The sequence below is a fragment of the Cyclopterus lumpus genome, chromosome 5, assembly GCF_009769545.1.
Source record: "Cyclopterus lumpus isolate fCycLum1 chromosome 5, fCycLum1.pri, whole genome shotgun sequence".
In the NCBI taxonomy this organism is placed as follows: domain Eukaryota; kingdom Metazoa; phylum Chordata; class Actinopteri; order Perciformes; family Cyclopteridae; genus Cyclopterus; species Cyclopterus lumpus.
The window spans coordinates 1,902,469-1,966,193 of record NC_046970.1 but is presented as its reverse complement, the minus strand read 5'-3'; the positions used below and the strand labels follow the sequence as shown (position 1 = coordinate 1,966,193).

Below are 63,725 nucleotides of genomic sequence, written 5' to 3'. Positions count from 1 at the left end.
TTGACACGGTATCAAATTTATCTTTTTTAATGTAACAGTCTGACGTCCGTGATCAACGTGCACAGGTCCACCACGTTCTGGCTCTATGTGGATGTTTCAATGTTAGTCAACCTGCCCTGACCTGTGTGACACTGTCCGTCTAACTGGGAAAAGGGAGGCTTGTTTCTCTTAGTTGCATCACACTGTGCACCAGATGTGTTGAGTCAAATGGAAATCAAAAAGATATTAAATTAGAATTTACACAATATTTATTATATATAAAGTGTCATACAGTCAGATTTTTTAATTACATCAGAACTATTATGACATTGGTTCTAATATAAAGACATGTTTACAAGGTTTGTTGAACATTTAAAGCCGGCTCCATCATCGGCGGCAAGCAGGAGCATCTGGAACAGGTGGTGGAGAGGAGGACACTGAAGAAACTATTGTCCATATTGGACAACCCGGACCACCTTCTCCACCACCTGCTGCAGAGTCAGCGGAGCACTTTCTCCAAAAGATTCATCCAGCTCCGCTGTTGACAGCGGTCACCATGACAACGGCGAACTCCAGGTTGCGCAATCTGATGCATGATGGGTAATATGGGCCGAGTTAGCGTGTTTTCATTGGGGGTCCAGCAGATTGGTCAGTGGCACTCGGAGCGCGGGGTCAGAGGTTCGAAACTCGGCCCCGCCCCCAAGCACCGTTTTAAATCTATGCCCAGTGTACCCTCCAATGTACCCTCCAATGTACCCAGTGTACCCTCCAATGTACACTCCAATGTACCCAGTGTACCCTCCAATGTACCCTCCAATGTACCCAGTGTACCCTCCAATGTACCCTCCAATGTACACTCCAATGTACCCAGTGTACCCTCCAATGTACACTCCAGTGTACACTCCAATGTACCCTCCAGTGTACACTCCAGTGTACCCAGTGTACCCCACCGATCTACACGGCAGGTGAGTCGCTCAGGTAGATCACTCACCTGGAAAACGTGTCGGCATGTTGAATGTGGACATTCATTTTCACTTTTTGCATTCAGGCTTGGCGAGTGTGTTTCGCCCAATTGGCCTCCTTCATTGATCAGCAAAGAAAATTAAAAAGTGTGCACGTAACGTATTTTCGAGAGTACAGGTGGCTCGTGAATAAGAGAGTTCCTGTAATAAGACGTGCCTACTTCAGGGACATTTTGGCTTCAGTAATCTCCAGACTTAAATGTATGAATGAAAATGTAATATTCTTATCAACAATATGTACAACTATTCAAAAAGTGGATGGCCTTCAGACACAGAACATGTACTATCTATACATGCTAGTTTTTATTTCAACGTTGCTTCATAATCGACATCATAAACAAGCAAGACGTATGTTTCTAGTATTAATACATTCATTTGATCACTTCATCATCGCACCTTTTAAAGCTAAAGGAAATCTTAATCATGGTTCCTCCTCCATTTCCTTAAAGGTATGAAATGCTTGTCATTTTACATTCTATATTATTCAAACACTTCCTCTTGGCTGTGCTTCACACGTCAGCTCCTCTCCTGCAGGGTTTTTTTATGTTTATTTGTGAGCTTGAATCTTTCAGAAGCCGTCATCTACGCACTCGTTTATGATGTTTATGTTTATGTTGCCGCTGCAGTGCAGGAAATCCAATCAGTGGAAACATCTGAACCCCGTTCATCAACTCGACCTTGAGTCGACCTTCGCATTTCCCTGTTTCTCATATCTTGGATATGATGTCACCTGCCTCCCTATTTGACCCCCACGGCCGAGGACTGTGTTTGCAACTCTCTGGATATTAAATTCACTTTATAGTCGAAGTGTCTTTATTCATGCAAACAGGATGATGATCATTTGAAATGTGAAAGTATAAAGGAACATAATGCAGAAAGGCTTTTCAGGCTTTCATTTTTATTTTTCCCTGAAGGTCAACTTTTCTCATCGAGGTTTATTAATATCTCTGCTGAGTCGACATCATCTACTCTCCCCTCCTCTTTTGGTTCTTTAGTTTGGGGCGAGCGACGTCTTCACGAGGCAACTATTCACGTCGATGACGGACGGATTCAGTAAAGTTTAAAAGTTCATGTGTTTCTGATGCTCAACTTTCTGCATATTCAAAACATATCCTGCATGCATTCAAACATTTAGAGAGTAAATTAAGTGTAATTTAATGAGAATAAAGTCATATATTAATACAAAGTAGTTGTACACAGTAGTTGATCATCACTCCTTCAGTTTCATCATCATCGTGCTGATCACATAACGATGAGCAACACAAAAGGAGACTTCATTATCCACGTATTTCCATTGTATTTGCCACCGCTCTGTGCAGCATTTATTGGGTTAAACTCTGCAGCACAAAGCTCTTCAGAGGAGGAAGAATAATGAAATACCAAGAAAAATAACAAAGAATCCAGCTGATTACAATTCAGATAGCAACTCTAGATTATTGAGAGACAGAGAAACAAACAAAGGCATTTTTTATTCGTGTTGTGTTGTGTTGTGTTGTGTTGTGTTGTGTTGTGCTGTGCTGTGTTGTGTTGTGTTGTGCTGTGCTGTGCTGTGTTGTGCTGTGTTGTGCTGTGCTGTGCTGTGTTGTGCTGTGCTGTGCTGTGCTGTGCTGTGCTGTGTTGTGTTGTGTTGTGTTGTGCTGTGCTGTGCTGTGTTGTGCTGTGTTGTGCTGTGCTGTGTTGTGCTGTGTTGTGTTGTGTTGTGCTGTGCTGTGCTGTGTTGTGTTGTGCTGTGTTGTGCTGTGCTGTGTTGTGTTGTGTTGTGCTGTGCTGTGTTGTGTTGTGCTGTGCTGTGTTGTGTTGTGCTGTGCTGTGCTGTGCTGTGTTGTGCTGTGTTGTGTTGTGCTGTGCTGTGCTGTGCTGTGCTGTGCTGTGCTGTGTTGTGTTGTGCTGTGTTGTGCTGTGCTGTGTTGTGTTGTGCTGTGTTGTGTTGTGTTGTGTTGTGTTGTGTTGTGCTGTGTTGTGTTGTGCTGTGCTGTGCTGTGCTGTGCTGTGTTGTGCTGTGTTGTGTTGTGTTGTGTTGTGCTGTGCTGTGTTGTGTTGTGCTGTGTTGTGTTGTGTTGTGTTGTGTTGTGTTGTGCTGTGTTGTGTTGTGCTGTGCTGTGTTGTGTTGTGTTGTGTTGTGTTGTGTTGTGTTGTGTTGTGCTGTGCTGTGCTGTGTTGTGTTGTGCTGTGCTGTGCTGTGTTGTGCTGTGCTGTGTTGTGTTGTGTTGTGTTGTGTTGTGTTGTGTTGTGCTGTGCTGTGCTGTGTTGTGTTGTGTTGTGCTGTGTTGTGTTGTGTTGTGTTGTGTTGTGTTGTGCTGTGCTGTGCTGTGTTGTGTTGTGTTGTGTTGTGTTGTGCTGTGTTGTGCTGTGTTGTGTTGTGTTGTGTTGTGTTGTGCTGTGCTGTGTTGTGCTGTGTTGTGTTGTGTTGTGTTGTGTTGTGCTGTGCTGTGCTGTGTTGTGTTGTGTTGTGTTGTGTTGTGCTGTGTTGTGCTGTGTTGTGTTGTGTTGTGCTGTGTTGTGCTGTGTTGTGCTGTGTTGTGTTGTGTTGTGCTGTGCTGTGCTGTGCTGTGTTGTGTTGTGTTGTGCTGTGTTGTGCTGTGTTGTGCTGTGTTGTGTTGTGTTGTGTTGTGCTGTGCTGTGCTGTGTTGTGTTGTGTTGTGCTGTGTTGTGCTGTGTTGTGCTGTGTTGTGTTGTGTTGTGCTGTGCTGTGCTGTGTTGTGTTGTGTTGTGCTGTGTTGTGTTGTGTTGTGTTGTGCTGTGCTGTGTTGTGTTGTGCTGTGTTGTGCTGTGTTGTGCTGTGTTGTGTTGTGCTGTGCTGTGCTGTGTTGTGTTGTGTTGTGCTGTGTTGTGTTGTGTTGTGTTGTGCTGTGCTGTGTTGTGTTTTGCTGTGTTGTGCTGTGTTGTGTTGTGTTGTGTTGTGCTGTGTTGTGTTGTGTTGTGCTCACACAACAGTAGAGCGCAGACCGGGAGGTGTCGGGGTCATTTAAGGGAACCGAGAGCCTTTCAAGTCAAAACAATCACAAAGGAATGTTTTTTTCTTTCTTTGTCTGTATTCATTCAGACTTTATGCACATTTTGTCATTTTTGTGAACTCCAAATCTTCAATATTTGGGCTGTCAGTGAAAGTTAAGCCGAGGATGTCCTCGACGGTTATTGAATGATATACGTCTAATAAAGCTAAATAATAGCCATATCCATTTAAACTCTAGTCTAACTGTGTCTGCTAAACAAATGCCAGCTAAAAACTGAGCAAGAGGGAATTAAATTAAATTAAATTATTTGTTTATTCTCACGATTTCAGAGTTCTCAGAATAATATCTTTAGATCTAGTTCTTAGATTACATGTTCCAATCCAACATCTATGATCTACAAATATGTTCAATAATAGGTGGAGGTTCTTCAGTGTGTTCTTCTGATCTCATACAGTTGGAAGAGTTCATTCATCAAACTCATCCATAATAAACGCCTGAATGAGTCTGCGAGGCTCTCAGGGACCTGCAGGTGATTAATGTTGTGATCACATGTTATCCAACATATACTTATAACGTGATGTGATTTAATAAAGGATGCACTTGATATGTATGTACCAGCTGCATTACTTCCATTGATCCATCAGCAGATGAGTTGTTGTCCTTCTCCTTCAAAAGAGCCCTTTCCTCCGGTGGGGGGGGGGGGGGGGGGGGGGGTCCATCCTTCAATAAGCCCCGTTTGATCAATGTCCTCGCTCCTGTGTGTTTGCACTGCTCCACTATTTGTTCCTATTGTCTCTGCTCCCCCCCCCCCCCCCCCCCCCCCCCCCTCCTCCTCCTCTCCAGCACCTCATCAATCTCTATTGTGCAGCATCTCTAAATCTTTCCTCGGTTCCTCCGGTTCATCTCCTTCTCGTTCCCCTCGGTTCTCCGTGGTTCCCTCGATGTTTCATCCCGACCTCCACGACTCGACCTCGTCCCCTCTTTCCTCACGCCGTTCATATCACGGCCCCGTGCACACGTTTGTGCGCTGCTATATTTTAATGCACGTGGTCGTTGCCGGTGACGCAAAGCATTTATTAATGGTTTGTTTGGTTGGAATAAGCCAGTAATATTCTCACAACTCCCCGGGTTAGGAACCAAATATGGCGATTATTTAGGATTTACTACAAAGTAAATATCAATGTAGAAAACAAAACTTTATTTTAAGGGTCTGTAAATTCTCAATAATTTCTGAAAAAGCTTCATTAAAAGGGTATTTTTGGTTTTATGAAGGATCAATGTTCAATTGGCACACTTCAAATGACAAGATGTGTAATTAATTGCCAGTGCAATATACAGCAGGGCAACGTTACACACGTTCCATTTGATTATAACATTCAACAAACCCGAAGCATCGAGTTTCCAATAACACATATTTTCTTAACTGGAGTATTTTCTAGAAATCTAAAAAATTAAACTTGGTCACTACTTTCCCCACAGCGAGTATTTCTTTTAATGAAATATTGAATTAAACCAGAGACTAAATCTAAATAGCATATGTTTCTGTTTGTTTCTGCTTCAACAGTTGAAATAGTTGCATATTTGCCTTCAGCGTTCACACCTCTTAATATTTCCTGTTGAACATGACAGAGCCATAATCCTGTGGTTATCATAAACGAGTGATGGATGAGTCGCGGTGGCAGGTCATTACACACCTGGAAGTTGAGGCTAATCAGAGAGTCAGCAGGGCAGCCGGCCTCTGAAATTATCTTTTTTTACCTTTCAATGCTCCGCTGTACTAATGGTGTTGTCACAGGCATGTTTATGGCCACCTGCAGCACATTTCCAACACAATCACTGCGAGAGAATGTATCCATAATTCAGAGGTTGTGAGACTCTTGCATAAAAAGGGCATATATTATGTGCACGAGGACAGGAAAAAGCACGTTGCTCCTGCAGGGAACCCGGAGATGTGTTGCTGAGAACATCATGTACATAATGTGCTGCTTCCTGTCATCCTGCAGAGCTGCTTCCTGTCATCCTGCAGAGCTGCTTCCTGTCTTCCTGCAGAGCTGCTTCCTGTCTTCCTGCAGAGCTGCTTCCTGTCTTCCTGCAGAGCTGCTTCCTGTCTTCCTGCAGAGCTGCTTCCTGTCTTCCTGCAGAGCTGCTTCCTGTCATCCTGCAGAGCTGCTTCCTGTCATCCTGCAGAGCTGCTTCCTGTCTTCCTGCAGAGCTGCTTCCTGTCTTCCTGCAGAGCTGCTTCCTGTCATCCTGCAGAGCTGCTTCCTGTCTTCCTGCAGAGCTGCTTCCTGTCTTCCTGCAGAGCTGCTTCCTGTCTTCCTGCAGAGCTGCTTCCTGTCTTCCTGCAGAGCTGCTTCCTGTCTTCCTGCAGAGCTGCTTCCTGTCATCCTGCAGAGCTGCTTCCTGTCATCCTGCAGAGCTGCTTCCTGTCTTCCTGCAGAGCTGCTTCCTGTCTTCCTGCAGAGCTGCTTCCTGTCATCCTGCAGAGCTGCTTCCTGTCTTCCTGCAGAGCTGCTTCCTGTCTTCCTGCAGAGCTGCTTCCTGTCATCCTGCAGAGCTGCTTCCTGTCTTCCTGCAGAGCTGCTTCCTGTCATCCTGCAGAGCTGCTTCCTGTCATCCTGTAGAGCTGCTTCCTGTCTTCCTGCAGAGCTGCTTCCTGTCATCCTGCAGAGCTGCTTCCTGTCTTCCTGCAGAGCTGCTTCCTGTCTTCCTGCAGAGCTGCTTCCTGTCATCCTGCAGAGCTGCTTCCTGTCATCCTGTAGAGCTGCTTCCTGTCTTCCTGCAGAGCTGCTTCCTGTCATCCTGCAGAGCTGCTTCCTGTCATCCTGCAGAGCTGCTTCCTGTCATCCTGCAGAGCTGCTTCCTGTCTTCCTGCAGAGCTGCTTCCTGTCTTCCTGCAGAACTGCTTCCTGTCATCCTGCAGAGCTGCTTCCTGTCATCCTGTAGAGCTGCTTCCTGTCATCCTGCAGAGCTGCTTCCTGTCATCCTGCAGAGCTGCTTCCTGTCTTCTTGCAGAGCTGCTTCCTGTCATCCTGCAGAGCTGCTTCCTGTCTTCCTGCAGAGCTGCTTCCTGTCATCCTGCAGAGCTGCTTCCTGTCTTCCTGCAGAGCTGCTTCCTGTCTTCCTGCAGAGCTGCTTCCTGTCATCCTGCAGAGCTGCTTCCTGTCATCCTGCAGAGCTGCTTCCTGTCTTCCTGCAGAACTGCTTCCTGTCATCCTGCAGAGCTGCTTCCTGTCTTCCTGCAGAGCTGCTTCCTGTCTTCCTGCAGAGCTTCCTCAGGGAGACAGACAGAACCCGCTCACATGGAGTCATCAATATCACTGCATTGTGTTGCAATGGATACTGTACATGCAAATGATCCTGTCGGTCAACTTTAATATTATAAAGTTGTACATCGATAGCTCTTCGGTGCTCACTATGTATGTGTCAATTCCCAAATTCATGTGTACACAATTGTCTGGTTTTTATGTCCAAGATGCCGGATTCCCAGTAGAATCTTGTCGTAATAACTTAATAACTTAATAACTTGGAACATAGCAGTTTAATGTATCACACAGTTTTAAACCAAATCTATACGTCTCATTTAAACTCGTATGTTTATGTATCTCTTATATGATGTTAGTTAAAAAGGTCAAAGTGATGAATTGACGCCGTTCAATATGACTGTGTTTATATGTGTAATAGTTGAGTATTAAACATTAAGACATTATGATGCATGTTGAGATCTAAGCACATAAACAAATCAGATGAATTACTAAACCAGAAAAACAAAAACAGATTTAAATGTATTGAATTTGTATGTAACTCTATGTGCATATTTCTAATTGATCCACTACAGGAATACACCGCAGTGGAAATAAGAAAAGCGCACGTGTTTGTTCATCCTCACTCACTGAAACATCTATACAAATAGCTCTCTTCACGCATGCAGCACCAGACATTAATTATCGTTTTGGGTCACTGCACAGGGACCAACACAAAGTGTCATAACATGTTAAAGTCCAGGTTCATCAGACGGAACCAACAAGAGGGTTGTTTCTGAAGGAAATACATAAGCAACAACTCATGATGCATTTGATCACCCCGATAAAGTTGAACCGCACGGATCACTTCTGAGCCGTTGAGCTGCTTTTCTTAATATGTTTACTGCTCGGCACTTTGCACCAGAGCCCTTGTTGTTGTTGTTGTTGTTGTTGTTGTTGTTGTTCTTCATGAGACACGTGAATTGGCCGAAGGGGCATTTATCTGGTGAGCTCGGCACCGCTGCTCATAAAAGTGTAATAAAAACCCATCTGTCAGAAGACTGACGCTGAGCCGGTCCACTGGAGCCTGGTGTGTGCGTGTGTGTGTGTGTGTGTGTGTGCATGTGCGTGTGTGCGCGCGTGTGTGTGTGTGTGTACTTGAGGAACTGGCTGACAAATCCCTCTTCTCTTTCTTAGGCTCTGATCAGATGTGATTTTTGATGCAACGTCACATTTTCATTAAAATAAGAGAAAATGTTCTGATTACAGTTTCACGGCAGACAGAAGTGAGTCGTTAGACACTCCGGCATTATTGACATTGTCGTGCTGTCAATCTCGTGTACTCAATGCATCTCAGCGACTCATTTCCCTTTCGAAGGCAACGGCAATGTATAATAGTGTCGTCATGACAACAGGGCACGGTGATGGAATTAAGTAGCTGCACACACGAGCAAATGCTAAATTGATTGACTCTGCATAACGCAGCCGAACCACGCGCACTCTTTCTTTGGGCATGAAAAGGAAACACGGGATGCATCTCATCAGAGAGCAGAATCACCTCTCAAAGGAAGCCGTGCAGCTGGCTCCATCTGCCATTAGTGCTGCCGTTAGCTTCATGGTTAGACGTGTGAGCCTCTCCTCCTTCCATCCACATGCAGCTCCCATTTCTTTTTCCAGCCTCTGGTTTAAAGGTGAATGTTGGCTAAATTGTATTTGAGAAAGACAGATTATTATCCTGAACAAATAAAATTGCAGCCAGAGATTATCTGTGTAACTTCAGGGCGAAGCACGACATCTCATTTTGTGTGCATTGAATCGAGTGTGTTCCGGTTTGGTTTAATTGGCGAGAAGCACGTTGCGGTTCAAACGCTCCACTCGCGGGACGACTGGACACATCTGGCTGTAAAGCCGAGGAGGACTCCAGGAAACTGGAGTACTGATTGGTAGAAGATTAAAAAGCACTTTGACTGTAATTTGCGCCGCTGTGTTGAAATGCCTGCGGGCTGCTGGGAGGGAGCGCATCGCCTCCTGTGCAGCTAATGAAGGTGCATTAACACACACGATGGATCTCATTGTCCAACTGCCCGTAGAATAGTCCAGAGGGGTGGAGTTAATAGTGATCACAAAGGTATTGACTGCTAAAGATCAAGGTAACTTTACATGATGTAAAATGGTCAAATATGTAATCACTCAAAAGTGTTTTCACAAGTTAATAATGACTGATCACAGCCACGTCTTTCTGTACGTATGTGACATAAAGTCTACTTCACAAATCAGCATTTCGCCCCCTGTACCTTCAGCAGTGCACATCTGCATGCGACGCACAAGAACCTTGTGCATCTGTATTCATGGCGTGTTCCCGGGGAGCGGCGACGGCCTTCGGGAGGAAGGCTGTTGAGCGGAGAGACGGTTAATGTAGCGCGCCGGCTGCTGCCGGGACGCTCGTTGACACCTTCAGCTAAAATTGCGCCCCCGAAATGAACAGGAAAGATTTACTGGAGCGCAGAGCCGTGTCCAGTGAACCAGGAAATGGTGGCGAGGTGTGTTTTTGTGGCCATCGTGTCATTTCTTTCCCTGAACGGTCAGTGAGATGACAGGTGGAGACCGGGCCGGAGAGAGGCCGGGATGAATCCTGCGGTGTGTGAAACCACTTTTCCTCCCGTTGAGAACACGCGTCACGGTGCAATGTTCACGAGGGGGTGCCGACATTCGGGTAAATGGCCGTTTCCAGTCCTGTAAACGAGGGAATGACTGTGTGTTGCAATTAAATGATTGCATGAATGTTTTTCACGAGGCCGTCGTTGTTGCGTACAGTTTCATGCATTAGGAGACGGATTAGAACGAGGACGCTTCATTTGAACCACATGTGTGTGAAGCGTTGACGTATTTCCATACGCAACACTCACGACTCCTCCATTCGAGCCTCGAGGGCCCTCTTCAGAGTCTTCTCGAGGGAACACGGCAACACTTTCCTCCATTTGACTCAAAACAGCCTCGGGAGCGAGACGGGGAGAGACGCCTCGGGGCTTCTGGAGTTAAATCCCTGAAGATCGTGTAAAAAGATTAAAAACAGAAATGATTGAGCCTGCGAGCGACCGCAGACATATTTTTAAGCCGTCGCCTCGCGCATTAAAAGCTGCGGTTATACGATTTCCAAAAAAGCTTGGAGCTCAGGTTTAATATTCATAAAGTGCTGAACGTCCTGGGATCTCGGTGCACTCTGGAGTCGAAAAGGTAAATTGCTATTGGATGTGGTAAACAGAGCATCGGGGGGGGGGGGGGGGGGGGTTATCATTTCTACACATTGTTTAAAGGAATGATCGTGTTTCAAGCAGCAGTTTCAAGCTCTTTGTAACAGTTGTCAGTGGAGTGCAACCATATGTCTTTTTCATATTGCAATAGTTTCAGCCACAGCAATTAGTTGCCACACAATGTGCAAGAAGCAATTAAAGAAATTAAATAAGCACGAGAAATGAGCCAAGTCATATAAAGTGACGGCAATTATTACTCATATGCTGCTGGTTTTTGCATCGTTAGCTGTTTGTATGATTTTATTGAATGTCATGACAATGAAGATCAGTCACGAGGCCCCCGAACAAAAAATAATAATACATAATAAACATCCGTTTAAATCCAATATATAGCGAATCTAATATGTAAATAGTAGAATACTATTTCATGTATTGGCATAGTGAGAGCCGCCATCGTGCGCCACATTCTCTGCTCATCAATCTGCTGTCGGAGCGGCAGGTAAAAGGTGTCAAAGCGACCTCAATAAATAATGTTGGATGTCATGAAGCTTCTCTGGAAGCTGTCGGCTTTGAACTCGACTCCACGGGTTGAGACCCGCTCCTTTCATTCTACATTTACCGGGTCCTCTGCTGTATAACCGTCATCTCTCTCTCTCTCCCCCCCCTCTGGCTGCAGAGCTCTGGTGTTGTGTCCGTCTTAGGGCCTCACGTCTGCCTCCATCAGCTCCCACGTGGCCCTCGGTCGGGATCCAGAGTGGTCGGCGCCCACCGGAAGGGGAGCCGGTTGTGGCACCGTCGCCTCTCTTGCACCAATAAACAGCCTCTCTTGCACCAATAAACAGCCTCTCTTGCACCAATAAGCAGCCTCTCTTGCACCAATAAACAGCCTCTCTTGCACCAATAAACAGCCTCTCTTGCACCAATGAGCAGCCTCTCTTGCACCATAAACAGCCTCTCTTGCACCAATAAACAGCCTCTCTTGCACCAATGAGCAGCCTCTCTTGCACCAATAAACAGCCTCTCTTGCACCAATGAGCAGCCTCTCTTGCACCAATAAACAGCCTCTCTTGCACCAATAAACAGCCTTTCTTGCACCAATGAGTAGCCTCTCTTGCACCAATAAACAGCCTCTCTTGCACCAACAAACAGCCTCTCTTGCACCAATAAGCAGCCTTTCTTGCACCAATAAGCAGCCTCTCTTGCACCAATAAACAGCCTCTCTTGCACCAATAAGCAGCCTTTCTTGCACCAATGAGCAGCCTCTCTTGCACCAATAAACAGCCTCTCTTGCACCAATGAGCAGCCTCTCTTGCACCAATAAGCAGCCTCTCTTGCACCAATAAACAGCCTCTCTTGCACCAATGAACAGCCTCTCTTGCACCAATAAGCAGCCTCTCTTGCACCAATGAGCAGCCTCTCTTGCACCAATAAACAGCCTCTCTTGTACCAATAAACAGCCTCTCTTGCACCAATAAACAGCCTCTCTTGCACCAATAAACAGCCTCTCTTGCACCAATAAACAGCCTCTCTTGCACCAATAAACAGCCTCTCTTGCACCAATAAACAGCCTCTCTTGCACCAACAAACAGCCTCTCTTGCACCAATGAGCAGCCTCTCTTGCACCAATAAACAGCCTCTCTTGCACCAATGAGCAGCCTCTCTTGCACCAACAAACAGCCTCTCTTGCACCAATGAGCAGCCTCTCTTGCACCAATAAACAGCCTCTCTTGCACCAATAAACAGCCTCTCTTGCACCAACAAACAGCCTCTCTTGCACCAATGAGCAGCCTCTCTTGCACCAATAAACAGCCTCTCTTGCACCAATGAGCAGCCTCTCTTGCACCATGGTGCACGGTGAACGTCCTCTGAGGTTAACGGGTTTTCTTTTGTAGCAGCGAATTGATTTCGAGCTCTTCAAATGTTGCAGTCTGTCCGCGCTTTTAGCTGAGCGGATCCCGGATGTCTGAACCCCAAACAAATCCTTTTCCAGTATCACACTGACAGGAGGCGGCAGGTGCCTCGGAATGTAATACCTCATTACAGTCGAGGCAAACAAATGGATTTCCTGGCCCCGCGTGATTCCTAATGCAACTGAGATAAACCTGGGAGATTATAAAACTGTTTAGATATGTTCAACACAACTTTTTAAGTCCCCAGAAAGTCTAGAATGCACGCTGCGAGCTCCACGTGTCAGGCTCGTGCACAGATGGATCAAAGTCAGCAGGATAAATGTCTCTTTTCCCTTTGATAATAATTAATTACACACTGCAGGCTCCATAGTAAATGTGAGGGGATTACACCTCTCTTTATGCACCCAGAGATAGAGAGAGGATCATCATCTTCTCAACATGCATTTTGCATTGTCCAAAGAAAACAGCAGAATTGTCTTTTTTTGCATGAATAAATGAATCAGTGGCATTTGTAGACAAATAATAGAATTGCCTGTGGAGATGTAATTTAGGACTCTATGTTTCTACAGAATACCACACAGACCAGGGTTTCCATGTCTCCCATCTAGGAGCATTGTCCTTCAGCTATTGTGTGAATCCTCTGGCTGCAAAGAAAGAACACTGAGCCTGGACGGCTCCACACAGATATGTATAGATATGTATATCCATATCCAGTCATATGAAGGGGGATTTGAAAATACTTACACATTCAGAAATACTGGTCACGATGAGGATTGTTTACGTATAGATGACTGTGGCATCAAGTTGTACCACACCTGTAAGTACACATAATAAATTACTATTTAAAGGTTTAGTATTCTTCTCCATCTCGATGATCATGAGGACGTTACTGATTATGCTTGTAAACAATACCCTTTTGACTTGTTAAGGCAGGAAGAGCATGTAAACATTAACTCTAACAATAACTCTAACAATGGCTCTAACAATAACTCTAACAATAACTCTAACAATGGCTCTAACAATGGCTCTAACAATGGCTCTAACAATGGCTCCGTTCCAGCACAACATCCCTGGAGCGGCTCACCTCACAGCGGCTCACCTACACTCACACCAGGGGGTTAAAATCATGTGATAATTATGCTTGGAGAGCAATAGGCACTGGTCATGTTCATGTTCTCTCATACAGCTGCTTCTGCATTACACTTTTTATTCTTCTATTTTGTACTTTTATTATATTTCAATAGTGTTAGTCAATTAAAAGAAGGGAAAAAAAGTAAAAATGCTTCTAAAGTGTCCTTGAATACAAATCAAAAGAAGGCAGTTTATGGAGCCAAATCCAGGCCAATATAGTTTTGTTTGTTTTGAAAAAAAGATTTTAACCTGAAGATTCAGGTTTTGGTAAAAAAGAAGTGTATGAAAAGTGTTGTTGGTTTAAATATGACTCAGATTCAGTTTTCAAATAAAATATATTTTTTCATTTTTCAGTATACCAGATTTTATATTTTCAACTTTCAATCTTTTTTTTTTGACAGTTTCGAATCTTATTTTTTCGGTTTCAAATCTTTTTGTCAAACGAACACAACTATATTTAATATAAACAATGTAAACAAGTGTGTAACATAAAACACGCACACAAAAAAGGTACAAAAAGGGGAACCACTCTGTGAGATCCCTCCGCCTAATTGACTTCACCTGCCTCCGCGCCGCCTCTCCCTCCGCCGGCCGCATCGCCTCCTCCCCGCAGAGCCGAGTGGCTCCGCCGCAGCAGCGTCTCCTCCTCCGGCTCCGAGCTGCATGTCCGCGGCGGCTGCTCCGTCCCCCGACGCGCTGACGTGAGCAGGTCCACACAAACCGAACAGCAGCTGGAGCAGTGGGCGCAATGGGAGCACTGGGAGCACTGGGAGCTCTGGGAGCCGTGATGAGGATGTTACAATACGCAGGACTTTATGTTCAACTTCACGCGGCTCTCCACGGCGCACAAGGACAGCTGGAGAACCGGGTCTCTGGAAACGGTGAGTTGAGCTCCGTCCGCTTGTTGGCTGGAAGAAGAAGAAGCTCTACTTTATTAGTTATTGGAGAGGACGGACTGGGCGGGGCTGTTATTTTAAAGTGCATTCTTGTTGTTATATAGATGCGGATTATTATGTTGGTTGTAATGATCTTCATAAGATAATTGGAATGAATTAAAACTTATGAATATCTTGCATCTCATTTTAATGTGTCCACGTGGAACTGGTTGCATAGAGGCTGTTTTTTATTTATTTTTCAAGTGATGTGAAAGATCACTTTTACTAACTTACATTCAACCCTCACATAAACTAATTATTATATGTTGTTGGACAAAGGTCTTCATGTGGGGTTATTTTGTGTTTCATTATTTCTGCAGACGATCCTTCATGAAAAATAATTGCTGCATATCTGTGATAATAGTTCATATAATTAACTTAATAACCGCAACCTCACAGATTTTATTCTGACATTAGCGAAATGAAAAACTATGCATCCCCGACCCATTAAAGTGGTGTGTTTTACATGACTGGTATACTGGGATCATGACTGGTATACTGGGATCATGACTGGGATCATGACTGGTATACTGGGATCATGACTGGTATACTGGGATCATGACTGGGATCATGACTGGTATACTGGGATCATGACTGGTTGACTGGGATCATGACTGGGATCATGACTGGGATCACGACTGGTATACTGGGATCATGACTGGGATCATGACTGGGATCATGACTGGGATCACGACTGGGATCACGACTGGGATCACGACTGGGATCACGACTGGGATCATGACTGGGATCATGACTGGTATACTGGGATCATGACTGGTATACTGGGATCATGACTGGGATCATGACTGGGATCATGACTGGGATCACGACTGGGATCATGACTGGGATCATGACTGGTATACTGGGATCATGACTGGTATACTGGGATCATGACTGGGATCATGACTGGTATACTGGGATCATGACTGGTTGACTGGGATCATGACTGGGATCATGACTGGGATCATGACTGGTATACTGGGATCATGACTGGTTGACTGGGATCATGACTGGGATCATGACTGGTATACTGGGATCATGACTGGTTGACTGGGATCATGACTGGGATCATGACTGGTATACTGGGATCATGACTGGTTGACTGGGATCATGACTGGGATCATGACTGGGATCATGACTGGGATCATGACTGGGATCATGACTGGGATACTGGGATCATGACTGGGATCATGACTGGGATACTGGGATCATGACTGGGATCATGACTGGGATCATGACTGGGATCATGACTGGGATACTGGGATCATGACTGGGATCATGACTGGTATACTGGAGGGATGGTTCACCTGAATGAGAGGATGTGGTCTGCTGGAAAATGTCCATTAAAATGAATGTTGTGGCCACTGAACAGCTCCATTTATGTATGTTCTGAATTCAAACTCAGCCACATCAGGGATTTGAACCCTCAACCTTTCTGACCCAACAACAGCAACAATAACTGTTTTTCATTCACGTCTCACATGCAGGGAAACCTGAGAGGAGAGCGAGGGAGACGATGGTCAACGTGAACCCCGTTTAAAAGAAAGCAGATTGTGAATATTGTGAATGCATCAAGACACATCTTCTATTAGCACGTTACCTCTGGGCACTGCGTGTGGAACTATACATCATCAGGTAGTAAAATAGTGTGTTTGATAGTTCAAGTCAGTTGTTTGAGGGCATACAAGCCAACGCTCGGTGCCTTCAGTGTCCCTGAGACGCATCACAGCTCCTGAATGGAGAGAATATAGAGAACGGAGAGAACGGAGAGAGGGGATCTGTGCTGCAGACGTGCTTCATGGAGGAGGGGAGGCTTGGGAAGACCGTGTTTAATGTTCAGAGTTCGGTGCCTCCTGTTGGATGAAACCCTGTGGTGAGTCTACCGGTGGCATTCTGATGAAACTACAATGGGTCTGCTGTGAGTTAGTGCTTTAATTAAGAGAAGGGGGACCAACTCAAATAATAATGAGCAGTAGTCTGGATGGAACGGACGGGGTGCACAGCGGTATTGACGGGAGGATTCAAACCCAATCACACGACGCATTTCTAATTAGTGTCTAATTGTGTTTTATAGACGTTTTCCTGAAACCACTTGTTTTGAGTGTGTGTGTGTGTGTGTGTGTGTGTGTGTGTGTGTGCTGTAAGTGATCCTTAAATATGTATTCATGTGGTACGATACAGCGTCCATTCGGCTTTAACACCGTTTCATTTCCTGTCACTTTTCGCCCCGTCAGCTCTTTTTTTAAACGTACCTTTTCTCCAGACAGATTTGCTGTTGCGTAATTCCGTATCCGATAACCACTTCATCACGGTGTCCCTTGAGACCTCTCCGCTTAGCTTGAGCTTGATCACGAGTGAATGAACGCGGCGGCGGATTTTCAAATGGATTGACCCGTCTGGGAAAAGGTTGAAAAATCAATTAGTAGCATTTCTCCCCAAGGAGTTAATTAAAAAGGTCAATAACCGCTGTGTTCTCTCTCCCGCTCCATGTCTCAGACATGTGAAGAAGAAAAGGGCTCCGGGAGGCGGCTCCTTTAACAACGGGGAACATGTAATATAGGTCTTTTAAAACCTTTTCCCCACAGTAGCCACAACAGGAACAACTGTTTCTGTGGTGAAGGAATCCTCGGGGGATTGTGTAACGCAGGTAACGTGGGTAACGCAGGTAAGGCGGCCCAGAGCCTTCACCTCTCTGTGGGCCACAATGTGTCAAAGATGGAGGGGCGAGCCGTGTTTCTGGGAGTTTTCCTTCATGTTCACAGTGATGATGATTCATCATCAACTCTGCAGCTTTCATGGCGTCTGCAAGACGGCGTTGTTGCTCCACGGCGTTGTTGCTCCACGGCGTTATTGCTCCACGGCGTTGTTGCTCCACGGCAGCATCTCCATCATGAGCGCACTGTACTTTCGCAGCGTGGGGGCGTGCACCAATTCATTCGGCTTCCAGAGGGTCTGGGAGGCCCTGCCAGTCCTCTCTGCTTGGCGTCCCGGCGCTGGCTTTCGGTCTGATGGAGCTCCGACTGCGTGGAGGCCAACGGCTCGTGGAGTCGTGATGCCACGGCGGAGGACGCTGGCGGAGGAGGCAGGAGACGGTGGAGAGAGAGAGAGAGGAGGAAGCAACGCTCACCTGGAGGAGGCCAAGGGTCACCGATGTACTGGATACGCCATCGCTTGAAGGGTCACAAGGGCAATCGTTACCTTTCATCCACGTGGAGTACAGGGTGCATTCTGGGAAATGAGCTCAGAGTCAACAACACATGCTGCTTCGTGGAGCAAACGCAGGACGAGCCGATGAGCCTCGTGTCCCGCGGGCAGTCAATCGTTGGCTCTGGAGCAGCTGCTGGCTGCGTTCTCCGTTCATTGTCTTTCACCTTCCACCTCGATGAAGGCCGAAGGTCTCGCAGCAAGCGGGTATTTCCCCGAGGAGACTCCAGTCTGTTTGCTCCGGCTGCTGATTGCGTTCCACGCGCATAATTATTGACTTTTACGCAGATTCCCAGGCTGCTTGTCACGGTTTGTCAGTGTAATTATGTGTATTTCCACATTGTGGTTATCGCTTGTCACTCCAGCCACGACTGCTGCAGGCTCCTCACAGCTGGATGCCCCGGCTGGTGGGAGTCTTCACCACTGCAGGTATCGCGCTTGACTCGCTATAAGTGGGAGATTGATAAGAATACAATATCTTAATAAAACTGCCAGGGAGCTCCTTGTTGTTTCATCCACTGTTCCCTCGGGGTTCCCCGTTCATCAAGCCAGTGAGACGCCTCCTCCCACGAGGGTTCTGTTCACGGTTTACATTCACCGTGAGACGCTAAGCTGGCTGTTTGTGTGTCTTGGTGTTAAACAGACGGATGGGACTCAGGAAGCGTTGAGTTAATGACCCCGGTTTCACTTCCTGTCCCCGTAAGGTGGCGACTTTATCGGGGGGAGAAATGTTTGCACTTAACCAAAAGAAAGATCTTCTACCATTCTTCCTGCTACCAAAAGACTACAATACTTTAACATAACTGTTTTGTGTGTGTGTGTGTGTGTATGTATGTATATATATATATATGTATATATATATATATATATATATATATATATATATATATATATATATATATATATATATATATATATATATATATATATATATATATATATATATATATATATATATATATATATATATATATATATATATATATATATATATATATATATATATATATATAATGTGTATATGTGTCCTCCACCACATTGCTTTTCTTTCATTATGTCCCCTCCTTTTCATTTTGAATGAGTCCATAGTGGATGTGTTCTTTATTGCTTTCTGAGCAATATGGAAGTGGCGTTAAAAATGCATGTAGTGTCCCGTCTTCAAGCCGGCGTCCGCTGCCTTCAGGAACATCTCGACTCAGAACAGTGTCATTAAAAACGAGACAACCCAGTGTGCTGGAGACTTCCCTGGAAGTCAATATCTACATCATGAACATGCACCATTGGCGTCAGCTCTTTTGGTTGATGTAGCATTCTACCAAGGTTATGGGATGGATTTCTGCTGATGTGATTAAAGTCAGGACACTTTGGGATGTCTGCAGACTCGTCAGGGCCCGACTGATCGATAATGTCGAGAGGAGGATGGATTAGTTTGGGCATACTCTGAATTAGTGGTGCTGATGATTCTGGATGTATTTATAGATATCTAGGAGCGTATCTGTCATAACATGTTTGCGTGTGCATTACGATGGACGCTCCATCCAGCAGATTAGGGCTGTCCTTCCTCTCTTCGTTTCCGTGTTGCATCCATTTGTCCTCCTTCACCCGTGAGCCCTCATCACTCCTGCAGTCAGCTGATCTTTCAGGTTCAGTTCAAAATGAGTTCACTCTCATATTTAAGTGCAACACGTCACAGTTCACCACCACGTGTCAAATCAGCTCAAAGGATTTGAACTTGTGAACTTCAGGCACTGATTTACACCAAAGTAGTAAACTTGACTCATATGGAGGAACTGCAGATTCTTAATTAATAATAATAATAATACAGTAATTGTCCTGCAGCTTTAAATTCAGTTTATTCGGCGATGTCGATCAAAAGAGCCAAAATGTTGTATTGAGATCCCAGAAGAGCAAAAGGCATATTAATGGTTATAAGATCCGGCCGAGCAACACGGAGCCTATACACAAAATGAGTATGACCTAAAGGTTGATTTTGTGTATTAAGAGTAAATAACCAAAAGAGTAACGTGTGTGTGTGTGTGTGTGTGTGTGTGTGTGTGTGTGTGTGTGTGTGTGTGTGTGTGTGTGTGTGTGTGTGTGTGTGTGTGTGTGTGTGTGTGTGTGTGTGTGTGTGTGTGTGTGTGTGTGTGTGTGTGTGTGTGTGTGTGTGTGTGTGTGTGTGTGTGTGTGTGTGTGTGTGTGTGTGTGTGTGTGTGTGTGTGTGTGTGTGTGTGTGTGTGTGTGTGTGTGTGTGTGTGTGTGTGTGTGTGTGTGTGTGTGTGTGTGTGTGTGTGTGTGTCGACTAGCACCAAAGTGACTCTTCCATCGAGCCTCGGTTCAGTATGCTTAATGACGGGCTTAAAACATGCAGCAGAAACACACACACACACACACACACACACACAGGTTAAGTCTCCCAGGATGCTGAGCACCAGGAGATGGAGTGAGCTGCACAGCTCTTTCCTCCACACAGATTGCCCACTCAGCCAGAGGAGGAAAGGGCGTGGAGGGGAACTGAAGAGGAGAGAGTACAGAATGGGATGGAGTGGTACCAGGAACCTCTAAAGTAAGAATGAAAGGGAGGGAGAGGAGTCTCAGTGTCCACAACAAGAGGGGGAGATGTGTGGGAGCTAGAGAGAGAGGATTTAAACAAGGAAGGAAGATTCATTGAGAAACATCTTGCGTTTGCAAAATTGGGGTCTCATTGGTTGGCGGGCGCAAAGTGCAGGAATTACCTTGCAGCCATAAGCCTGTCCGACTGCTTTGGACTCCCTGTGCAGTTTGTCCTTGACGTGACTTTGACTTCACACTCTGGTCTCAAAGGACTCAGCTAGCGCCTCCTCCAGTTCTCCTTTATACTCCACTTTGTATGACGAGGACTGTTCCTTACATTCAAAAAGCGTCTGAATTAGCATTATTTGACAAACCATGACATAAAGAGTGATAATCTCAATCGAATTTAGTCAATCGATCAGTCACGAGTCATAAAGTCATTATCATTTCAATCAAAGTGCCGTAATCGTAAAACTGGAACAACTTTTCCACTCAAAATGTATTTATTCTTAAAATGATAATATTGTAAAAGGGGGATTTGAATAATGATAATATGGAGGCTAAACTTCCCCAACGACAAAACTAATGATCGTCTGATATCGTTGCATCCAGCTAGCATGAAGTATTTAGGTATTCCATCTGTGTCCTTTATAATAAAGCCCTCGGTCCTGGATCTGTAACCAGATCATTTATTTTTCAATCAATACTTGGACTGAAGAAGGCAAATGACAACATGTAAACCACACTTGGTGTTTCATGTTTACCTCTTTACTATAGTTGTATTTTGGGTGTCTTATAAACCGTATCTGCCCTTCTTATTGGGAGGAATGGAGTTATAATATGAGTTAAATATTCATATAGCAGACGATACAAAGTGCTTCACAACAAAACACAAAGAAAAGACAAAGGAACACAATAAACGCATAAATAAAGGTAAACACTCCATTCACGTTGGTCAATGGAGACTATGAATTGCGCAATGAGATGATAATAATGTTCATAATGCCTCCCTGTGTGGTTCCTCTCATGTTCCAGATGTTCAAAACTATTATTATTAATTATTACAATGCATTGTGGGAAGTTGTGTCACACCCTCTGTGCTCTTCATCGGGCGACAGTCTTGAGTAATAAGATGTATGGAGGAAAAAAAGAATATATCATTTTTTATTAACAGCACCTTGAAACAAACTCTTACAAAGTGCTTTTTATGCATTAAAATCATCACATTCTGCATTTCCCCTCCACCTTTGAGTGAAATACATGCGCACTAATTGATTAAAGTGTTGATTCGGCCTTCCTAAAAAAGAATTAATTTCAAGACGTAATTGCCTGCTCAATAATTTTCTGTTTCTATAATAACTGCTGCTGTGAGCTGCTTCCTTACATTCCACTTTAATTTCTGAAACCTTTAACGTTCTTATGATCATCAGCGTTTTCCCTCAGATGATATTTCTGAACCACTTGGATGCGTTCGGTTCAGACGAGGTTCCTTTGTTCCTGAATGAATGAAAGTCCATCATAACGCCAGCTGTGATTATGGTCTGCAACGTGAAATATGTCCCACTGTGTTTACATAATAAATACTAATTATTACTGTGCAGCAGTCACACGAGGCGTCTTACAGAAGTCTTGTTATGGATCGTGTTTTTCTTCTTGTCCTGATATGAGGTGAGAGTTTAATTTAAAAAGAGACACGTAGGGAATGTAAATGAGCTGCGTGTGGAAACAAAACGTTGAATATTTATTTATATGTTCATATAAAATCAATGCACAGCTCCTCGAATGGTTTATGTGCATCATACTTTCACTATATTATCTGTATTATAGGTTGATACTGTATGAATATTGCCTGCACTTCATTTAACTGACTGATTTTATATTTCATTGTGTAGAAGTTAATTGTTATTGCCTGTTTTTTGCCTGGACCTTCGGCAGAAGGATTGTATTATTCACATATTTGAATAGCTTATTATCACAGTCTGGACACAGTTTAGATGAATATAGAATAAGCAACGCTTTCATCTCACAATAACCACAGGCCTGTTGAGCCGAGGCCGTGTGTGTGTACGTGTGTGTGTGGTGTGTGTATATATATATATATATATATATATATATATATATATATATATATATATATATATATATATATATATATATATATATATATATATATATATATATATATATATATCCCTGAGAAATATAAACGTGGAGGATTTGTCCTTCCGGTCGTCGTCTTCTCTAAACTTTAGTCTCCGTGTTCCTTTGCAGCTCTCTTCACGGAGGCGCCGCGTGACGTCACGACGCAGAGCGGCGAGGACGTGGAGATGGCGTGCTCCTTCCGAGGGGCGGGCGCTCCCTCCCACCTGCTGGAGATCCAGTGGTGGTACATGAAGGACCACAGAGACCGGCAGGAGAAGGCGGATCCCATCGCCATGAACAACGTGACCCTTGACCCTGTGATTTAAAAGAGTTTATATTTATTTGTGATAAGCGGCCCAATAAGATTGCAAAGTGGTGCAAATTTACAACAAAGGTGTAAAAAGGGAGGAAAACAATACTTTAGATAATGCATCATGATAAATAACATGCCATTCATAGGAAGAGCACATTATGGATGATGGGCTCACCACGTAGGGCTGTCGGGATACAACAGGATATTATACGTCATAAACACGGCATGACGTTTCAAATAAGAAAATATCAACGACATTGTGTGTCCATCATAATGATGTACGTTCATGTGGTGTGTCGATATGAGATACACGGAGTAGAGGAAGAAGATCAATTATCCTAAAAAACAAGTCTCACGTTTCATATGCGGATATTGAACCCTTTTTATCCCACAAAACAACATGTGGGCTTTCCAGTAAACAACGGACAGTATGGAACCAATGTTCCTTTATCTTTGAGATGCATATGGTTAGTGATGAAAGCAACCTATCATCACATAACCACACACATATATCTTATAGGAGGGCTTTTATTTCACCCAGCAACCTCAAGGTTAAACATAGATTTTTTTTTCTGCATCACTATTTCCGTTTTTGCATTTCTTTTCTTGGGACTGAAGCTGAAGGAACCCTCTGAAGGAACCCTCTGAAGGAACCCTCTGGCACGGGAACCGACGGATAATTGCTGATTAGCATGTGCGGGCACCGGGGGAACAGGTTGTTTCTCTCCCGTCATGGCGGATGCCCGGGCTCCCCTGTCGTGCCTCTAACGCCATAATTGGCACTGAGAAAGAAATAGATTTAAAAAAAAAAAAATCTGTCTGCCGCATGCAGAATTTAAACCGATACCCAAAAGAATACCTCTGCATACGCAATCCACGCGCACTCTCCTGCTCAGAGGCTTAGGTGCGTTGTGGTTGTAGAGCTCGTGCACACGCACATTCAAACATGTACGTATAAGCATGCCATGCACACATAAATCTGAGCCCCCAGAGAGAAACATGGGAACGAAGAGGACGTCTTGTGAGGAAAAGAAACGCTGAAAACATCAAACGTGTTTTCATCCACGCCGATGTTTTGCTTTTTGTGAGCTGTTTTTAGAAATGTGCTTTCTGATGCTAATGCATCATCCATGTTCCTGCGCAGGTTGAACCCCTGGAGGAAACCTCCAAAGACGCCACCAAAATCAGTGTGAGTTTGATCCTGCGTCAACAAGCAAGAACAAAGAAGACCACTCGCTGAGTCTTCCTTTCAATATTATGAATATGAAAGACATCAGCTTCATAAAGGAGTGTATAACACATGTTTCTGCATGTTTCTTCATAAGCTTCATAAAGGAGTGTATAACACATGTTTCTGCATGTTTCTTCATCAGCTTCATAAAGGAGTGTATAACACATGTTTCTGCATGTTTCTTCATAAGCTTCATAAAGGAGTGTATAACACATGTTTCTGCATGTCCATCATACAGCTTCATAAGCTTCATAAAGGAGTGTATAACGCATGTTTCTGCATGTCCATCATACGGCTTCATAAGCTTCATAAAGGAGTGTATAACACATGTTTCTGCATGTTCATCATACGGCTTCATAAGCTTCATAAAGGAGTGTATAACACATGTTTCTGCATGTCCATCATACGGCTTCATAAGCTTCATAAAGGAGTGTATAACACATGTTTCTGCATGTCCATCATACGGCTTCATAAGCTTCATAAAGGAGTGTATAACACATGTTTCTGCATGTTCATCATACGGCTTCATAAGCTTCATAAAGGAGTGTATAACACATGTTTCTGCATGTCCATCATACGGCTTCATAAGCTTCATGAAGGAGTGTATAACACATGTTTCTGCATGTCCATCATACGGCTTCATAAGCTTCATGAAGGAGTGTATAACACATGTTTCTGCATGTCCATCATACGGCTTCATAAGCTTCATGAAGGAGTGTATAACACATGTTTCTGCATGTCCATCATACGGCTTCATAAGCTTCATAAAGGAGTGTATAACACATGTTTCTGCATGTCCATCATACGGCTTCATAAGCATCATAAAGGAGTGTATAACACATGTTTCTGCATGTTTCTTCATAAGCTTCATGAAGGAGTGTATAACACATGTTTCTACATGTCCATCATACGGCTTCATAAGCTTCATAAAGGAGTGTATAACACATGTTTCTGCATGTCCATCATACGGCTTCATAAGCATCATGAAGGAGTGTATAACACATGTTTCTGCATGTTTCTTCATACGCTTCATGAAGGAGTGTATAACACATGTTTCTGCATGTCCATCATACGGCTTCATAAGCATCATAAAGGAGTGTATAACACATGTTTCTGCATGTTTCTTCATAAGCATCATAAAGGACTGTACAACACATGTTTCTGCATGTCCATCATACAGCTTCATAAGCTTCATAAAGGAGTGTATAACACATGTTTCTGCATATTTCTTCATAAGCTTCATGAAGGAGTGTATAACACATGTTTCTGCATGTCCATCATACGGCTTCATAAGCTTCATGAAGGAGTGTATAACACATGTTTCTGCATGTCCATCATACGGCTTCATAAGCTTCATGAAGGAGTGTATAACACATGTTTCTGCATGTCCATCATACGGCTTCATAAGCATCATAAAGGAGTGTATAACACATGTTTCTGCATGTCCATCATACGGCTTCATAAGCTTCATGAAGGAGTGTATAACACATGTTTCTGCATGTTTCTTCATAAGCATCATAAAGGACTGTATAACACATGTTTCTGCATGTCCATCATACGGCTTCATAAGCTTCATGAAGGAGTGTATAACACATGTTTCTGCATGTCCATCATACGGCTTCATAAGCATCATGAAGGAGTGTATAACACATGTTTCTGCATGTCCATCATACGGCTTCATAAACTTCATGAAGGAGTGTATAACACATGTTTCTGCATGTTTCTTCATAAGCATCATGAAGGACTGTATAACACATGTTTCTGCATGTTTCTTCATAAGCATCATAAAGGAGTGTATAACACATGTTTCTGCATGTCCATCATACGGCTTCATAAGCTTCATGAAGGAGTGTATAACACATGTTTCTGCATGTCCATCATACGGCTTCATAAACTTCATGAAGGAGTGTATAACACATGTTTCTGCATGTTTCTTCATAAGCTTCATGAAGGAGTGTATAACACATGTTTCTGCATGTTTCTTCATAAGCTTCATGAAGGAGTGTATAACACATGTTTCTGCATGTCCATCATACGGCTTCATAAACTTCATGAAGGAGTGTATAACACATGTTTCTGCATGTTCATCATACGGCTTCATAAGCTTCATAAAGGAGTGTATAACACATGTTTCTGCATGTTCATCATACGGCTTCATAAGCTTCATGAAGGAGTGTATAACACATGTTTCTGCATGTCCATCATACGGCTTCATAAGCATCATGAAGGAGTGTATAACACATGTTTCTGCATGTCCATCATACGGCTTCATAAGCTTCATGAAGGAGTGTATAACACATGTTTCTGCATGTCCATCATACGGCTTCATAAGCATCATGAAGGAGTGTATAACACATGTTTCTGCATGTCCATCATACGGCTTCATAAGCTTCATGAAGGAGTGTATAACACATGTTTCTGCATGTCCATCATACGGCTTCATAAGCTTCATAAAGGAGTGTATAACACATGTTTCTGCATGTCCATCATACGGCTTCATAAGCTTCATGAAGGAGTGTATAACACATGTTTCTGCATGTCCATCATACGGCTTCATAAGCTTCATAAAGGAGTGTATAACACATGTTTCTGCATGTCCATCATACGGCTTCATAAGCTTCATAAAGGAGTGTATAACACATGTTTCTGCATGTCCATCATACGGCTTCATAAGCTTCATAAAGGAGTGTATAACACATGTTTCTGCATGTCCATCATACAGCTTCATAAGCTTCATAAAGGAGTGTATAACATGTTTCTGCATGTCCATCATACGGCTTCATAAGCTTCATAAAGGAGTGTATAACACATGTTTCTGCATGTCCATCATACAGCTTCATAAGCTTCATAAAGGAGTGTATAACACATGTTTCTGCATGTTTCTTCATAAGCTTCATGAAGGAGTGTATAACACATGTTTCTGCATGTTCATCATACGGCTTCATAAGCTTCATAAAGGAGTGTATAACACATGTTTCTGCATGTCCATCATACGGCTTCATAAGCTTCATGAAGGAGTGTATAACACATGTTTCTGCATGTCCATCATACGGCTTCATAAGCTTCATGAAGGAGTGTATAACACATGTTTCTGCATGTCCATCATACGGCTTCATAAGCTTCATGCTTCGTCCCCACCAGGTGGTGAAAGTAGCCGGCAGCAACATCTCCCACAAGCTGCGTCTCTCCAGCGTCACGCCGGCGGACGAGGGCACGTACGAGTGCCGCGTCATCGACTTCAGCGGCGGCGGCGCGGCGGAGCGGCGGCGGCACCGCGTGCGCGCCCGCCTGCAGGTGGCGCCGGAGTGGAGCTTCACGCCGCAGGAGCCCGGCCGGCGGCCGCAGGGGGGCCCCGAGACGGAGGGCCCCGAGACGGAGGGCCCCGAGACGGAGGGCCCCGAGACGGAGGGCCGGGACCTGAAGAGGAGGGCGGCGGGCGGCACCACCGACTGCACCGGGAGCTGTGGGCTTTAGACCGGGCCGTGACTGGTCGAGAACTTTTAGAATTGCATTTCATGAATGTTATATTTGTTTTAACACTATAACACTACGATGTTTGTCAAATAAAATAAACAACTGTATTCCTTCATGCCTCATCCAGATAATATAAATTAAATTATTACTGTAAATTCACGTTTGTCACTGTGGACCTTTGCTGTTATCGAGAGGTTTATTAGCACGTTAATCAAACCTTTGTCATAACTAGTGCTGCTGTTCGCTGTCTGTTCTGTTCAATACATCCCTTTCAAAGGACCTGGCTCTGTTTTCATCATTCTGGTATTCAGGGTTATGTTTTATTACTATCGGCGGCACAAACTCACATGTTTGTGGGTGCTCGTGCGTCCTTAATGTGAACTGTGAGGGGTTATTATATTTATTTTAACACAAACAACCTTTTCTGCGTCCATCTCAAACATAGTTTATTGTTTTTTTAATCTGCTATAGGGTTGTAAAATTATAGTTGATGATAGATTCCATGTTCAAAATGATCTGAACATGTTGAATAATGGCTTTAATGTTGACTTTTACAGAAGCCTGTTTTAATACTTGCAACATCTGTTTGTGGCCAGAAGAGGGCAGCACTTCCTCTAACTTTAGGAAGATGAATCCCACACACACACACACACACACACACCTGTGTTGATGGTAGAAATATTGATTGATTGATTGATTGATTGGTTTTAGGCCATCAGAACCAGCAGTTCAAACTAGGTTGGATTGTCGCACTAATTATTCAAATAAAAGATGTAAACATATGCATTTGTGCTCAAGGTCAAAAGTCCAGTTGTCTTTTAATCGTGGCACAAAAAGAAGCATAAAAGTAGTACATAGTACTTAAAATGCTCTCCATCACTTCAGATCACAGCACATGTTAAAAGTTGTGCATGCGCAGGTTTGATTAGCCTTAATGAGTACAAAGCATTCACATTCATAACAATAGATGTACATGAAGCAATCAGGATATACGGGGAGACTCAGGAATAGAAAAGCATGTGTTAGAAGCATCCGCCTCTCTAGACGGCTAAACGGGGAACAGCCCTGACTTCGGAGTAGCTGCATTATTATTATCGGACTGTAAAGCTTTTATTTTCCAATAATGACGTTTCTGTATCCCTTGACGTGACACAGCTGGTTGCTGTCGAAGTCGACCACCAGCTTCCTCAGCCCCGAGCGGGTCGGCGTGAAGTAGACCTTCACCTTGGCGTCTTCCCCGGGTCCCACGGAGGAGCCCAGCCTGGAAGGTAAATATTTAAATATCAACGTTGTGCCACACACTCAAGAGGGGATTTATTACAGCCTTATGATTGCATAAATATTTAGATAATCGAGTTCCACCGACGTAGGACTATTTATGGAGATGATGTGAACGGAGCTGAGGACTGAAGGTTATCAAAAAGAAGTATTCTTTGAAAACAGTTTCATTATTCTTTGGCCGAACAATAGCCATGAAAACACATCGTGCGGACGCATCGTGCCCGACTCATGTCGTCATGAAGTCATTGATTGGCTTCTCCTTACTTTAATTGAATTAAATCATGGAGAGATGACACCCAGCCCAACATCTGGATGACAAACTCTTCCATTCCACAAATGTGATGATTTGTTTAGAAGGCCAAACATTGTGAAACATTTGATGTTGTTTTCCGGCTTCTTTCGTCTCTCTTTCGAGAGGGAAGACGTTCTAAGTCGTGTATCTGTGCGTGAAGAAGGAGCGACTCATGCGACCTCTCCGAGATGACGCCTCCTGCGGTGAGGTTGGCCCCCTCGATGCTGAAGCAGCAGTTCTCCAGCGTCTCCGGCAGAGGGTTGCGGAGCGTGATCTCTGCAGCCAGCTTTCGATTCTCCTTCGGTTCGCCCAGAATCTGCAGAGCCAACATCACATCCAGGCGTTGGTTAAATGAACAGGTGGTCCGATACATGCATCCCGATACTGATACGAAGCTTTTTAGCCTCAGACTTGGCTTTTTTCCACTCTTCTATAAATGTTTAGAGGTTTTTTTGACTTTTAAATTGCATTTAATTGGACGTAACGTTTGTAAATGTGTTGGCATCGTGAGTGAAAAGTTGTCTCTATCTCTAGTTTGCATTCGTACTCACTCTGACTTTGATTTCAGGGTTCTCCAGGACGATGTTCCTCACGGCCAGCGTTGCGTCTCTCGTGGAGTAGTCCATCAACAGAGCGGCCACGCGGATCAAGTTGTCCTCGGTCAGCAGGCCGCCGTACTTAGAGTAGTTCAGCCTGAGCGGAACTCGCCGGTCTAGAAGGACGCGCACGGCGAGTTAAACACTGCGTTTGGCACGAAGCCCGCGACCGCCTCGCTGCGACTGGGCTCACCTGCTCCCGGGGAGAGTTCCACGTTGAGCAGATCTTTAAAGCCACAGTTATCTCCCAGAATGCCGGTGTAGGAGACGGCGCAGGACCCGAACACCAGGCGGCACTTCTTCTCACTCTGAGTGTTGTTCGTGACCACGGCGAACACGTCGAAGTCGCAGCCCTTCCTCATGTCCGAGGTCACTTTGATGGCGAGGTCCAGGCCCTGGTTCTGCTGCTGCTGGAGCAGCTTGTTTTGGTGGCCGGCCTTCTGGAAAGCCTCCCGCTCCTCGTCAGAGCCTGGACACATAAACACGAGGAGCTTCAAAAAGCATCCGCCCTCCCCAAGACATGTCATCTCTACATTTAACATGATTGATTGCCTGTTTACGTAAAAGAGCTTAAAGCTACCCTCCTTAAAAAAGATGAACACTAATACTGACATGTAAGAATGTTGATGCGAGCGGCTTGTTTATAGTTTCAGCACCAATGTATTATATTTAATGTCCATCTACCTTCGGGGTACTTGTACAGGTGGGTGATGTCCTCTCTGGCGTCGCTGCCGACGCTCTTCGTGCTGATCTTCTGGCCGACCACCGCCGCGCTGGTGACCCTCGACGTGCCGCCGTCGGGCTTCTTCATGACGGTGACGACGTCGGCGTTGACCTCGGCGAAGACGAACGGGGCGTCGTACTTGAAGGTGAGCTCGCCCTCCTTGATGGCCCGGACGGGGACGGGGCCGCAGCAGTAGGATCCTGAAGGGGGGGGGGGGGTGTACCTGTGTGAGGACGGGCCTCGAGTCACTCAAGGCCTCGCCGGCTCGTCTGATGGTTCGTTACCTTCGCTTTTCTCCTGAGGGGTCGGGTCGCTGACCTGCCAGCCGTCAAAGTGGGATTTGAGGTCCGGCCTGGTCATCCAGCTCTCCACCCAGCAGTGGTAGTTCCTGCAGAGACGATGTGCACCATCAGCTGGACGCATACACGTCATGCACGTGATGTTTTTTCAACAAAGACATCTCATCGCTGTCATTACCAAGTTTTTTGTAAACTCTATGGAAAAATCAGTCAATATTTAAATCAGTGGATCTTTCAAAACTACATTATTGGGAAGTAAATCTGATTGAATACTGTTCTATTTAATATGTGGTCACACGGCCAGATAATAAAGTCTCAAATGTCTCACTTTGAAATCATTGTACAGTCGTCCTCCTAATGTTACACCCATATTTAGATTATAGATACTTTATTTATCCCATATTTAGATTATAGATACTTTATTTATCCCATATTTAGATTAGATTATAGATACTTTATTTATCCCATATTTAGATTAGATTATAGATACTTTATTTATCCCATATTTAGATTATAGATACCTTATTTATCCCATATTTAGATTAGATTATAGATACTTTATTTATCCCATATTTAGATTAGATTATAGATACTTTATTTATCCCATATTTAGATTATAGATACTTTATTTATCCCATATTTAGATTATAGATACTTTATTTATCCCATATTTAGATTAGATTATAGATACTTTATTTATCCCATATTTAGATTAGATTATAGATACTTTATTTATCCCATATTTAGATTATAGATACTTTATTTATCCCATATTTAGATTAGATTATAGATACTTTATTTATCCCATATTTAGATTAGATTATAGATACTTTATTTATCCCATATTTAGATTATAGATACTTTATTTATTCCCAGGGGGACATTTCTTTGTTGCAGCATGTTTACAATATATAGAGTACAATAAAATAAAATAGCAGGGCATATTACATTTAAGAATTTAAATAATAAAATAAATAAAATAAATAAAATAAATAAAATAAATAAAATAAATAAAATAAATAAAATAAATAAAATAAATAAAATAAATAAAATAAATAAAATAAAATAAAATAAAATAAAATAAAATAAAATAAAATAAAAATACAACGCTTTATCCTAATACAGCTTTTGTCTTCAGAGTGTGTTGATGCCAAACGGCCCCGCCTCCTTCCTACCAGATCATTTCTCTGGACTGGATGAGTTCTCCTTTTTCGTTGATGTGGCGTTCGATCACCAGGTCGCCGTTGTTGTCGTGGGCCGACAGGTAGTTGGTGACGACCCGGCAGGGGATGCCCAGGGCTCTGGACACTAACGGGGAGTTGAAAAAACAACCGGCGTGAGTTTTTTTGCGATTGCGGGATGCATTATCAGAACTGTGTGTTTTGCCTCCTGTCTCACCCGAACAGGCCACCGCGGCAAACACCCAGCACTGCCCGTAGCGGACGGGCTGGCAGGCTTCGGTGTCCCAGTTGCGCAGAATCTCCACACTGCCCCTCCAGAACATGGGGCTGACTCCGCCTTCGTAGCCGTCTGTCCATTTCCCCAGCAACACCCCTTTGTCATCGTTACAGTTCACCTGTCAAGGCGAAGGGAAGGAGTGTAAAGCATGCGTGGACATGAATAAATGACGTCACCTACACCTGGCTATGCAAATAAAAACAGATGAACGGAACTTGCCATGGCGCTGAGCACTCTGGAAACATAGATGGGGTTTCTCCTCCCTGAGCAGTCCTTGCCAGGGTTCTTCAGACATTTAGGATTCATATCCAAAATCCTCAGGCAGATGTCCAGGATTCCACTTTCAAACTGTACAGAAAATCATAATCAAAAGAGAGATTAGACACGGCGCATGAGAATTAGATGTTGCGTAACTCTGCACACGCATAGCACCACTGCTCGAGCCAAAGTACTCAAACTGTGTGTCAGATGTCAAAGAACAGGCTCCTCACACCGCATCAGATATAATAACCTCCGCTCATTGCCGTGTCAAATGATCGGAAAGTTATTGCCCGTTTCAAGTGGATGCGTTCCTGTTATCAGGAGTAGAGTGTGTGTTACCCCTCCGGTGTTGGTACCTGTCCAAAGTTCCAGGGAGTTGTTATGGGATGCTTGTAGCTGCCTCGATAGATGATCCCATCCTGAGACAAGACGTACTCGGCCAAGCTCTGCTGGTTGTCCATATAAACCGCGTCTCCTGTTGCCAACACACATTGCCATACCATAAATGTAAATAAGTGGAACATGACTGGAAAGGTATTCCCTTCATCTCTTGGAGAAAAAGAAACACACACGTATGTTATCTTCACCCTGCAGATGACGGAGTGTTATGAGTTACATAAGAAGATCAGTATTGCTCCCTTTTTCTGTACATTCAATATAAAGTACATTCAGAAGCCGGTTAGCCTAGCTTAGCATAAAGACTGGAGAAACATCTGCTGTCGCTTTGTCCAAAAACCAGCTTAACGACACACAGCGAGGACAAGACTTCATGAATAGCCTGACATTGTCCTTTTTAAACACGTGGTATCTGTTTGGATTAAACGAGATGTGACATGTTTATTTGTGAGAGTTAAGGGTGCTAACAGGGCCAGGCCAGCTGATTCCCTCTGTTTCCATTCTTTATGCTAAGCTAAACTGGCTGAAATTCAGAACTATTGCTTACACATCTGTATAGTATTCCATTAAACCACCGCCGATCATCAGGCTCACCCACCTGTGCACCACGGGTTAAAGAGCAGGATGAACTGGATCCGCCCGGATCCGCCCAGGGTCAGGGTGTAGCGGCCGATCGGTGCGTCGGGGGCGGCGCAGACGGACAGGGCCACCATGTCCCCGGGGGGGCTGGTGACGGCGGCGCTCCAGCAGGAAGCGTCCACGTTGGCAGACAGACCAAAAGAGGCCCTGGTGCCATACTGCTCAGAGGGTTGAGGACCTGCATGTAGAGGACGACACGCTGAAAGCCCTGAGATTACGTGTGGGGGGGAAATAAAAGCCTGAAACATTTGAGTCTGGGGAACGCTCAGGGAACATGTGTTCACTGTTTTCATAACCCCCAATTCAATTAAGTTCAAACATCTCTGGAATCCTGAGTGACGGCATTTCATCACCACAGTTGTTCGGGACTTAAGTCTCTCCGTGCGCCCTCAGTTCAGAGTTGAACTCTGGTAAATTACGTAAACGTGTAAAATCGTTCAAAAGAAGGCCGCTTCCTTCTCATTGACTGGGGTTGAAGGTCGGACTTTGAGTCATTAAAACATATTTGACTTTCACAGGCGGACAATGTAATCTATGATTATACACACACATGCATTTCTGTTGGAAAGCAGGAACTTCCTGTTTGGCAAGTAGCAGCTGTCTTATCACAGATTATCCAAATATGAGCTGAGGAAAAGAGTCAGATGGTTTTCAGTGTTTACAGCAAACTCATGAGCGTACAGTATCCGAGGCTCCCAACAATAACAGCAAAGTGCACTCGCGCCCACAGAATAATAAGAGCGGGGGTTAACAATAAATATATACCCAAATAATATTTTACAGCTGGTGAAAATGTGCTCCTGCTAAAAGCCATTAGCCGGGTCACAGAAACCCTAACGAGGGAAAATAACATCACCGCTCCCTTCCTCTCTCACAAAGAAAATAATGTCCACAAAAACACGCGGTGGGTTCAAGTGTGACTTCCTGAGTAGGAAGAAATCTTTTTGTCTGTGCTAACCTCCACACACACACACACACACACACGTTCTCTGCATGGACAGAGCAAGAAGATGAAGGCCCTACCCGTCTCCGCGACGCAGTCCAGAGAGCTGAGCCCCGGTTGGTGGCTTCCGGAGCGGAGGAACAGGCTGATGGTGAACGGCTGGCCTCTCCTCACGATCAGACGCTCGGCGCCGTTGAGGTCGGTGCGGTGGTCGACGTTGTTGAACTCACACTCCAGGTTCCAGCGATCGATGTCCAGAGCTTTTCGGGAAGAGAGAAAAGCTTAACACGCGGCCTTATTGAAGAGGTGTTTATTACACATCTATAACACATCTCGACTCTTGTACAGAATGCCGTCTCTTTGTATTCACTACGAAAGTGCATATAAATCTATTTTCAGCCCTGTTCTTGGGTATGATTTTAATACAATAGGAGGTTAGTGTATATGTTTATGTAGCACTTGAAATGCCACAACATAGCCTGAAGTGCAAGTTGTAAAACATAAAGCTGTGTATGAGGGATATTTAATGGCATTCATAAATAACTCCCTTTTTGGCAGGCGTGGGTTGAATTAAGCAGAACATGGAGGTTCACTGGAGGCTGAATGTCTTCATGTGGCCAGGTGTGTTTTTTCATATTCCGCTTCCCAAGCTACAAACTGATGTTTATAATAATGTTTTGATGTAAAGGTGTTTCACTATTCCGTGGAAACAGCAGTTATGCTCAGATACTTGTGCTTTCTGTCTGGATTCGACGAGAGGTGACTCCTTGTGAAGCGTGCTCACACACAGGCGCTCCTTCTCTCCAGGGCGCCTTGCGACTAAAAGGATCCCACCCTTTGAATTTCCTGTTTGTGGGGAAAGTCCGGGTCCTCCATGCTCCTCCTGCTCCACGAACCTCTCCCCATACAGTGTGGTCTTATTCAGAGGAGCCCTGGAAACAGGTTGTAGTTTCTAGAAGACACTCGGGTCAACACAAACCGAGTTGAAAGGCTTCCTGCTGTTTTACATCAGGAAGTCCTCCATTCCTCCGTGTTCCTCACGGCTCTGAAGTCTGACTGATCTCCACCTTCGTTCAGGTCACAATTGAAGACGTGTCATTAAAACATATTTGACTTTCACAGGCGCCCCCTTTTCCTCGAAGTCCTTCAGCTTACACATTTGATCTGTGCAAAATTCAAAGAAATATCCGCATTGTATTTGAGCACAGATGAACAGGCTGAGGAAGCATCTGAAGAAATAAACTCTCCATCTCTGGTCTTCACGTTCTCCTTTTGAAGAGGGGAGGAGTTTTTACTGTACAAAAGAGTCCAATAAAAGCGACGCTCGGCGGGCGGAATGTGAAATCTATTACAGAGATTGATAACACATGAACGTCCAAGACGCACAGCAGCAGCCTAATGGTGCGACGGGAAACTGACGTCATGCTTTCTGTGGAGATTTGGGAGCGTTTTTTTTTGTGTGTTTTTTTTGCAGCCCCCTTTGCAGCAGCATGTGGCAGATGGTGCACACGCGTGATGCACAGCCAACCTCAATGCCTTTTTTCTATTGCAGCTCGCAGTTTTATTCCGATGGGTTGCGTAACTTTTAGCAGCACAACGCTCTAATATGAAACGTATGGACAAAAGATTCCTCAGCCTTGACCCTGCTCTCTAGAAGCTGGACACGAGGACACGCCCCCTTTACCAACGCTGACCCACACAGAGGGACCGTCTCACTGTGGGCAGCATACGCCTAATAAGGTCATTAAAACAAGCAGCCGCTGGTTCAGTAAACACCGCTTGAATCCTGGAAAAATTAATACGCTCCCATCAGAAATGAATGGCCTTGTAGGTAACACCCATGGTGACTCCAGAGCTCCATCACAGACACTTTACATTTCAAAGAAGTGCTTTGTAAATACATTTCAACGGGCGCCACCATGATAAAATATTGAAAATGGCAAAAGCACTTCTTTTATTTTATTTTCTGTTAAATACGCACACCTTAAAGTACACAATTCTGCCTTTTCTGACGTAAAATGTCCAACAGCATGCTGCACACAAAAGGTCAAAGACATATTTACAACTTTAGGAGGTGATTCTCATCAACCTGGAGGTTTGATTACTTTCTTATTAGGGGGTAAACTTATTTTAAGGGTAAACTATTTGTAGGGTTGTGTGCGTGTGTGTGTGTGTGTGTGTGTGTGTGCTCCAGCTGCTTTGAGCATGCTATTCTAAGGGGTCCCAGCAGGGCAACAACAATCAACTTCTCAGACATGAGGGTGGAACATTTTTCAGATGCTTTGCATTTTAAATCTTAACTTTGAAACCAGCATGCAGGGTGATGATGTGTGCAGGCTGTGGTCACTCCGCATCACTCTTTGTCAGACACACATTAACTCCTCAGTATTACTGAACCCTGAGCATCAACATGCACTGAGAGGGAGTGAGACTTTGAGGTGCACTAAAATAAAAGAAATGGTGTGAAGAAAACCTCAAAGTAAAGTCCTGGGGGGACTGACCAATGGCATATATATATATATATATATATATATATATATATATATATATATATATATATATATATATATATGTATTTATATATATATGTATTTTTAACCATCTCGTAATAAACTTCTTTTTAAATGTCAAACACTTTTACCAAATGTGACTGGGTTAATCCGCTGCAGAGAAAGTAGTCCCACGTACCTTGCGCCATGCCTGCTGCTGTGTTCTGCCGTGGGTGGTGCTTCGCCTCGCAGTGTCACTCCACTCCGCTATCTCGGTCTTATTTGTAGGTCTGATGGTGGGGGCGTGACCCCCCTCCTCACCCCCCCGCAGAACGCGCCCCCTTTTCCAGCGTGCACGGACGCGAGCGACCCCGAGCCTTCCGTGCATCCGCTGATTCACTTGCAGACGGTAACGTGACGTCAGAACGATGGATTTTGAGGAATCGGGTGGTTACCAAAGAAAGAGCACGCGCTGTGAACTTGTTGACCCCCCCCTGACGAGGAGCAGTCCAGCCGGAAGAGGAGTGCACGTGGTGTAAAGGTGAGAGGTCATGGTGGTGGGTGGTCACTGGGTTGTGCAATAGTTAAAAGGGGAGTCTGGAGATATTATGTATTTTCTTTGTTGTTGTTGTTGTTGTTGTTGTTGTTGTTGAGAACAAAACCCATGAAAAGATCAAACAAACAACAAACTTAAAGTAACCTAATTAATCCTATTAACCAGCATCTGCATTCGTTTATTAATGAGCCCCTCAGACATCCACAAACTAATTAAATGACGTCATAAATATTCACTAGCACTTATTAGTCCATTTATGTAAATAGTCTAAAACAATTTACTCCTGTCACCCTCCTAAGCTGCTGTATGAAATTAATTAACTTTACTCTTTAAACATCGTTTTTATTTATCAGTAGGAATTAATACACATTGTTAGTTTCGGTATTTTTGGACAATGAAATGAAATATTGAATTTTACCAGCATTTTTTTTTAAGATGAAGTTTAAATCTATGGGTCATTTCAGCTGTCAATCAAAGGTGATGCACCACAACGTTTTTTTGCAAAAGCATATAACAGGGAACTTAAATGTAGTTGCACGAGCTCAGCTGGACCCTGAATGCAGCACGTTGGGAACATTGTCTGGAAACATAAACATAAAACGTTCTGTTGTGTTTGAACGTCTTTGTCATCAGTGTCTGAACGTTTCAGCCCTTTGTCTGGCAAGTGTGGGAGCGCCGAGTGGCGTAGAGGCCAAGAGCGGTATTGCAGACAGATAGAGATTAAATTATAGCTGCAACATATTGAAAAAAATAACTGAACTAGTTCATTTTTTGGAGCTGTGAACTTAGTTCAACATTTTGAATTATGAACTATGAACTGAACTAGTTCATTTTAAAATGTGTGAACTATGAACTGAACTAGTTCATGTAGAAAGTGAACTTTCCCAACACTGTTTGTCATATAGCATATTGATTACTTGGTAAACTGAAGCCATGTTCATTTTAATGCCAAGTTTATTTGAATACAGTAGACTAACTTGTTACAGGTGAGGAGAACGTTGATGAGGTCCAGGAAGAAAACATTTAGACCTGAAAGGATTCAGGGAAAAACACCCCAAAAACAATGTGTGTTGGGGTGATCATAGGAAATACACCTTTTTTATTCAACGCTTTTGTTGTTCGATGAAAGAATAAAGTTCTACTCACAAAATGTCAAAAATGTCATTTTTAAAAGTTGTATTATAAATGTTTGCATGCATGTCTGCTTATGACGAGGTAGATACAGTTAAATTACCCCAAAAGTCCCTGTTAATTCCCGTTTATTCCCGTTAATTCCTGTTTATTCCCGTTTATTCCCGTTAATTCCCATTAATTCCTGTTTATTCCCGTTTATTCCCGTTAATTCCCGTGGAAAGTTTCCAACTTTGAATATTCCCTGAATTTTGCAACCCTGCTCAGGCGTATCAAAACTATAAATGTCAATATAAACGTCAGTCTGACTGTTGGCACGTTGGTTTTAGTTTATTCCAAATAAAAACACATTCATCATCACTGCAAATGTTCTGTATTTTCAGATGTTACATATCTCGATTCCAGTAAAATATTACTTCACACAAAATGGTTAATAATACAATTTTTAAAAAGGACTTTTTATTTTCAAGGAAATAAGTAGGACACATATGTATTGAGTTAGATAGATCTGCACTAAAGGAAACACCTTTAGGACATGAAGGTGTTTCCAGACCTCCACAAGACCTCAATGCCATCAGGACGGTGCAGGATTATGAGTTTATTGATGTTATAAATAGCACGTAACCGACTCAAAGAGCTATGAAACTACACTGACTGCACTATGCAACGTTCAACACGTATCAGTACATTTACAGACATGTTGTTTTAGTGGTGAGAGTAAAAAAAGAACATGTATTTACAGAATGGTAATGGAGTAACAGCTGGTATGAAAGGAGGTGTGTTTTAATAGTTTCATCTTCAACGCTGACACCGAGAGACAGCTTTTCTTGGGTTGCCTCCAAATCTGTAGAAGGTAAGTGTTGTAATTAATACTCTTAGTTGTTCAAAAAGTGGTCGTATTGTATACATTATATATATATATATATATATATATATATATATATATATATATATATATATATATATATATACTCACCCATAGGAGCACATCACAGGTCAAACCTCAGTGGATTTTCCAACACTAGTGTTTTGAACCTGTGTCATAAAAACATTTTTAATTCAATATTAATAACAACAGATTAACCAAAGACATATTACAATAAGCATGCAGAAATAAATATACTTGTCAGTGTGAGGAAACGTCTTTAACCAACGAACAGAGCGCTGTACTGCACCTCGCCACGGAGCGGATCCCGGGCCCGGTCTTGTGGTCTGGTCTTTGGCTTGGGGGCAACTGCCGGTGGGGTTCTTTCGGGGGGTCCGGCCAGAGCGGCCGCTGTCTCCTTCACAGTGATGACGGAGGCCGAGACCGCGGAGGCCGAGACCGCGGAGGCCGAGACCGCGGAGGCCGAGACCGCGGAGGCGTCCTCCACCTCTCCTCCGGTTGCAGAGTGGTAGCTGTGGCTGGAGCTGCTGAAGCCGCTCACGCTCTCTCCGGACGACTCGGAGCTGTCCACTGGAACGAAGAGAGGGCTTTGATTGACACGTGATGGACGGATGGGTTTAAACACCGTGTTAGCAAACAACTTTCTGACATGTCCTCGACTCACACATCTGACCTCTGACCCTGTTGGAGTGGAATAAAACTGGGGGAAAAAAGCCGCGAAACACGATACCAAGCAGCCTCAGCGAAGCTGTTCACATCCCATTAATAACACCCTGTCATGGGCAATGGGAGGCGCCTGGTTGTACCACTGCCTCTAATCTTCCAGTCAACTCACAATAAATCATAATCCACATTTAGGTCATCTGTGAGTTAAGAGCACACAACTCACACAGTAAGCTGTGGCTCCCACTCTCGTGGTCCAGGTCGTCCTCTTCCAGAGCTCCAGGAGGGCATACGTATCCTCCGAGGCCCCCTCCGAGGCCCCCTCCAGCCCCCCTCCACTTCGGCCCACACATGTAGCCCACCAGAGAACCTCTTCCCGAGGAAGACGAGGAAGACGAACTGCATCCTGAACCGACAGATGTTGGCCGAAGTCCGTCCCGTGAATCACTCGACCCCATCGAGGACCGCACCCTGTGTTCTGTACACGCCAGGAGAGGATACTTAGTATGAAAGGAGTGTGACAAGCCAAAGAGTGATAGAAAGATATCACAATGTCTCCTGATTGAAGGAAATGTGATATTATAGATATATATAACTCAACGTGCTTTACTGACTTGCTTTGCTCACCTCTCCCCATCATCGCACAGCTGACGGCTCTGTCGTTGATCGCTGCGTCACTGGGCTGGATGTCCATGAACGGCTTGTTTCCAATCCCCATGAACACTCTCTCCTGCATACGGACGTCTTAAAAAACATGTGAAAGCACAGTTTAAAAAGTTTGTTTATTTCAGATTTCAGAAATCATTTCAGCTTAATTACTGTGCATCCCATATTACCAATATTGAGCCAAATATATTAATATCTTTACTGCACTATGTTTATTATATTATATGTTTTATTTAAAATATTAATCAATTAATTTGAATTTAATTTGTATTTTATGTCTATGTTTATTGTTATGCACATTTCACCGAGTCAAATTCCTGGTTATCTTATATTATTTTTTATTTTTCAAACATTTTTTAATCTATAATATTTCATTTATTCTTATTATTTTTTTACATTTATATATTTAGTAATTTAAAATGTTATATTTAAAATTTGAATCAATTAATTTGAATTTAATTTGTATTTTATGTCTATGTTTATTGTTATGCACATTTCACCGAGTCAAATTCCTGGTTATCTTATATTATTTTTATTTTTCAAACATTTTTTAATCTATAATATTTCACTTATTCTTATTATTTTTTTACATTTATATATTTAGTAATTTAAAATGTTCTATTTAAAATTTGAATCAATTAATTTGAATTTAATTTGTATTTTATGTCTATGTTTATTGTTATGCACATTTCACCGAGTGCAATTCCTTGTAATGGATGTGCAACGTATATGTGATCGTGAACAAACCAGGCTTTGCCACCATCACATTGGCACAGTGTGTGCATGCGTGTTGGTGCATTGCTTGGTACCTCGGTTGTGGACCGCCTGCTCCCACAGGATCCGCTCCAGGTCTCTGGTCCAGGAGTCCTTCACCTCCCGGCCGCCTGCTTGCAGCGTGTACGTGTCCTGCGTCTTCCTCTTCCTGAACCAGATCTCAAAGCACAGCCCGCTGTCGCCGCTGTTTTGGGTCATGCCCACATCTGATGTCTAAATGTGAACCAAGACCAGCTGGGTACTTTAACTACGGCAAGCAGTGAGGCAAAAGACTTCAGTTCTGTTGGAATGGGCCTTGTTGTGCAGTGCTTTAGAAGGTTAATAACGAAACTGCACGAAGGGACACAATATAATAAATGTTGTGTAAGTGTTGGGCAAAGAATGACTCTGGGGCGGACATTTTCACACTGATCATGAATGTAATTATGTGTGTGTGTGTGTGTGTGTGTGGGGTGGGGGGGGGGGGGGGGGGGGGGAGAGTGATTTATAAGATGTTCTGTTTAAATGATGAGTCACGCATTGAGTAATTATACGTGATTAGTGTAGGAGTAAGTATTGCATAATCATTTTACTGGTATTCCTGAAAAACATTTTACATTAAAACATCACATGCGTTTGGGGGGGGGGGGGGGGGGGAGAGTGATTTATAAGATGTTCTGTGTAAATGATGAGTCACGCATTGAGTAATTATACGTGATTAGTGTAGGAGTAAGTATTGCATAATCATTTTACTGGTATTCCTGAAAAACATTTTACATTAAAACATCACATGCGTTTGCGTGCGGAGCAACGTGCGCACCTTGAAGGACTGTTTGTAGATGTACGTTTCATTTCCCACGTCCGTCTTCCTGGTTTTGCTGAAGAGAATGAGCTCTTGGAACAGGAATATGTGGCGTAGACATTTCTTCTTCCTGAACGTGACCATGAACTCATCCTGGCGTATCAGCTGGCCCTGCTCCTTCAGATTAACCTGCAGAGGGTCAGCGACAATGCACCAGAAAGGAGAAGGTATTCTTCTTTAGCAATTTAATATTCAAGCAGCCTCAGCTTCTAAATTCAGCTTGTGAAGATTTAGTCGAACAAACCGACAGACTTGTAGACGGTGAGAATAACGGCAGATTTAGAATAACTGACTCACGCAAAGACAGTGAACATCGATACACAACCGGATGAACTTTGCTATCAGAAATCATGAAGTTCCATCTCTGCTCCCCAGCTATTGGAGCTCCAGACCATCATCCCACACCTCCCTTTACATTCCATGGAAATCAATCCTTAACCTTTGCGTCCATCTCATTTCTTCCATCCCAGATTACTCATGATCGACAGGCGGCGTTGCACAAATCCAAATAACAATGAATGATGAATGTTTTCCTCACTCCTCCTCCCTACTGGCATCATTCTTACTGGCTGTCGTCCTGCCTGTACCTGTTTCCCTCCATATTGCAATAGATATTCCGAAGGTGTTGCTCAACGCCGGATGAGAGAGCGATACGTCATTCTTACCACAGCGTAGTAAACACTACACTCTATCTGTACAGTGTACCTGTATATGTATGTGCTGTGTATAAGACATGAACAATCCAACTTTCTAAAACTGTTGCTTCTTATTACGGTTTCATAAGTGAAAAAGAAAGCAACTGTCTTACGTCACAGTGGTGGATGGCGTCCATGGCCAGCAGGTTGTTGCCGTGGTGGAGTTGGAAGTGGATGACCTCCAGGGCAGCCTTGACCTCAGCCGTCTCTCGGGTTTGTGCCGGGCCGCACTCCCTCCTCACGTCCTGCAGCAGCAGACTGTACTTACTGATGCGCTGCACGGGCTTCAGCAGGTAGGACCACAGGTCCATCTTATCCCCCAGCTGCAGCTGCTTGTGCTGGGGTGTGAAGAGAGGACAGCTGACGCTAGCATAACAACGTAGAACACGCTAACATTAAGCGGATGGGAAGACATCCACCAAGATAATACAATAATATATAGAGATGTACTGCACATTCTCATTCAGTCTTTTCTTTGTGTTAGCCATACGAGGCTCTCGAGTGTCACTGTTAGCATGTTAGCATGCTAATGTTAGCATTTAGTTGAAAGCACTGCTCTGGCTTTGCTAAAATACACCATGTATTCTCCCTATTGTTTAAGCAGAGCTAGCATGTTTAAGAAGAGCTAGCATGTTTAAGAAAAACTAGCATGTTTAAGAAGAGCTAGCATGTTTAAGCAGAGCTAGCATGTTTAAGAAGAGCTAGCATGTTTAAGCAGAGCTAGCATGTTTAAGAAAAACTAGCATGTTTAAGAAGAGCTAGCATGTTTAAGAAAAACTAGCATGTTTAAGAAGAGCTAGCATGTTTAAGAAGAGCTAGCATGTTTAAGAAGAGCTAGCATGTTTAAGCAGAGCTAGCATGTTTAAGAAAAACTAGCATGTTTAAGAAGAGCTAGCATGTTTAAGAAAAGCAAGCATGTTTAAGAAGAGCTAGCATGTTTAAGAAGAGCTAGCATGTTTAAGCAGAGCTAGCATGTTTAAGAAAAACTAGCATGTTTAAGCAGAGCTAGCATGTTTAAGAAGAGCTAGCATGTTTAAGCAGAGCTAGCATGTTTAAGAAGAGCTAGCATGTTTAAGCAGAGCTAGCATGTTTAAGCAGAGCTAGCATGTGGTTATGGGACGATGACGCCTCTGGCCGTGGTTCTCACCTTGAAGAAAGCCTGTCCCTGATCCATGAGCAGGCTATCAGACTGCGGCTTGTTCTTGCTGTAAAGGGCGTACAAAGCAAAGCTCTCCCTCTAAAATAAAAAGGAATAAACAAAGAGCATTCGTTATTCTCATCACCACCACCAAACAAATGCAGCGTGGGCTCGCTCTTCCTTATTTCCAATGAAAAAGGCACATCAGTCGACAGCTGGGACACATCTGGAAGGGCTTTTGTTGCTAAATAATCAAGATTTCGGGTTCGTAACAGGAAACCATGAACTACTCCTCGACATTACGCATACTCTGGTTGCATCACAGAAACAACGATCCCTCGGGTGCACCCCCACAGCCCGTCAAAGTGAATATACTTGTGTTCTTTTGCGGCGCGAATACCCGAAGGCACCTACGTGTCGTAGGAAACAGCGCCCCACCCTGAAGGGTTCCGTCGCGCAGCTCTCCAACTCGCGAAGGAAATGATGGCGGTGGAAGTCGTGGAGTTTTTCCAAGTTGCCGAAGACGCTCCCCCCCTGGCCCCTGAGGTCCTGAGGAACGTCGGGCCTCTCCAGCTCGGAGAAGTAGTGCTCTCGAACGTAACCCAGGGCCTTCACGTACTCCCTCTCTGTGGACAGCAGCTCCTCCATGATCATGCGCACCTTCCTGTGTAAAATGTGAAAACCATTGTTTTATTTAAAGCACATAACACTCAGTTTTACATTATTTAATTGAGGGGAATGACAGCGTTGTTTAACTGGAAAACAAATTGTGCCATTCATGAGAGTGACCGGTGTAGTTTTAATGTCCTGGACACCATCTCCCTGAAGTTTAACTCATAGCTAAAGGAGAGAGGTATCACTTACACAACATTGCTGCCTTTGTTTTCTTTTGCTGTGAGTAATGTCTCTGAGGTCCTCAACGCTTGAGGGCTCTGGGTGAGGACTGTGCATCCTCCACCCTCCTCATTGCTGTCTCCCTTTGACTCAGGGCTCAGGTTTCCCGACCGTGAACTCTCGTTGTGGGAAGCGGGGAGATTTTGGACGGGCTGCAGATTTTGACCCCGACAGTGTTTGTGTCTCACATTCAACGGGGAAAAGCCAGAGATGCTCGTCAAACCGGAGCCAACGCTTGCGCCCTCGCTCAGGGACCGACCCACAGGGCGGTGCGGTGGAAAGCTGACGCCCCCTTCGACTGAGCTCCTCAGATCGGCCTCGCTGCGGTGCTCTCTGGGCCCCCACCTGGTTTCTGGATGACAGTCAATGTTTTGTGTGAATTTCTCTTTTTCAATTTTCTCAGTTTTAATTGCGCCTTCATGTAATTCCTGCACTTGATGTTCTCCTTTCAAGTCCGGTTTTACATGATGGCTGACGCATGCCTCAGTGGTGCTTTCGCCTTTGCTTTCTGGTGCATGGACCTCCTCTTTCTGAGAGGTCGGCTGCTGGGTCAGGGAGCAACCGTCCTCCCCCGCCTCGCTCCTTTTCTCCTCCTTCTCCATTCCTCCGACTTCCCCTTGAGGGTTTGCGGCTGTGATCTGATGGATCTGGTTCTTATCTACTCCTTTCTCTTTCTGTTGCATCTCTTTAAGACGCTGCCCAACTTCTTGGCACTGGATCCGGGCTGCATTCCAGACTCCCATCACCCCCGAGGCCCCGGCACAGGCCTTGGCTTTCAGAGCCTGGAAGTGCAGGGTGGAGAATTCGCCACCTAATCTCTCTTCATACATCTGGAGTGTTCTCAGGGTCTGAGCTGGGTAACACCCCGGCTCTACCTGCTCCAAAAAATGACTGCATTCCTTGGCCAGGGCAGATGCCTGGAGAGGGAGAGAGAGTGAATCAGTTAGAAATATGTGGACAAAGGGCAAGGGAAGAAAGAAAAAATGAAATTATGAATGTCAGATTGTTAAAATTCACGGAGCAACGACCAACCACACACACCTGTTCAGAGAAGCGGTGCATGTGCACCGCTGTCTCCAGTTCTTTGCGCTGTTGTTCGGCCCGCAGCATAAAGTCATCCATGTTGGATTTGAAAGTGCTGACCAGAGTGCGAAAAACATCTGTTGCAGGACTGGGATCACTCGTGCCAACGAGTGCCTTGGCCTCCGCCACCAGGCTCAAGGCGCGCTGATGTTTGTCCTGGAAGAAAATGAGAAGATGCAAGTCTCTAATCCACTAGTCACTGTGAACGGTGGAGTAAACGTAATGCTTTAACTGTATCAAAATGAAAGAAAACTAAAGCGACACCCAGACAGCCAAATGAGGGAGCGTGTCGTGTTTCTTAACCTCGTTCTATGACTTCATCGTTGTACCTTCGACTGAGCGTGAAACACGTCAAAGTGCTGCGAGGCCTTTTCCGTGCACAGCAGGGTGTCATCGGTTGAGCGCTTCAGTGTCTGCTCGCCTTCTGCGTCGAACCACACCCCGGCCTGCGAAACGTCATTGAGGAAATGACACAATGTGTCATACAAAGAGCCGTGTTTTTACTTTATCATATGAGGATATGTTGTTACCGTGCTGATCGTGGCCTCCATCTCTCTGAGCTTGAAGAGGAAGTCGAGGTGCTGCAGGGACTCGTTCGATCTCATGACCAGAGTGTGGAGCTTCTCCTCCACCTGGTTGTACAGACTGGTCACGGACTCCAGAGCATCTCTGCAAGGACGGAGGTCACAGTCACGAACCGCTTGCGTTGCATTGTGAGGCGTGTCACTTCCTTCTGGGGTCAATCAGGATGACCTCAGAAGGTTGTGGACGATATGTGACATTATGATTTTAAAGTTGCTACACACTTTTGTTTTTATTCTATTCATTGTCACACACATTGTCTGTATATTATAATAATCTGTAAATATTTATATTTATTTAATCAATATTAAAACAATTTTTTCAACGTGTGTTATATTATTATGTATTATTGATTTATAAATACTATAAGTATTAAAAAGAAAGTCATATTTAAATGTTAAAGCAAGTATAACAAAATCAAACTACTGTTGATGCTGTTTGGTAGTTTATTATTAAGCATAAGCTATGTTTGAAACATCTTTAAGCCCCTTTCACTTATGGAGCTGTTCTCAGAACAGTGTGGTCGTGTACAAACTGCGCTTGATGGACATCTCCCTTACCCATCTGTTATATCCTGAGGCTCATACTTGTAGTTATTACATAGTACATAGTCATGTGACCGCATGTAATACCCATAAATCCACCCAACTAACCCCAAATAAGAGGAATAACCAGCGAAGTGATTGAAAACACCTGTGTGGGTGTGCAGAGGCTTTCGTTGGTAAGTAGTCAGAAATGTGGTGGTGAGGAAATGTTTAATATTTCAATATTTAAAGTGTTTAGTTTAAGATGCCAGAAAAAGCCGGTGAAGTGGTATTTAAACACTGAGCGATGCTACGGTGTGCGGGTTGGGACAAAAAGGAGAACACGAGTAGATTTAGATATTATCCGATACCTGTAGTCCTCAGAGAGGGGAAACCTGAACTCCTCTCTCCTCATCCGGGCCAGAGCGGCCCCTCCTTCTCGTTGCAGGGTAACCAGTCGAGAGTCTTCCAGCACCTCCTTCATTGAGGCCTTCTGCTCCTGGATGCATTGCTGCACTTCCTGCAGCAGCCACGACAAAAGCAAAGTCAACACACATGTGCACCGATCACACAACGTCCCGCTGGGATCATATATATAAATATATATATATATATATATATATATATATAGTGTATCTTCTACCTGGGCGGAGTCGGTCGCCTTGCTGCCGTCCACTTTCTTGATGGCCTTCTGCAACAAGATGTCTGCTCCTCGCAGCTCAGCCAGGAAGGAAAGCAGCCTCTGGAATGAATGAGTGGGAGGTTAAATAAACCTAAGTACATCGTAATGAACCCAAGAGCTTTCATTTGAAAAGACACAACATTTCTGCCATCTGCTGCTGAGAGAGAGCGCCACAAGCAGCGCCGAGCCCACACTGGAACAGCTGTTTGTCCACAACGAACTGAGCGTCGGAGAAAACACACACAGATTCTTTTGATTCGACGTATTCAAAGTATGATTTGCAGTCAAATGATGCATGCATATTACATTCTGCTGCATATTTACTACTGTTATTATAATGACATGAGGGTCAGGGTTTCACTTGACCAGTATGAAATATCTTGTTAACGGACAGTAATTTATACTATCATTAATAATCTAGATAGGACTTTGCATCTTCCTCTCATGACCTCATCCACTCAAAGCTATATAAGGCATTAAAGAACAACAGACACAATGAATGTTTGGTGTGTGTGTGTGTGTGTGTGTGTTCTGAGAGGAGGCTGCTGCTCGTGGGAGGAGAGTGAACCCTCAGTACCTGATGGAACTGCAGCCAGTCGGTATGACTGTAAGTAAAGGTCCCTCCGAGGTCAGAGGTCAGCTGGGAAGCTTCAACTGTCTTGTTCAGGGCTTTCATAGAAGTCACCACGTCCATCTTATAGTCAAACACAGAGGCTCGTTAGGCAGGAAGGAAACGTACCATTTCATCGGATAAAAACACGGAAGTCGATTTCATGTCTGACCTGCAACCCCGGCTGTTTCTCAGGTCGAGGACAAGTGTCTTTATCCACTAGCATCACGATGCTGTGCACGGCGTGGAGAGCTTGCTCCTGTAGCAGATAGTTAGGACGTTAGACGTCATAAATACGATGCAATAGTTCCCCTGATCCTGTAGATATGAGATGACTGATCCTCACCGACCTTCTTCCTTCAAGAATGTGTGCGATAGGCCGACCGTGTGAAAAAGAGAGTGTTCTTTACGGCTAACAAATCACAAACGTGCACAAACGTGCACAAACGTGTGCATTTGTGCGTCAGTTTCCTAATCCGAGAATCGAGGAATTTGACATGTGTTGAGTCGTGCGTGTGAGTGGTTTGAGTGGGTTGTGTGCGTGCACTGGGGGGTCCAGCTGGAGCATGCAGGTGTGTGGTCTTCACCTGGGCCATCAGCAGAGCTCTGTAGAGGTGCAGTGAAGGAGGCTTCCTCCTGGCATTGAGGACCAAAGTCATTCCCAGCTCGCGAACCTCTTTCCTAGAAAAAAGTTGGATCATGTTAGGGCCAATTCAAACACGATGACCTCATCACAGAAAGCTTTATTCGATAAGAGGCTTTTAGGCTTATTTACTTATTCCACTTCTCAAAATGTCTATTTATTTTAATCTCACACACACTCTTCTTCACACATCTTATTCCACACTTTGACGCCCTACGTGTTGTTGTTGTTGTTAAAGACTAGCTGAACAAAGGTATGACCCATAAGGGAGAGCATGCATGTAAGCCCATGGATCCTATTATTTATGGTATCTGTTGCCCCCTTGTGGTCAGACCTTTTAATGCATACCGTCGCACAAAAACAACCACAGCTTTCCTCTGCTGAGCAAATGAGGAGATCACCACCCAATAGTGGGCCTCTCTATTATAAATGATCATCTTTTGTAGGTGGTTGTTGTCAGTACCTCGGTATGGAGTGTAAGTAAAGCAGTAGTTTACAGACACTCTGGACGGACACTAGAGTGGACGTCCACTCCTTTCGGCCTCCATGGACCTCCACGACGGCCCTGCCCGTCTTGTCCCTGCTGCCTGAGGGTTTGAAGGGCAGAAGACAAAGCTTAGTAATGTATATTTGTTTTTTTCCCAATCATAATGACAAATGCTGTGCGAGTAGAGAAGAACATGATTTTGAAGGGTGCCTTTTTGAGATGCATGACCCCAAGTACCTGGCAAACAGATAATTCCCAGTTCAAGCATCCCGCGGACGCCTCTGAAGCCCGACTCCTCGGTCTGAGGAGGCGGAGCAGAGTCGGAACTTGCAGGTAGAAGTTGGACTTGTGCAAGAGACGGCTTCTCCATCTTTGAGTTATGGAGTTTGGAGTCGGGTCCGTCTGCGCTGGAGGGAGTTTCACTCCTGTGTGAGTGTGAGTCTGCACGACAGGACACACAAACAACGATATTCACACACAGAAAGAAACACAAACACATTATAATAAAGTGCAACGTGGAGGATGTGTGTGTTTATTGAATCCATCAGACAGTGCTAATGTTTATTATTAGTGCATCAATTTTTGTCTACTTTCTATTCTGTCCAGCAGCCTTCAGCCCTTTTATAATAACAGTAATTATGCAGTGCTTCATTCATGGCTCTCAATATTCCTCCTTCAACAGCTGCACAGCTGTGTGCAGACAGCCTTTAAACACTGGACATGCTCTCTGTAACCAAACCCGGCGGTGGCCTGGCTCCTAAGCCCGGCTTTGATTTCAGACATCCTAATTGGCTTCTCCTCAGGGCCGACAAAGCCTCGCTTGTGTCTTTGCTGATTTAATAGTCTTTGACAAGCATGTCTGCAGTCAAGATCTCAACATGCCCCGCTGAGGGCGTGAGGGTGCCGGGGACACGGGAACCTCCCTTCTCGCATGCCGTGCTGTCTCCCTGCTCTTTCTCTCTGGGTTCAGGCTCTCCCTTTCATCGGGGTGCAGCGAGCTATTTCCGTTCACTCCCTCGCTAACGGGAATAACTTGAATGTAGCCAAAGAGCGGCCCAGACATCAGTGGGAGAAGAACTACGCTTGACCTTTGACACTTGAACCTTCTTTGTAAAGAGCCTTTATGATCTCGGTGGAGCGCATTCCCACGCGAGGTCACGGTCGAAGTCTCCATCGGTCCGTTTGGTGTGAATGTTCTGTGGCCCTTCGAGCATTGAGCAGCAGATCATCACAGACTGTGTGTGTGTGTGTGTGTGTGTGTGGTAATAACAACGAGCACGGAGGTTCAAATGAAGAGAGAGGAACACACTCGGCCTTTACTCGCTTACCTTTTTTAGGGGACTTCAGTCGTTCCAGCTTCAGGGTCACCTGATCCAACAGTTCGGCCTTCTTGCACTGTATGATGCTGGAGATGGTTTCAGGGCAGATGTCACTGTGGCTCCTGGTGTTGACTTTATAGAGGAGTGGGCTCCCTTTAGAGGTCTCTGACACGGTGGACAGAGACCTCCCCTTGACTTTGTGTTTCCCCGATGGTTTCACGACCTCCACCTTCTGAGGTGGTTTGATGTCGCCGTCTGATTCCGGACGCACGGCAGCATTTGGTCCCGATTGGTGGGAAATGAGTTTCATCTGCACCTTGTGACTCTGGCTCAAACCAGGGGTTGATTTAAAGATCACGGGCGATTCCTTCATGACGTGTTCCGGTTCCGAAGTCGCAGGAAGGTCTTGGAGGTGAGACGCGCAGCTTTCCGGTTCACAGCAGTGTCGGTGCTGGCACAGCTCGCTTCTCATCACCGGTTTGTTACAGTGCTTACAAAAGTGTCCGAGTTTGTCTCTTTGAGCTTCAAATGCAACCTTGACTCTCAACTCTCCTTCCTCACAGAGGCCGCCCTCCTCCAGGGCGGCCATGAGGTCTACGCTGCCCCTCTCGAAGGCCACCGGGTTTCTCAGTGCGGCCACGTACGAGTCTCTGTACCGACACTTTAAGTCTGGGTCGGCGGGCTCGTGCTCCAGCCGGCTCTGGCTGCATGGGGGACAAGGCTCCTCTGCACACCGAAGGGTGCTTCCACAGGGAACGCTAGTCCCAAGAGGGACAGGCGGCGGCGGTCTGACGGGTTTGAACACAACGGAATTAGGTGGATGTGGATGGCTGCTTCTCGGTTTATTTACAAGCTCCTTGCCTGTGGCAATATCCACCAGGTCTACATAATCACCCTCAATCCCCCGATAGTTGTGACTGTCCCAGGTATTGGGAGAAACCCAACCCACGGGTTTGATTAAAGATCTGGAGCAGGACTTGGAGGTCCGCCTCTCGTGATCCATTTTGACAAGTTTGGAGGAGCAGTGCACGGGCCTCAAAGATGCTGGCATCCTGTGTTTCGCAGGAACCAAAATGGCTTCCATCGGCAGGGTGGAGGAGTTGAAAAGGGAGGGTACTGGGATCTGCTTGGGCTCGGGAGGAGCTTCCCGATAAGTAGGCATGATCTTGGGCTTGTCTAAAAACTCCGGGATGGCGATTTCCACCCAGGGCAACTTGACTACTCCTTGATCTGTGCAAAGTAAGCAGCGCGATAGAGGCGTCCCGTGGCGCCCCTCGTTGACGTCCCGCAGCCACTCCTCGGTGAAGATGCAGGGGTAGGAAGCCTCGGGGACGGGGGTCTCCTCCACCTCTCGACGACCCTCCTCCAGAAGACTTTTGAGGACGACGCGAGCCGCTTGGTCCCCGAAAGGTTCCACCTGCAGGTAGAAGTCTCCGGGGCGCAGCAGCAGCGGGTTCACGGGCGCCAACTGGATGATGGTCTTGTCTCGGAGACACAGAGGCCAGCCCTCACAGCGGAACACCACGTCGGAGTATCCGGCCTGGGGGGGCGAGACAAGTTGTCAGTGTCATTGTGGTTTCCTTTTTCTAAATCTCACTCATCCGTAACCTTCTCTCAGAAGATATCGTGAAGTTAGATTCATTTCCAGTATAATTTAAAACATTTATGTGTTTTTTCATTTGCATTTCTGTATAAACTGTAGTACACTGCACAACAATAAGCACGGGTATACTGGAGACCAGAGACCAGAGTCTAGACCAGAGACCAGAGACCAGAGAGCAGAGACTAGACCAGAGACCAGAGACCAGAGACCAGAGACTAGAGACTAAAGACTAAAGACTAAAGACGAGAGAGCAGAGAGCAGGGACCAGTATAATTTAAAACATGTATGTGTTATTTCATTTGCATTTCTGTATAAACTGTACACTGCACAACAATAAGCACGGGTAAGCTGTATAGCTCATAGCTCATATACACATTGCCTATGTGACCTAACACCCCAAACTGTATATCAAGTGCTTCATTAGAGGATCAATGGCAAATTAAAATATCGATATGAAAAGAAGTTCATGTTAAGTCATGTTCATTATTCTTTGTCTGAGTCCTCTTTGGGGGATATGAATGTTTGTTTTGGAGCTACATGTGGGCAGTACACAGAAAATACATGTCCTTTTTTAGCCTGTATTTGATTACATTTAGCAAATTGTCACTATTAAAGGAATGCCGAATATTTGACAATATACCCTGAGATGTAAAGACAATTATCAGGGTTACTTTGATCCTCAGTGAGTTTCCTTTTCTGGGCTGTGAAGCGACCACGGGCGTATAGTAGATTTATTCGTCACACTTTAACACTCACACATGCCGCTTGTTGCACACTCTCCAGCAGGTGTTTGGAGGGGATGAGGAAGTCCAGCAGGCACTGTAACGCGTCGCCGTGGTAACGCTCCTCGATGGTGCGAAACAGCTGGCTGAGTACGATGGGCGCCGTGGCCTCGAACGGTGGGAAGAGGGCCGAGAGGGCACCCTGGATGGACGAGTCCAGGGATTCTGGGTTCTGGAGGACAAGAAGAGGGTCAGTGAGTAACAACAGCATTCTTTATTTAAAAAATCTTTAAAAAAGACGATACATCAACGGGAAGTGAATGCTACGGCTTTACCTCATAAACGGTCCCTTTCTGAGAAAGAAATACGTTGTATTTTTGAGCGTTCATTTTATTTGGATTATTTGCATCTAAAACTAGGATTTTAGAGATTAAAAAAACAAAACATATAACAATAAAATTATTGCAATAAAACAGTTGCTTAACAGAGCATCCGTGTCAGCGCATGAATAAAAGAGTGCACATTCCTCTCAAATGAGAATTGTATTGACTTGTCAACCAAAGCTCATGAATCATAAGACATGTAACTCAGGTCAACTAAATCTTCCACTACAGATTGTCTTGTCTCATATAATTAAAACAGCGGCCCTCAAACAAAAACCCTGGCATTGCAATAATTAAATACTATTGAATGTGGTTTAAATCATAATACAATAATCATGTCATGTACTCTGCACCCCAGGTGTGTGATATGGAAAAGTAGATGTCTATTCTAACATATCAGGACATATTCTGATGTATTTGAAGAAGACCAAATGCTCTACAAATGCAAAATGACAGGAACAAACATTGTTGGATGGCCTTTCATCCCCGGCTGTGCTCGTGTGGAATCCCTCAAAGAGTTTTTCGGCTTCTTAAAGTTATGAAAAGTGCAAGTGAATGATCACAGGATGGAGAGGGCTGTTTTGGGCGAGCCTAATAAAAGCCTCTCTATGTATCTGGAGGTGATTAAGTCAGCGCTGTGTGTATGTTTCATGTCTGGCCAGGATCTGCTTCATTGAAACTGTGCTTGTAGAAGAGCAGCAGGTCAAATGCACAAGTCCTGTCAAAAGTGCACATAAAGAAGCGTGAATTAATAACACCGAGAGGCCCACTTGGTGCTGCTGCATGTACAAATGTCTGCATCTGGATCAGCTGTTCCCCACGGGACGTCCAGCGAGGCACAGAGAGAAGAAGTCTTTAAAGCAAAGCATTTAATGCAATGCAAATATTGTACTTTTGATTTGATCGTGCAATATAAGAGCTAATATCTTCTGGGCCTCTCATTTGATTGTTAATTGTCGTATGAATCAAACAATTATTTTGACAGTAATGTGCAGTACAGCATGCTCACATGGACACAGTTTAGTATTTACCATATTCAGCATCCTCGTAACGTAAACAAGTGGACGTGCAAATCTGCACGATACTTTATGGCAATACATGAAATAGTTGTGGTTAAAAAACTAAAATGTGAACTTTCTGGGCATCTCTCCATAACTGTCATGTGTGTTCAATATAACTCTCACGGTCTTGAGGTGTAGAGAACTCAAAGCACCTGTGGAGCGCATTGACATCAACTCCTTTGTTCTTTCATTCGTGTCCAGGACGCTCAAATGAAAGTCTCTTTGCAAGGAGGAGACTTGAAGAAGGACTCTCTCTGCATCTGGATCTGGTTTTAGCCGCTAACCCCCCAGCAGGAGTGCTATTCATACAATCGGTTCTCGGTACCCTGCTGTGGCACTCTGCCAGACCCACAAAGGAGTCCGCTTTTAGCCCCCCTCCTCATGTAGCTTGATGGCCTGACCAGAGACCAGAGACCAGAGACCAGAGACCAGAGACTAGAGATCAGAGACCAGATACCAGATACCAGAGACTAGAGACCAGAGATCAGAGATCAGAGATCAGAGATCAGAGACCAGAGACCAGAGACCAGAGACCAGAGACCAGATACCAGATACCAGAGACCAGATACTAGAGACTAGAGACTAGAGACCAGAGACTAGAGACTAGAGATTAGAGATTAGAGACTAGAGATTAGAGACCAGAGACCAGAGACTAGAGACCAGAGACTAGAGATCAGAGACCAGAAACTAGAGACTAGAGATTGGAGATTGGAGATTAGAGACTAGAGATTAGAGACCAGAGACCAGAGACCAGAGACCAGAGACCAGAGACCAGCGACTAGAGACCAGAGACCAGAGACCAGAAACTAGAGACTAGAGATTATAGATTAGAGACCCGAGACCAGAGACCCACGTCTAGAGACTAGAGACCAGAGATAAGAGACCAGAGACCAGAGACTAGAGGCCCACGTCTAGAGACTAGAGACTAGAGATCAGAGACTAGAGGCCAGAGACCCAAAACCAGAGACCCAAGTCTAGAGACTAGAGATCAGAGACCAGAGACTAGAGACTAGAGATCAGAGATCAGAGATCAAAAACCAGAGACCAGAGATCAGAGATCAGATACCAGAGACTAGAGACTAGAGATCAGAGATCAGAGATCAAAGACCAGGGACCCAAGTCTAGAGATCATACATCAGATACCAGAGACCAGAGACCAGAGACCCAAGTCTAGAGACTAGAGACTAGAGACTAGAGACTAGAGATCAGAGATCAAAGACCAGAGACCAGAGACCAGAGACCCAAGTCTAGAGACTAGAGACTAGAGATCAGAGATCAAAGACCAGAGACCAGAGACCAGAGACCCAAGACTAGAGACTAGAGACCAGAGACTAGCCAGGGTAAACACTCGTGCAGCACTCGTGAGCTCTGGGGCTGTGCTGACTGCTTGGCTAGTGGATGTGAGCACGTTGGACGGTCTTGAAACATTAAGGGAACAAAGGTCATAACGTGGTTTCATGTTTCACAGAGTAAATCATTAAGCTTTGATTGTGAGACTTGGTGTTGCATCACCTGTTGGCTGAACCTTGGCTGTAGGTACATGTATAGCCACCAGGTGGCTTTAGATCAAGTGAAGTGTGCAGCAGGACCTGGCGGCTGCTCGGTGTAAATCCACATCAATAGTTGACCACTTTACTTTAAGTCCTTGTATCTCTTGTAGACATTTCATGTCCTCAGTAGAGAGGAATGCTTCCTCTTTTTTCTGATTGTGCACATCTGTCACAACAGATTAGGAAATGGGGAACAGAATACCGTGGAGGCCGGCTCGTGAAGCGTAATGGATCACAGCTGTCTGAGACTGACTGCAGCCCTTCAACTTTTGCTTCTACTGTTTTTCTCAAAGCTGAAGATAAACCAGGGGTCACGTCCCCGTGCTCGGACGTTCTATTTGTGGACGTTTTATATGCTTTTTAATCCGCACTTCACTGAAATCCAACCCTAAAGGAACATACGAGTGACTTACCATCACAACATTACTTCAAAACCATCTGAGATTAAAACTCTTTTTGTCAACATGCCTGGATGAACTTCTTCTCTCTCTCTGTGGGTGGTCTCAAGAGAGGGATCCTCTGGAGAGTTGAACCAGCAGGAAGTCAAAGCAAAGAGGAGGAGCTGTTGATTTGGTCTTTGAATACATTGATTGAATCATAATCATAGTCATAATTAATAGAAAACTAAAGCAGTTGCCCGCGCACTTGCATAATTTAGCGAGGAAGCAATTTTGGATCTGAAAAAGCCCAAATCAAGAAGTTTATAAACTTTACCCACAACCTCTCTGGACAACACACAATACATGTAACACCCTGTAAACATGTTACATTAAAACATACTTTAGAGTGATGTCAAGGCATCCACCTGAGCTCCTGAGGTAACAGTGCCTCACGGTGACAGAAACAGAGTCGCTACTTCTTTTTTTTTTTTTCAAAGTATTTCGACTCCCACAATCAGCCAGCGAGCGACGTTCAATCAAGCTTAAATCCGGAGTCTTTATTTTGGCCTGCAGAGACAGCGGAGCTTGATGGATGTCCAGCTGACGGCCACATTCCTCGACACATTCAGCACAAGGGGATTCCCTCCCTGCCCATTATCGGCCAGCGCAGCCAGTAATTTAACTCTTAAGAGCCTTCAGTCTCCAACAAAGATCATTGTTTGACCTGAATCGGCACGCTGGTGTGGACAACAGCTCCTCTCTTTGTCTCCTCCACCCTTCGGGCCCCCTGGGAGCTTGTTCAGTGCTGAGTACTAAGCACGTAATTACAGGTTTCCTCCATATTGCCTCGGGCTCTGGCCAAAGAGAGTCAGGACCCGGGTTTGAGCCACAGTGTAAACAAGCTGTCAAGGTGTGTAATGCACAATGTGTATCTGAGTCAGCAGCCGCAAAGCCTCCACAGATTAGAGCAGGTAAAATGTCCAGAATGTGATTTTAAAGAAGATTAACTTCCACTAAATGCACTTTGGCTCCTGGTGACACACGCTGGAAGGATTTGCTGACGTCTCCGTCTTGACTGGGTCGTCACATTTACTTTAAATCCTCAGATCAAATCGACTGTCTCTGGACCTCCGGTCTGAACCCCCAAAACACAAGTGAAGACATGGCAGTGAATCTTAAAGTCTGCCTGAGTTCTGCACGCACGGACGCGCAGATACGTCTTAAGAGGCTGAGATGACACGACTCGGCCAATCAGAGCGAAGGGCTGGTGGGTTATCAGCTGGTTTCATGCTCAAAAACCTAGATGCTGAGTCTTGGAGCAATCCAGTATCTCTGTGATGACCCATCCTTCTCCACTTCTTCCTCCTTAAACTTTTCCTTATCTTCTATCCGGCGGTGAGACAGAGCTGCCTTTGTGTGTGATCTCTTGTTAAACTCAGCAGAGGGGCAATCCATTCAGCTAAGCCATCTTTAATCCTTGGAACCAGGAGAAACCTCTGCATCCTTTCTGAGAGCTGCCAGGAGTGTGTGTGTGTGTGTGTGTGTGTGTGTGTGTGTGTGTGTGTGTTCGCTAGCAGACCTTTACTACGGGCTGTGAAGAGGCCGCATCCCAGTTGTCTGGTTTCTTTTCTCATCACGTGACTTCCGAGAATATGAAACTGGATGAGATGAGATTTGATTTCACTGGCGACTCATTAATCTCCAATAAATCTCTAAATTCAGACTTCTGGCGTGTCATTTAGAAGACTCAACACTGCTGATAACATCTGTCATTTACCATCTTCTAGGACAATCGGCCAAGTGTGTCTGAATCCCACATGAATCACTGCTGTCAAAACTGACTCACAGCCACATTTGAAAAGCAGTGGCACAATATCTGCATCTGCATATTCTTTTTTTTAAACTACGACAGGATCAAACAGGTGTACAGCCCAAAAAAACAGTTGCCCAATGTCTAACGAAGTGCAGCTGTGTGTGTTTTAGGGACAGACGTGACTTTAAAAATACTAAACTTCAAAAACCTGCACGTCTTAAAATGTTCACACGTCGGCCCATTTTTCTTTTCCTCTGGAATGTGCGTGACGGATTCCTAATGAGCCGCTCCCATTTAGCATGAAGAAACAAAGTACCTGGATCTCAGGCTCATTTCCCAAACAGCTCGCTTTCTGGCAAACTCTCAGGGAACCACAACCCAGAGGCTGCAGCGCACCTTAATAAGAAGGGTTAATAATACGGCCTTGTAAAAACCTATCCAGCCCTGAAACACCAGGGATGTGTTAGCTGGTCAGCATGTGAGTGTGTTTACGAGGAGCGCGCTAAACACTCTCATCTGCTGCTCTTCGGCCTTGAGCTTTGCAAACAGCTCAGCGGTCTACATGGCGTACGTGTTGGAGGTCTTATCCTTCGGTAAATGTTGCACACGGCGAGTCGCCTCAGACGGACACATTCAAGTTGTTCGGCTGGTTTTTGGAAACTGTCCTCCTAAAAAACACGACCAGAGGAGCAACCGGGAAAGAAACTTCTAGAGACAATGCGAGCCGAAGAACACTCGCCACCCCGCTCTGTTTTGAAAATGCACTCTTGAGATTGACCCACTTTCTGTGATGCAGAGACAATAAACACACTGAAAAATATGCTTCACAGCTCTCATAAACTCGACTCGTCGATTGAAATAATTTGCCTCGAACAGCTCCGCGGGGGCAGATGTCGGCAATTATACATAATTTCTCTATAAATCAAATTGGTGTATTAGATGATCCCCGTTGGCCATCCGGTGACATTTGGCAAGAATCGCAATGAGCGAAGCAGCGGCCTGGAATTATTATGTGTCTGCCAAATGGAGCTCAGGTGAAGGTGTGATACCGGTTCCAGGCAGAGGAGGGAGCTGCTGATGAGAGTCTCTGGGACGCTTTCAGAGCGAGGCCAGGACGTATGACTGAATGTGGACTCACGTCCATCAGATGAACACAAACCCCAGATGGATGGTGATATTACTCTGCGTCTTCTGGGTGTGTAAATAAGCAAAGATCATCTCCTTGTTATGAATTCAGAAAACGATCAAAACCAATGACGTGCTTCGCCTCGTGAAAGCTAAATGTTTTTTAAATATCCGCTAAGCTCAAACTAAACATGCTTTGCTAAGACGAGGACAACGTGCGATAACCCAGGTGCGACTACAGGCTTTCATGATTTGCATTAACTTTTAATTCTGCAACTGACACGTTCGCTGCAAATGAATGAAGCGCATGCTGCAGTCCGTGACCTTGCAGGTGAATGAATGACTCTCGGCCGTCCTTGTCACACAGTTTACTCCTGTGAAGGTAAACACTCATTCCTGCCCAGTGTTTGCCCAGGATTGAAGCTCCTGGTCACGCACGACGCAGTAATCTAATAATTTAGACATCGTGACTGGAAGCTGGATGGTGGTCTCGGAAGACAACATTAGTCGCGCAATGAGTAAAACAAACAGAGGGGGCTGAGAACGCTGGTCGAACAAGTTCTGGGACAGCGGTGGCCGCCATGAGCAGCCAAGTCCTCGTTTGTCATGCACACTTCAACAGATGCTCGGGGGTCCGACTGCTTTCCGTATAAAGACGAAAGGTACACTGAATGACGCTTTGTGATGTTTATCAAACCCCTAACTCTTCATCTGCACTCAGGGAACACAAGTTCAAAGACGCCACAGCTTCCACAAACCCGTCATCAGACGACACGATCCCTTCTCGTGACTCGCTCTTTGTCCTTCATTAGTTTCTGTTGTTACTGGGATCACACTGGTCCCCTTCCAGTCGTGCAAAGTGGTTTGAACTTTGAACAACACTGAACTGGAGAATTGCATTATGTGCCCGTGCAATGCAGTCAACTAATTTATGCTCCAAAGCACTCACCACTCACTGAAGTATGTGTGCCATGCGAATCAATGAAGTCCTAATCAAAGGGCTTAAAGACGCCAAACCGGAGACAATGTGCGTCTCTCGGTCGCCCTCGCCGTGTCACACTCAGACAGATCGAGACGCCGTGGGGCTGTTGATGGGAAACAGTCCCGCCGACTGTGCTCAGGACAACAAAAAAGGTTTGAAGAGCACTGTTACATTAGCTTTCAGCTGCCTTTGTGTGTCACAAAGACACGGGTCCATAAAAAGAGAACAAAGAATGTGCATCAATGCCGTGCACAGTATCATGCAGCTGGACAAAAAGGCGTTTACAATGCATTAGTTATTACATAGCAGGCTTCCAAAGTTTCAGACACACATGAGTGAAGAGAGAGAAACAGGCACCAGAGGCTCAGTTACTGGGTCAGTGGAGCACTTTAACTCTCACGGCAGACTAGAAGGACAACACGACTAAAACTTTGTGTTGTTGTGATGTTTACTTTACCATCTTTGCAGACGTTTCTCCTCTATAAAGCAAAGATTTGTTTTCATGTTTGGGTCCTTATAATCCTCTGGAGACAGCCTCCCTGGGCTCTGTGCTGTGAGACCTGTGCATGTTTAGAGCATCAACAAGAGAAGTCGACTGAAGTACGTCCACGTGACCGTGAGTTGATCGAAAAGCAACCAAAGTCATTTCCATGCTCCGTAGACTCCCACCAGGCTCAGTGTGTAGCACAGAGAGCAGGCACACTGTCAGGCTGCCTGTTGATCCTCCAGCTTCTCTTCTCTTTCGCTTCTCTGGCTACTTTGAGAGTTTAGGGGTGAGAGAGAGAGAGCGAGAGAGAGAGAGAGAAGGAGGGGGGGAGGCAGGGAGGGAGTAAGAGAGTGTCTAAGAGGGGGAGGAGAAAAGCTTTCCCTTTCAGAGGAAATCCCCCTCAAGGCTTTTCTTTGCTCTCTCTCTCTCTCTCTCAAACACACCAGGCTTTATCACATACTCCAGCACACCCACAGACACAATATGCCACAAATGGAGACACAAAAAGCACGCCAGTTGCCACATAGACACTCACTGAATGTGCATGATGCTGTATGTAACACACAGAGATAGACCTTTCCCACTGTGGCATGAATGTAAACACACTGCACTCGGCTGCATGCACACTCCTTTTTCCCGGTAGCAGAGATCAGAGCTGCAGAAATCCAGCCCCTTGTTTGTGGCCCCTTTTCTTTCTATTTTAATCAGCGTGAGCTTTTAAAATGCTAAGTCAGTCTTTCTCCTCTCTCCTATCCCTCCTCAACTTCCACTGTCTGCTGCAGGCTTTCTCATTTCCTCTCTTCAGCAATTGTCTTCCGGCAGCCTGCCCGGTCTTTGACTCGTATCAAAGGGAGAGACAGCGGAGGGTGCTTCCCTGCAGAGGTCTGCAGCTACACAGTGGGCATGTGAAGAGTGCTGCTATACGTCCACATTAGAGGAATGTGGGGGTTACACCCTGTTGGTCTACATTATACATCTGGATTTGGAAGATGTATAATGTATGAAACCAAAGATGCAAGAAGCGAGGTTTATCACTGAGACATTCCTGGAGGACAAAAGATCGACAGGCGATGGTTAATTTCTGCCTCAGATTGAGTGTGAGCGAGACGGTCGGCCTCGACCTCCGCCTGTTTATCCGTTCAAATTCCAGAAATTGCATAAGAGCCCATACATTCATCCCGAGGAGAGAGGGCAGAATGCATTTCTCTAGATCAAATGTTCGTCTTTATTCAGCAGGTGAAGTTGCAGCTGGAATATGAAACACTGGCCTCTGTCTCTGTGGTTTCCCTGCCTTCTCTGGAGCATTCCTCTCATGTTTTCCCTTTCATAGAAAGAAAGCCATGCTAATTTCTCTCTCACCCTATTACAAAGAAATATGTACGTGACGTTTTTTGAAATGTGGAACACTTTCTCCAGTTTCTCCTCTTTGTTTCATTCTCTCCTTCTCAATCATCCCTTCTTGGCCTCCTTTGTCCTCTCTTGAATAAGCACCACACAACTTGGGTCTTCCACAAGAATATCTCCACAGATTTTGTTATAAAACAGAGGGTACTTGCCAAATGTCCTTACTCATACTAATTCAACAATGATTGCTCCACTTAAAAGTGATTTGTGTGTCTCTAGGCCAATAGAAGTGTTTTGGTCCAATGCCAATATAAACATTTGAACTTTTTTTATTTCGTTTTTTCAGCAGAAACAAGCTGTAAACTCATCACGGACATGTTATTAAAAGTTTCTTATTGACATCCCACTGTTTTACGGTTGTTTTTCTGGCCACCTGTTGATCGTAAGTGCAACATTTACTCTCCGTCAGCTCTGTATTTGCTCTACGCCAACTCTCAAGAATTATTAAGCTAGACAGTTCAGCTTCGAGTTCCTAACTTTGTGTGTTTGCTGTTTGGTGCTGGACATGTAGCATACAGCTGGAAATGTAGCATACAGCTGGACATGTAGCATACAGTTGGACATGTAGCATAGAGCTGGAAATGTAGCATACAGCTGGACATGTAGCATACAGCTGGACATGTAGCATACAGCTGGAAATGTAGCATACAGCTGGACATGTAGCATACAGCTGGAAATGTAGCATACAGCTGGACATGTAGCATACAGCTGGAAATGTAGCATACAGCTGGACATGTAGCATACAGCTGGAAATGTAGCATACAGCTGGACATGTAGCATACAGCTGGACATGTAGCATACAGTTGGAAATGTAGCATACAGCTGGACATGTAGCATACAGTTGGACATGTAGCATACAGCTGGAAATGTAGCATACAGCTGGACATGTAGGATACAGCTGGACATGTAGCATACAGCTGGAAATGTAGCATACAGCTGGACATGTAGCATACAGCTGGAAATGTAGCATACAGCTGGACATGTAGCATACAGCTGGACATGTAGCATACAGCTGGAAATGTAGCATACAGCTGGACATGTAGCATACAGCTGGAAATGTAGCATACAGCTGGACATGTAGCATACAGCTGGACATGTAGCATACAGTTGGAAATGTAGCATACAGCTGGACATGTAGCATACAGTTGGACATGTAGCATACAGTTGGACACGTAGCATACAGTTGGCCACGTAGCATACAGTTGGACATGTAGCATACAGTTGGACATGTAGCATACAGTTGGACACGTAGCATACAGTTGGACACGTAGCATACAGTTGGCCACGTAGCATACAGTTGGACATGTAGCATACAGTTGGACATG

At 44.7% G+C, this 63,725-nt stretch overlaps 3 protein-coding genes across 5 annotated transcripts; 1 reads left to right on the top strand and 2 right to left on the bottom strand.

Moving 5' to 3' along the window:
• The first annotated feature begins 14,205 nt into the window (after nucleotides 1-14,205).
• On the top strand, nucleotides 14,206-27,338 carry LOC117730369 (V-set and transmembrane domain-containing protein 2-like protein). Its single transcript, XM_034532048.1, has 4 exons — nucleotides 14,206-14,370; nucleotides 22,450-22,622; nucleotides 23,778-23,822; nucleotides 27,006-27,338. Exons 1-4 carry the CDS (start codon nucleotides 14,238-14,240, stop codon nucleotides 27,336-27,338), a joined length of 684 nt encoding a protein of 227 aa, XP_034387939.1. The 5' UTR covers nucleotides 14,206-14,237.
• Nucleotides 27,339-28,131: 793 nt separating this feature from the next.
• Nucleotides 28,132-37,230, bottom strand: tgm2b (transglutaminase 2b). The gene is made up of 13 exons (XM_034532689.1): nucleotides 36,916-37,230; nucleotides 34,308-34,487; nucleotides 33,244-33,462; nucleotides 32,606-32,724; nucleotides 32,208-32,336; nucleotides 31,929-32,106; nucleotides 31,706-31,838; nucleotides 30,516-30,619; nucleotides 30,192-30,431; nucleotides 29,701-29,976; nucleotides 29,463-29,623; nucleotides 29,091-29,227; nucleotides 28,132-28,599 (listed from the first exon to the last, which is right to left on the bottom strand). The coding sequence occupies exons 1-13, from the start codon at nucleotides 36,923-36,925 to the stop codon at nucleotides 28,449-28,451; spliced, it is 2,037 nt and encodes a 678-aa protein (XP_034388580.1). The 5' UTR covers nucleotides 36,926-37,230; the 3' UTR covers nucleotides 28,132-28,448.
• Nucleotides 37,231-38,761: 1,531 nt separating this feature from the next.
• Nucleotides 38,762-61,326, bottom strand: quo (quattro). Of its 3 annotated transcripts, XM_034532685.1 has the most exons (24): nucleotides 60,967-61,326; nucleotides 53,250-53,447; nucleotides 50,900-52,430; nucleotides 49,809-50,012; nucleotides 49,548-49,671; nucleotides 49,029-49,122; nucleotides 48,614-48,700; nucleotides 48,409-48,525; nucleotides 47,793-47,891; nucleotides 47,521-47,669; nucleotides 46,574-46,712; nucleotides 46,373-46,489; nucleotides 46,002-46,199; nucleotides 44,931-45,877; nucleotides 44,481-44,730; nucleotides 44,076-44,165; nucleotides 43,042-43,266; nucleotides 42,192-42,362; nucleotides 41,428-41,605; nucleotides 40,580-40,696; nucleotides 40,179-40,430; nucleotides 39,579-39,859; nucleotides 39,380-39,438; nucleotides 38,762-39,247 (listed from the first exon to the last, which is right to left on the bottom strand). In XM_034532685.1, exons 1-23 carry the CDS (start codon nucleotides 60,967-60,969, stop codon nucleotides 39,400-39,402), a joined length of 5,610 nt encoding a protein of 1,869 aa, XP_034388576.1. In that variant the 5' UTR covers nucleotides 60,970-61,326; the 3' UTR covers nucleotides 38,762-39,247; nucleotides 39,380-39,399. The 3 variants fall into 3 exon arrangements, with proteins under 3 accessions (XP_034388576.1, XP_034388577.1, XP_034388579.1); XM_034532686.1 differs by lacking the exons at nucleotides 38,762-39,247; nucleotides 39,380-39,438; nucleotides 39,579-39,859 and having other exon boundaries at nucleotides 40,292-40,430; nucleotides 40,567-40,696; XM_034532688.1 differs by lacking the exons at nucleotides 38,762-39,247; nucleotides 39,380-39,438; nucleotides 39,579-39,859; nucleotides 40,179-40,430; nucleotides 40,580-40,696 and having other exon boundaries at nucleotides 41,450-41,576.
• Nucleotides 61,327-63,725: the final 2,399 nt, after the last annotated feature.

Bases quoted from the DNA above. Each gene is read 5' to 3' on its own strand.
- tgm2b (XM_034532689.1), bottom strand. The intron at 32,725-33,243 runs GTGGGTGAGCCT...TGTTGGCAACAG, and splicing joins CTTTAACCCGTGGTGCACAG to GAGACGCGGTTTATATGGAC. The intron at 29,624-29,700 runs GTGAGCCCAGTC...GCGTCCTTCTAG, and splicing joins GGAACTCTCCCCGGGAGCAG to ACCGGCGAGTTCCGCTCAGG.
- LOC117730369 (XM_034532048.1), top strand. From the start codon at position 14,238: ATGGGAGCACTGGGAGCACTGGGAGCTCTGGGAGCCGTGATGAGGATG. The intron at 14,371-22,449 runs GTGAGTTGAGCT...GTTCCTTTGCAG, and splicing joins GAACCGGGTCTCTGGAAACG to CTCTCTTCACGGAGGCGCCG. The intron at 22,623-23,777 runs GTGACCCTTGAC...GTTCCTGCGCAG, and splicing joins ATCCCATCGCCATGAACAAC to GTTGAACCCCTGGAGGAAAC.
- quo (XM_034532685.1), bottom strand. The intron at 44,731-44,930 runs GTAAGTGATACC...CATTTTACACAG, and splicing joins AACAAAGGCAGCAATGTTGT to GAAGGTGCGCATGATCATGG. The intron at 41,606-42,191 runs GTGCGCACGTTG...GTTCACATTTAG, and splicing joins TCTACAAACAGTCCTTCAAG to ACATCAGATGTGGGCATGAC.